The following is a 72,089-nucleotide window of genomic DNA, read 5'->3' as shown; positions in this document are numbered from 1 at the left end:
AAAAATTCACTTTTATATATTCATATGATAAACTATGAAAAAATAAATAAAAGTTCTAACCACACAAATTCCTAACCATCTTTTATTTCCATTCAAATACTATACTATCAATTCGCGACAAGTCGAACTCCGATAACTCGAATATCTGTTTAAGTCGAAGCTTTTAATCTATCCCAGAACTTTTTCCGTATTCCAGTATTAAAATTTTGAAACTCTAAGTGTTCTTCCTTTAAGTCGAAATTTTCAAGCATGAGAGAAATTTAAAAAAGAGCACTCGGCAAAAGAATTTAGCATTTAGCATTTAGAAATAGAATTCAGCATTTAGAAATAAAATTTAGCATTTAGAAATATAATTTAGCATTTAGAAATATAATTTAGCATTTAGAAATATAATTTAGCATTTAGAAATATAATTTAGCATTTAGAAATATAATTTAGCATTTAGAAATATAATTTAGCATTTAGAAATATAATTTAGCATTTAGAAATATAATTTAGCATTTAGAAATATAATTTAGCATTTAGAAATAGAATTTAGAAATATAATTTAGCATTTAGAAATAGAATTTAGAAATATAATTTAGCATTTAGAAATAGAATTTAGAAATATAATTTAGCATTTAGAAATAGAATTTAGAAATATAATTTAGCATTTAGAAATAGAATTTAGAAATATAATTTAGTATTTAGAAATAGAATTTAGAAATATAATTTAGTATTTAGAAATATAATTTAGCATTTAGAAATATAATTTAGCATTTAGCATTTAGAAATATAATTTAGCATTTAGCATTTAGAAATATAATTTAGCATTTAGCATTTAGAAATATAATTTAGCATTTAGCATTTAGAAATATAATTTAGCATTTAGAAATATAATTTAGCATTTAGAAATATAATTTAGCATTTAGAAATATAATTTAGCATTTAGAAATATAATTTAGCATTTAGAAATAGAATTTAGAAATATAATTTAGCATTTAGAAATAGAATTTAGAAATATAATTTAGCATTTAGAAATAGAATTTAGAAATATAATTTAGCATTTAGAAATAGAATTTAGAAATATAATTTAGTATTTAGAAATAGAATTTAGCATTTAGAAATATAATTTAGCATTTAGCATTTAGAAATATAATTTAGCATTTAGCATTTAGAAATATAATTTAGCATTTAGAAATATAATTTAGCATTTAGAAATATAATTTAGCATTTAGAAATATAATTTAGCATTTAGAAATATAATTTAGCATTTAGAAATATAATTTAGCATTTAGCATTTAGAAATATAATTTAGCATTTAGCATTTAGAAATATAATTTAGCATTTAGCATTTAGAAATATAATTTAGCATTTAGCATTTAGAAATATAATTTAGCATTTAGCATTTAGAAATATAATTTAGCATTTAGAAATATAATTTAGCATTTAGAAATATAATTTAGCATTTAGAAATATAATTTAGCATTTAGAAATAGAATTTAGCATTTAGAAATAGAATTTAGAAATATAATTTAGCATTTAGAAATAGAATTTAGAAATATAATTTAGCATTTAGAAATAGAATTTAGAAATAGAATTTAGCATTTAGAAATAGAATTTAGAAATATAATTTAGCATTTAGAAATAGAATTTAGAAATATAATTTAGTATTTAGAAATAGAATTTAGAAATATAATTTAGTATTTAGAAATAGAATTTAGCATTTAGAAATATAATTTAGCATTTAGCATTTAGAAATATAATTTAGCATTTAGCATTTAGAAATATAATTTAGCATTTAGCATTTAGAAATATAATTTAGCATTTAGCATTTAGAAATATAATTTAGCATTTAGCATTTAGAAATATAATTTAGCATTTAGCATTTAGAAATATAATTTAGCATTTAGCATTTAGAAATATAATTTAGCATTTAGAAATATAATTTAGCATTTAGAAATATAATTTAGCATTTAGAAATATAATTTAGCATTTAGAAATAGAATTTAGAAATATAATTTAGCATTTAGAAATAGAATTTAGAAATATAATTTAGCATTTAGAAATAGAATTTAGAAATATAATTTAGCATTTAGAAATAGAATTTAGAAATATAATTTAGTATTTAGAAATAGAATTTAGAAATATAATTTAGTATTTAGAAATAGAATTTAGCATTTAGAAATATAATTTAGCATTTAGCATTTAGAAATATAATTTAGCATTTAGCATTTAGAAATATAATTTAGCATTTAGCATTTAGAAATATAATTTAGCATTTAGCATTTAGAAATATAATTTAGCATTTAGCATTTAGAAATATAATTTAGCATTTAGCATTTAGAAATATAATTTAGCATTTAGCATTTAGAAATATAATTTAGCATTTAGCATTTAGAAATATAATTTAGCATTTAGAAATATAATTTAGCATTTAGAAATATAATTTAGCATTTAGAAATATAATTTAGCATTTAGAAATAGAATTTAGAAATATAATTTAGCATTTAGAAATAGAATTTAGAAATATAATTTAGCATTTAGAAATAGAATTTAGAAATATAATTTAGCATTTAGAAATAGAATTTAGAAATATAATTTAGTATTTAGAAATAGAATTTAGCATTTAGAAATATAATTTAGCATTTAGCATTTAGAAATATAATTTAGCATTTAGAAATAGAATTTAGAAATATAATTTAGCATTTAGAAATAGAATTTAGAAATATAATTTAGCATTTAGAAATAGAATTTAGAAATATAATTTAGTATTTAGAAATAGAATTTAGCATTTAGAAATATAATTTAGCATTTAGCATTTAGAAATATAATTTAGCATTTAGCATTTAGAAATATAATTTAGCATTTAGAAATATAATTTAGCATTTAGAAATATAATTTAGCATTTAGAAATATAATTTAGCATTTAGCATTTAGAAATATAATTTAGCATTTAGCATTTAGAAATATAATTTAGCATTTAGCATTTAGAAATATAATTTAGCATTTAGCATTTAGAAATATAATTTAGCATTTAGCATTTAGAAATATAATTTAGCATTTAGCATTTAGAAATATAATTTAGCATTTAGCATTTAGAAATATAATTTAGCATTTAGAAATATAATTTAGCATTTAGAAATATAATTTAGCATTTAGCATTTAGAAATATAATTTAGCATTTAGCATTTAGAAATATAATTTAGCATTTAGCATTTAGAAATATAATTTAGCATTTAGCATTTAGAAATAGAATTTAGCATTTAGCATTTAGAAATAGAATTTAGCATTTAGAAATAGAATTTAGTTTTTAGAAATAGAATTTAGCAGTTAGCATTTAGAAATATAATTCAGCACTTAGCATTTAGAAATAGAGTTTAGCATTTACTATTTAGAAATAGAGTTTAGCATTTACTATTTAGAAATAGAGTTTAGCATTTACGATTTAGAAATAGAGTTTAGCATTTACGATTTAGAAATAGAATTTATCAGTTAGCATTTAGAAATAGAATTCAGCATTTAGAAATAGAATTTAGCATTTAGAAATATAATTTAGCATTTAGAAATATAATTTAGCATTTTGAAATATAATTTAGCATTTAGAAATATAATTTAGCATTTAGAAATATAATTTAGCATTTAGCATTTAGAAATAGAATTTAGCATTTAGAAATAGAATTTAGCATTTAGAAATAGAATTTAGTTTTTAGAAATAGAATTTAGCAGTTAGCATTTAGAAATAGAATTTAGTTTTTAGAAATAGAATTTAGTTTTTAGAAATATAATTTAGCAGTTAGCATTTAGAAATATAATTTAGCATTTAGAAATAGAATTTAGTTTTTAGAAATAGAATTTAGCAGTTAGCATTTAGAAATATAATTTAGTTTTTAGAAATAGAATTTAGTTTTTAGAAATAGAATTTAGTTTTTAGAAATAGAATTTAGCAGTTAGCATTTAGAAATATAATTTAGTTTTTAGAAATAGAATTTAGCAGTTAGCATTTAGAAATATAATTTAGTTTTTAGAAATAGAATTTAGCAGTTAGCATTTAGAAATATAATTCAGCACTTAGCATTTAGAAATAGAGTTTAGCATTTACGATTTAGAAATAGAGTTTAGCATTTACGATTTAGAAATAGAGTTTAGCATTTACGATTTAGAAATAGAGTTTAGCATTTACGATTTAGAAATAGAATTTATCAGTTAGCATTTAGAAATAGAATTCAGCATTTAGCATTCAGAAATAGAGTTTAGCATTTACCATTTAGAAATAGAATTTAACATTCAGAAATAGAATTTAACATTTAGAAATAGAATTTAACATTTAGAAATAGAATTTAACATTTAGAAATAGAATTTAACATTTAGAAATATAATTTAGCATTTAGAAATAGAATTTAGAAATATAATTTAGCATTTTGAAATAGAATTTACCATTTAGCATTCAGCACTATAATTTGGCATTTAGCATTCTTCAATAGAAGTTATCATCTTGTGCAATAGAATTTAACCGACTGGAAGACAACGTTGTTATAAACTTGCTTCTTTTTGTCTGCCGCTGCTCATTCGACTTATCCAGAGATTTGACTGTACATATTTCTGTCGACTAACCACATCTTACCGATATGAAAAATGTTCTTTCTTTTCCGATCCAAATACGTGCAAGGGGAACAAAAAACACATTATTAATGTTCCCCCTCACGACTGAACACAAAAGAAACTAACAATAATAATGATTTTAATACAAAAAATAAATTCAAAGAATCATTTGAAAAAGAAAATAAACATTATTTTATTTAAATACCAGTATTTTTCTAACCACAAAAAAAAACTGTTTAAAACGAACCAAACGACCATAAAACAAGTCAATTTTTTTTTACATATCCGGGACATTATCCATAATAATAATAATAAAGTGACATTTTAGGACGGGCGGTATCAGAGATAAATTACCTTATAGTTCCATTACTTTCATGGAAAAAAAAATCATTCCTCAGAATGTGTTTCTTTTGTTCCGAAAGCTTTTGCTTGAACAAATGAAATGTCTCGTAAAATATGGAAGGAGAAAGTAAATGCACGAAATATAAAATGAAACTGAAAATGAGAAAATTTTGAAAGTTTTGGTATCAAATATTTTGTTGATAAACAAAATGTAATTGCCCGAAGAAAATATCTGTGGATTAGTTTCGTATTTTCGAGGGAAAAAAATATCTACAAGAATGATAAATTTCTCTACATTTACTTTCATATGTAAGACATAATAAAAGTAATGATTCTTATTTTATACTTAGATATGAATACCAAACATTTTGGAATAAAATGATGTTATTTTGTCTGTTTCTTTTATTTTATTTTGTTTGTTGAAATGGAATAGGAATAAGAATTTTTCTTTTCCGTGGAAAATATACAGTCGAATCCCGTTTTAACGAATACCGTTATAGCGAAAATCACGTTTTAACGAAATGGAATTTTTCTAATCCCCTAGATAAATTTACATAGGAGCAATGCTATGGAATTCCTTTATAACGAAGTTTCGTTGTAGCAATGTGGTTTTTCCGGTCTCTTGGAGTTCGTTATAACTGGATTCGACTGTATGCAGTGAAACCTCGATAGGTCGTCATTCACGTTATCAACAAGTCAGGGCGACTTAAACGGAGTGACGACTTAAGCGAAGTGCCGTCACTTCCAATTTGCAATATTGTGGGGATCATCAAAATTTCAAATAATATATACATTAATCTAAATATGCATTATAATTAATATGCGGTCGAGAATCCCGCTATAACAAATTCCAAGAGACCATAGAAAGAACTTTGTAATATCGGAACTTCGTTATAAAGGAACTCCAGATTTTTGTATTGTTCGTATGTAAACTTATCTGAGGGATTGGAAAAGCTTTCGTTAAAATGAGATTTTTTGCTATAACGGTATTCGTTAAAACAGGTTCTAGTGCATTAATAAAATTTACAGATTTTAAGGGGGAAAAAATATTTTCACACATCTAATCCTCTCTCTCAAACTTTTCCATAGTGACGAGTGCAGGCGCTGATCTATAGGGAGGGGGTGATCACCCCCAACCCCTCCTAAGAGAAATGTGAATATGTTAATATTGTATTCAATAAATCCGTTGAAATTATTTGTATCAATGTTTTTCATTAAATAACAAATTCAAGAAAACTTTGACCAAAAAATAGAAAGAAATCGGGTTATTTTTTAAAGCTGAGTCGGAACAGAGAAAAAGACCGTGACTTTCCCGGAAATGACGGGAGAAATGCAGGGCGTATGGTCACCCACTTCCAGTGGAAAAAGCACCACTACCACCACAGCAACAATAACAACATCACCCCTCCCAACAGCGAGCTCTAGATCCGCCCCTGGACGAGTGTAACCAAGTTTTTAACAACATTGTTATCTATGGAAGCTGGACGGGATCGAAGAGAAATGACTTACTTCGACTTACCGAGGTTTCACTGTATTTTGTTCAATGGATTCGCATCGTAAAAGTCTGGGCTCGATCACATACGCGTGATGACAGTGAAGTTCGGTCAAGATTTGTTTGCAACTGTTGTAATTTCTTCACGCAAAAGCGAGCTGGCTTTTCTGTCTCTGTGTCCAGTCTACTTTATTACCAAAGAAACATCAAAAGTTCAAACATTTACCATCTTTACTCGAAAATATGGAAGAACATAAAGCAAGCAGCACAATTCTAACAATATAAACACGTATGGCAATGCTTATACATTCACTCACACAACACGTTATGTTTCGACATGTATTGATTCGTTGCAAATTCCACAGGGGAATGTGTACGAGGTGCATGTACCGTTAAGTTATAGTACCATGTTTCTCCTAAAATAAGACCATATCATATCACATTTGTTTGCTTCAAAAGATGCATTAGGGCTCATTTCTCGTATTAAATCCTATTTTTCCGCTGTTCAAAAATCTACATAAACTAGCAACTTGACGAATTTAGTCGTAAGAAATCAAGTTGCCAACGAAAGCCAAAACAAAAAAAAAATGTCAAAGGTGAGTGGAATTGCGAGTTACGGCCAAAACATTTTTCAAAGGCAAATGAAGTTGCCAATCAAAGCCAGAAAATTTTCAAAGGGAAATGGAGTTGCCAAATAAAGCCAAAAAAACTGTCAAAGGCAAAGTAAAGTTGCCAGGTACGGCGGCACGTCAAAATGTAATTCACCAAAAAAAGAAAACCCGTACATGTTTGACAAATTTGTGAGGTAAATATTTTTATTTGAAAATTATCCTAATTCTTGATTTCAGAAATTCACCTAAGCCTAATCAAAGGGGGAAAACGCGGTCTTTTTATAAAAAGGTCGGGACGACCAAAATTATGGGAATATCCCGTTAACTACGGGCCATACGGTTACTCTTTACATACAAGTTTCTCTGGCCCGAGAAGGCAGAAATACCACAAATCTGGCCCATGGACTGAAAAGGTTGTTGCACCTCGGTTATACTTCTTGTCTCATTACAACCAATATTTTATTTTATTATTTTTCATCCTATTATGCTTCATCTAAGCTTCTGAATGGAGATTGATCAGAAGAAAGTAAAAAAAAATGAATAAAGAAGAAACTCTTAAAGAGACTCATTGACCCCCAGTATTAGAAGAAGTAAAAGAGAAACGTCTTTATGAGACATCGTAAAAAAGTCATTTGTTTCTTAAGTAAGAAAATCAAGATTGATTCAGAATTTATGATGGAATCCTACGAAATCATTCTGTTATTGCCAAAAGTTACGGTTGTCCTTTAGATATCAGTAGATGCTTTTTTTGAGCTATGATGAAATTTACTGAACGTGATTTGCCATAGAATTATTATTGTTAAACTTAGAAGAGAGCGGTTTTATGCGAGCGGAGCGAAATTCTTATCTTATTTTATATAAAACTAGCAATAATACCCGGCGCTGTGAACGGGTTTTCTTCAATTACTGGCAGCATTAAAGAAGTGACAAACCATTGTAAAGGTATATACATGTCTGAAACGCATTGCTTGGGAACCACGGTAGCCAAAATAAACATTCCGAAAGTGATTGTTAAGGCCTATAAAGCATTGTTGTACAACAGTTTTTTGCCCATTTCGGGCATTTTCCTTGCTCTGAGAAACTTTTCAAGTAGTCTATCATTCAATCCGGACCCTGTTTGGTATATATCCAATATTTGGTGACGATCGATTTAAAATTGTTAAAACACACGCGCGCGCGCACACACACACACACAGAGAAAAAGACGGACAGAAAACAGATTCTATATATAAATTGTATATACTAGCTATAATACCCGGCGCTGCCCGGGTTTTCTTCAGTTACTGTGAGGATTGACAAACCATTGTAAAGGCATATGCACGTCGGAACGCATTGCTAGGGAACCACGGTAAACAAAGTAAATATTCCGAAAGTTATTGTTAAGACTCAGGAAACATTGGTACCCGACAGTTTTTCCACCCATTTGGGTCATTTGCCCTGCTCTGAGAAACTTTTAAAGTTTTATATATTTACACAAAATCAACGAGCTTATGAGAGAGGGTGCAGTGGCAGTAAAATAAATATACTGCTACAGATTTTTTTTCTTTTGTTGTTTACATGTTTTACGGTACAAGACAAGCAATGCATGAAATGTGATAAAATTTATTTTAATACCCCATGCTCTGTCATGTGACATTGTAAACATCAGTGTAAGTTGTCAGTTTGTTGATTTTGTGTTGATTTCTTAAAATAAGCCATGGACTTTTGACGCACTCTGTACATTACACATAACCGCTGAAATCTCTTGCTGATCTTTCCAATCATGCTTTTTTGAAAATTGTTCGTTGGTCATAGAATCTGTTTCCAACGAAGGCAAATTTAAAATTTCCAAGCATGAGATCACAACAACAAAATGCTATAGAAGGGAGAAACTTCGCTATCTTTAAGACCCAAAAAAAGTGTCCATCTCAACGCGAACATAGCATTATATTCATGAAAATGTTAAAATACGGGTGTGAATGAAAAAAAAATCGTCCATGATGTAGAAAGCATTAGGTATGAAAAAATAGCAAAGAAACAATTACACCGTAAAAATTTTTTTTGCGACAGAAATAAAAACGTCATATTGTATAGGCCAGGAAGCACAAATGACTGTCACAAATAGTGGCAACGTTACCGCCGTACTGTTACCAAAGTTGAAGTATAAATCTGATTCAGTAGATTGTTGTCAATACCAGAAAGCCAACAATAAAAATCTTATCTCACACGAGAAATAAATCTGCTGTGGGCATTTGAAGGTTATGTCCTTTGAGATAGACACTGGGCCTGAAACGGTTAATTATTTAAAAATATACTATGTGGGGAAAAATTTTTGATGGATCACGTGATTAATTATGTCCTGAGAAGACAGTTTTGCAAGTAAACTACATTTTTTCTAGGGCTCCAACTTCTAGGCGTGAATGTGAGACGATTCCCCTGTCCTGTGTATGGAAATTTCGCCTCCGACATTCGGGCCTGACAGTGTGAATAATGAAGTGAGTGGGTGAATGAACAAGTAAGTGCCTGTGTGAGCGAATGAAGGGCCATAAGACTGACCGAGAGGGTAGGTGGGTGATTGACAGTATGAGTGAATGAACATATGAGTGGGTGAGTGACCGGATGAGTGACCAATTAATATGGTGAGTGAACGAGTGAGTGGGTGGGTGACCGTATGAGTGAATGATCATATGAATTGAGAAGTGAATGGGCGAGTGGCTAGATGAGTGGTTGCGGACCGCATGAGTGGCTAGATGAGTGGTTGCGGACCGCATGAGTGGCTAGATGAGTGGTTGCGGACCGCATGAGTGGCTAGATGAGTGGTTGCGTGACCGTATGAGTGGTTGCGGACCGCATGAGTGACCAACTGAGTGAACAAGTGAGTGAGTAGGTGACCGTAAGAGTGAGTGACAATATGCGACACGGATTGCGACCTTGGGAGTCCGAGTAAATGTGGTCACTCATACGGTCAACAACCCAATCACAGGTCACGCGCACAGACAGTCACTTACTTGTTCATTTACACCAGTGTTTCCAAAATTGGGCAATATCACCCCCTGGTGAGTCCAGAAGACTATAGAAGCTACGAATTTAACATAGGATCCCTATGGGTTGACTTGAATCGGGGGGAGGGGGGTTGCAATGTGAGATAAAAATTTTCTAAATGGTTAAAAAGGTCCACCACAGGGAGCAACATATCTACAAGGATACAAATATTATCTCATCACACTTCACTTACAGTTTGAAAAATAGATGGAAGCACTAACAATTAACGCACAACATTAGATCACGCACTCCCGCTGCTAGCTAACCATGCATATTCCGGCATGAAATTCATTTTGTAGTGAACCGCTAAAGGCGATAGACCTGAGTTGTGCTCGGTTTGAAAGAAAGAAAGTAGGTTGTGGAGCTTATATGACAGGCTCATAAATATAACGATGGAATTTCTATTGTAAGCATTCAAAAAATATTATATTATAGTCGAATCCCGTTTTAACGAATACCGTTATAGCAAAAATATCGTTTTAACGAACACTTTTATAATCTCCCAGATAAGTTTACATAGGGCCATTTTAAATAACCTGGAATTTCTTTATACCGAAATTTCGTTATAACGAAGTGATTTCTACGGTATCTTGGAGTTCGTTATAACGGGATTCGACTGTATATGTATTTAGTCGTTATACAACAGGAGTCCTCAACCTTTTTCAGACATTACGGGCCAAACTCCATTAACTCGAGGGCCCACAAATCATACTTTGGCATCCAGATTCACACAGTAGCGTTTCAACGGGTGGTCCAACGAGACTCAGGACCCCAAGTCAAATCGGGGGGTCCGATGTAATTGGAGAATTTTATTCATTAAGATTCATTTACACTAAATACGAAAATTAACATCAATTCTGAAATTATTTTATCATCAAACATGACATTTCTTCAATTCTGAAATTATTTTTATTAAACATAAATATTAATTTATTCTGAAGATATTACTTTCAATAGTCCTGCATATATTTTTCATTAGTAATTAACTTTCTTGAATCGTGAAATAATTTTTGCAACTAATTATGAAATCATTTCTTTCAATAATTATGAAATCATTTCTTTCAATAATTATGAAATCATTTCTTTCAATAATTATGAAATCATTTCTTTCAATAATTATGAAATCATTTCTTTCAATAATTATGAAATCATTTCTTTCAATAATTATGAAATCATTTCTTTCAATAATTATGAAATCATTTCTTTCAATAATTATGAAATCATTTCTTTCAATAATTGTCAAATCATTTTTCTTATTAATTATGAAGCCATTTCTGCCATTACTTTTGAAATGGTTTCTTTTAGAAATTCTAAAATTATTTCTTTCGAATTACACTGCTGGCCATCCAAATTGCAACAACAAGAAAGACAAGAGATATCGCAACAATATTTATTTTGTAGATAACATGTTGACCAAGCATCAAATGATTAAATTTATAGACTTCTGTGAAGTGTGGTTCCTGCCAAAATCAGTAGCCAGAGTAGCCGCCATTGTTGGAGATCACCGCTGCCACACGCCTCGGCATTGATTCAAAGAGACTTTGGATGTGTTCTTGGGGTACAGCAGACCAAGCAGCTTCCACGCGTTGCCAAAGTTGATCTGGTGTGGCAGCTGGGGATGTAATCTGGGTCAATCGTTGAGCAACCATGGAACGCATGTTTTCTATCGGCGAAAGATCTGGAGAGCGAGCTGGCCAGGGAAGCAATTCAATCTGGCGATTGACGAAGAACCTTTGGACAATGCGTGCCACGTGTGGTCGCGCATTATCCTGTTGAAATATGGCTGTGGGCAAGCCCTGAAGGTGAGGAAGGACAACTGGCTCCAACACCTCGGAGATGTAGCGCTGGCTTTTTAAAGTACCGGCAATGCGTACTAGAGGAGTGCGAGAGTGATATCCAATACCGCCCCATACCATAATACCCGGTGCAGGACCAGTGTGGCGGTGCATAACGCAGCTGTTCAGCATCCTCTCTCCACGGTGTCTCCAGACTCGAATCCGACCATCGTGGTGTTGCAGACAGAAGCGTGACTCGTCAGTAAAGACAATTTCATTCCATTTTGCCGTCCACATCCTTCTTTCATCGCACCATTGGCGGCGGAGACGTCTGTGGTTCTGCGTCAAGGGTAGACGAAGCAATGGACGTCTTGCGGACAGACCACTCTGCTGTAAACGGCGTCGAATGGTACGCGCAGACACAGGATGATGCGGTACAGACTGAATGTGCTGTGCTATGGTTCGTGATGTGGCTGAGCGATCCGTCACTGCCATACGCACAAGACGCCTGTCATCACGTGAAGTGGTGCACTGAGGTGGATGCGATCGAACACGTCGGTCCGTCGTACCCTCCTGCATCCAACGATCACATATCCGCATTACAGTTGTTTGGTTTTGTCCAACACGACTACCGATTTCCCTGAAAGATAATCCACAATCTCGGTAGGCCACTATCCTTCCTCTGTCGAACTCGGATACTTGATCAAAAGATGATCGCTGTTTTCTACGAGGCATAATTAATCGTTTTTTTTGAAAAAAACCACAAGAAAAACACAATTGCCGTACATCAAATCGTTGAAATCTCCAAGCCTTAAATAGCGCTTTGAAGTGGCGCCACAGGTGCGCGTGATGTGCGTCTGCGCTGAAATTCTAATCATTTGCATATCTCACCTCCGCTAATGCATGTTGTAAATTTCATATTATTTGCATGCTTCCTTCAGGGTGTTGCATTTACGGTGGCCAGCAGTGTAGTATTATATCTTATTAATTCAGAAATCATTCTCATAGATTTTGAAATCATTTGTCTCATTAGTTCCATAAGATTTTCTAAAAGTAATTCTGAAATGCACAAATTCTGGAATACATTTTTTTTGGGGTTTCTTTTTTTCTTATCATTTCTATAATTTCCGTTGCTATGTAAGTCTTTCATCAACGGGCGACACAGTGACAAGCTACGGGAACCCACACGTGGCCCGCGGACCATTTGATGAAGATCTTTGTTGTAAATAACAAAAAAATTCGCATATATGAATATTTACATATAATGTTTAATTAAATAATTCCCCCAACACACAAATATCTCTTATAACGATGCATCTACGGATATAACACCACCTCGGGCTAGCATTTGAAAGCAAAAACTTACACAGAAAAAAATTAATTGAAATTGTTAGCGAGGAAAAAAAATGTATTTTTTTAACCAAAAAAAAAACAAAAAAATAGGATCAATTTCATTAAGTATAAAAAAAATGGTGTGTTTTTTTACTTACATCGAACATTTTGCTAACATCAGCTGCAATAATAATAATGAAAAGCTTTCACAAGCTGTAGTAATAAACTGCAAGCAAACACGAACAAAGAGAAGGAGATAGAAAAGCTGATGAGGATCCATTCACAAATCGATCGATCCAGCAAATTGTTACTGGATATTATTTGTCCGAAAGGTTTGTTCTCTGTTTTTGATCTTGCTTTGGGAAACTTCTCAAGAAGAAAAACGTGATTTCTTAGAAATCAAAAGCATCGGTTCTTTCTGTTTTTCCGTTCTTGAACTCCCTTTCTCTCTCTCTCTATACCTATATATATATATATTTCTCGCGTTGACATCAGCAAAAAGGCTTTTAAGATCATTGTCCGAAAGTGATGCGAGATGATTCATCTTGATGTTTCAACAAGACATACGAGAGCACTGAGAAACAAAAAAAATAAGAGAAATCGATTCTGATGAAATATCCTTTCTAGGCATCTTCGGGATTTTGTTTTTGATTGATTTTTTTTTCACGCTCAGTATCATCTGATTTTTCTTTCATCCTCAGTATAATCTGATTTTTCCGTCATCCTCGGTATCATCTAATTTTTTTTTCACGCTCACCACGCTCATTTTTTTTCGTCATCCTCTCGGTAGCATCTGATTTTTTGCATCCTCAGTATATTTCTGATTTCTTTTCATCCTCGGTATTATCTGATTATTTTTGTCATCCTCAGTATATTTCTGATTTCTTTTCATCCTCAGTATATTTCTGATTTCTTTTCATCCTCAGTATATTTCTGATTTCTTTTCATCCTCGGTATTATCTGATTATTTTTGTCATCCTCAGTATTATCTGATTTTTTTTTCATTCTCGGTGTCATCTGATTTTGTACCTTCAGTATTGGTTGTTTTTTTTTTTATCCTCGGCATCATGTGATTTGTTTTTTATCCTCAGTGTCATGTGATTTTTTTTCATCCTGAGTATTATCTGATTTTTTTCATCCTGAGCATCATGTGATTTTTTTTCATCCTGAGTATTATCTGATTTTTTTCATCCTGAGCATCATGTGATTTTTTTTCATCCTGAGTATTATCTGATTTTTTTCATCCTGAGCATCATCTAATTTTTTTCATCCTGAGCATCATCTAATTTTTTTCACCCTGAGCATCATCTAATTTTTTTCATCCTGAGCATCATCTAATTTTTTTTCATCCTCAGTAATCATTTGATTTTTTTCATCATCTATATCATCAGATTTTTTTTCAAGCTCAGTATTTTCTAATTTTTTTTGTCATCCTCAGTACTAACTGATTTTTAATTCATCCTCGGTACCATCTGATTTGCTTTCATCCTTAGTATATTATCTGATTTGCTTTCATCCTTAGTATATTATCTGATTTGCTTTCATCCTTAGTATATTATCTGATTTGCTTTCATCCTTAGTATATTATCTGATTTGCTTTCATCCTTAGTATATTATCTGATTTGCTTTCATCCTTAGTATATTATCTGATTTGCTTTCATCCTCGGTATCATCTAATTTTTTTCTCACCATCAGTTATCATCTGGTTTTTTTTTCTTTTCATCATCAGTGATTTTTTTCCACCCTCAGTAGTGTGATTTTTGAAAAGAAAATCTGTTTCTTAACTCCCAGAAATTCACTCAGACAAGTTTTTAAATGTGATTATTAGTATTCGATTTGTATAGTTATTGGAAATGTGCCCAATAGTTTGAAACAAATCACAATTTACATCAGAAATGTTGCAAGTTATTTTAGAGTCTAACAGAGAGAGAGTAAAATCTTTTTTTTAGTCAGTGAGATTCTTCCGGTGACATGGGATGTAATTTTTTTGCCCGAGATGGTGTGTGCAGAGTAATATGGAATTTCATAAGTATCATTTGAGTTTCGCTAGAATATTTCTTCAAGAAAAAAGGTTTCCGAAGATATCAGTAGAAGGGTTCTAGAGATATATAATGCATGTCTCTTATTCTCTGTGAGAGCTAATCTTAACATTTTTAGGGCAGAGAAGGAAGATTGCATTTGCGACCCTTGCAAACAGACTGTCACACCACCGCATCGTCAACTACAAAATCAAGCGATGGGATTTTCATTTTTCATTTTCATAGACTCATCAAGTATTGTTTTGATCAATTCGAATCAGTTTTCCACCTTTCGAATCCCTATTCCGTATTACCCCCCCCCACTAATATATATATATATATATGTATATATATATATATGCATATATGTATATATATATTATCTGTCCGCGCAAATTGTTTTTCCATTTGTTTGTTAAAATATTTATCTTATATATTAATTAAAATATAATTCTTTTATTTATTAATTAAAATGTTTCTCATTTACTTTTAAAATATTTTTCATTTATTTTTGAAATATTTTTTCACTTATTTATCAAAATACAGTAAAACCTGTTTTTAACGGAACCTGTATTAAGCGAAAACCAGTCTTCAACGAAAAAAAATCGTGGTCCCGTGATTCCAATGTTAAAATACACATTAAAAAACCTGAATTAAACAGAACCTGTCTAACGCGGAAACGGAAAGTAAAATTGCACCCTTTAACGGAAAATTCCACACAAACACTGTGAGTGTTTGGCGACCAATATAGACCAAAGAATCATGCAAAATGTTATAGTGCCCCACCGAAATTTTTTACTCAATCTATACTTGCAAATGTGAGTTCGTTTCTGTACTTGATACTGAGGTTTTAATAAATAATATGTAGTAAAGCAGTTTCTTTCTGAAATTTTCGGAAAAACAGGCTTTTCCCACGAGTGTAAGGGTTGAATTTCCAAATGATATGCAAGACTTACAAAATTGTATGCAACCTGTGCGCATTCCGTGATCGTACGGCTGAGCAGGGCCGAAATTAAGGCAAAAAGCAACTGCCCTGGCGGAAAAAATTCAGTGGTTGGAAGATCGTAGGTGGTGACAAAAACACCGTAATAAAATCATCAAATTTTAGTAATAGGGGTTGCAAAATCAAGTAGTAATAGGGGTTGCAATACAGAACAATATAAGCGGAATAAAAATTGCTAAGAGACCGAGACATGGCTCTTACTAGCAATCAGAATTTTTTGAGTTTTAGACATTAGTTGTAAGGATTTGATCCAGAATTAGATATGGTAATAAATGGAAAAAGACAAAAAAACAATAAACAAGGGAAAAACAAAAAAAAAAAGGGGGGGGGGGAGAACTCGAAAATGCCAAAATAAAAAAATACATAGTGGTAGCAATTGCGGTGCAGCAACAATAGTAATCTTAAAGAAATTATTTGATCTGTTTTCTCTTCATTTTATTCTACTCTTACATACTTTATTTTTAGTTTTCAATTCATCTTATTTTATTTTGTGTGCAAAAATGAAATTGTATACCTCCACCTTTAAAATTGGCTCCACCAAATTAAATAAAGATTCTGATTCCTAATCATTCTGAAACCTTCGTTTTATTCAGACATTTTGTTGCATTGAACTTAATTAAAATGTCAAAATAAAAATAAACAATAGATTAAGAAAAATGTTGAAAGGGCTATGTTATGAAGGTAGTCAGAAAAAATTAAGGAGAGGTAACCTGTGGCAAATGGAAAGTAAAATGATTTAGAAAAACGGTTGGTGAATGCAAACTTTTTTAAAAGAAATGTTCAATGTTGGTGATAGTAAAAAGATGGGTTTTTTTCAAGATTTTCTTAAAAGTGGGTATAGTGCTGTTCTGTTAATTTAATTTGGTAAATTATTTTAAAAATTTGGAATCAGATAGGCGAAATGTTTTTTACCAACTGTTTTCTTAATTTTTGGAATCAAATAAAAATGATTTGATCTTGGGAAGATCTAAAGCTATTAATTAGTAAAGAAAATTGTTGTTTTTTTTTTCAAAATAAGAATAGATTTTAGAAAGTATAAATGCCATAAAGGGAGGATATTTAATGAAAGGTAAAGTTTATGTGACGATGAACTATGGTTATTAGTGGTTAGTCTTTTTTGAATACAGATCAAAGGGTATAGATTAGTAATGTATTCAGATCCCCAAATTGATAGCCCGTAAAGCAGATGAGAATGAGAAAAGGTGCAATATAATACCAAAAGAAATGAGGAGTATATGATTTGAGGAGTTGATATATGATAGTTGATATATGATAGTTGATATATGATAGTTGATATATGATAGTTGATATATGATAGTTGATATATGATAGTTGATATATGATAGTTGATATATGATAGTTGATATATGATAGTTGATATATGATAGTTGATATATGATAGTTGATATATGATAGTTGATATATGATAGTTGATATATGATAGTTGATATATGATAGTTGATATATGATAGTTGATATATGATAGTTGATATATGATAGTTGATATATGATAGTTGATATATGATAGTTGATATATGATAGTTGATATATGATAGTTGATATATGATAGTTGATATATGAGAGGAGCTGATATATGATAGTTGATATATGAGAGGAGCTGATATATGATAGTTGATATATGAGAGGAGCTGATATATGATTTGAGGTAGTAGAATCTGTTAATCAATTAAAACTCCTCGGTATTTAATGGTATCAATCTGCTCAAGATGAACACAGATGAACAATCTCATGTTGCTTTCTCTCTTCCATCGCAAAATTTCTTAGTTACGTCCCTGGTTCTTAGGATTACATAAACATATACAATAATGTACAAACCAAACCTGACACAACAGATATTGACACCCTTAATTGACATTTTTGAGGAAATTACAAAAAGAACGTAAATGTGTCGTTATTTTAGAAAAAAAACAGTGTAGGTCGGAATTTATTACAAATTCTGTCAAAATCTAAATACAGTACTTGGTAACTATAGAAATTATTTATTCATTTATTTATATATGGTTATAATTGATTATGACTATAATTATCTATATTTAAATTTTTTTTATTTTATCTTTGATTAATTTATTTTTATTTTATTTCAATCACACCCGAGATCGTTACAAAATTTTACACATTATATCAATTGAACCCATATTAAGCGGAAACCTGCGTTCAACGGAAAAAAATCTCGTCCCTTGCGATTCCTTTGAAGACAGGTTTTACTGTATTTTTCTATCATTTATTTATTAAGTTATCTGTATAATTTATTAGAATATTTCTTCTTTCATTTTTTGAAATATTTCAACATTTATTTTTATATATTTTATTTTACAGACATTTCGGATTGCTACATAATTTTAAGATTTCTCTGATTTAAATCCGTATTTTTTATCCACGTTTTTAATGTTAGGCCTACATTATCAAGTTGTATAAAGAACTGGGTACACATCAGCTTATCTACTGAAACTAAATTGAAATTTATTGATAAAAATCATTCAGCAGACTAAAATTAAGCTATATTCTCGAGAAAAAAAGATTTTTAGATTTTTTTGATGTAAGAAAACATGGAAGTAGGATACAAATTCAATCGATTTCACTCTAAGATAAAGCATACAAAAAAAATTTAATTTCAATGTATTAAATAAAAAGAAAACTGATTCATCAGATAGTGTTTACAAAAGCATACACGTGAAACCTTTCAACAACGGTGTTTATAGAGAGCGCAAACATTGGATACAGAGTGAAAAACTTTAGAAGTAACTCTTTTAGGAAACAAAAGATAAACTGGATTCTTGAATTAAATATTGGTTTATTTCACTCTTTAGATTTCTCTGTAAATTGAACGAGTGTAAAATTTATTTTTTTCTTTCTGGCAAGCATTGAATATATTTCGGTATCTTGATTAGTTTGATCGATTCAAAAATGGAAAGTACTGCATGGAAACAAAATTCTTCAGAAATTTCATCAATGTAGTTTTCTTTCATATTTCAAGAAAAAAAAATTTTGAAAGAATCGTTGGTTTAAAGTAAGATGTTCAATTTTCTGCTGTAACTTCATATGAGACCAATATGTACTATAAATATAGTATTGCTAGCAGTCATTTTTACCATAAAATAGTTCTTCCAGTAGAACTTCGCGCTTTGAAATATATACGATTCCAGGGAAAGAAATATTTTAAAATAAATGTTTCTCCATGTTTGTCCATGATACACGAAAGACATAAATTAAATTTGTCAATGTAAAAATGAAAAAACGAGACTGTTTCCTACATAATTCAAAAATATTTTGTTTTCAAGTTTTTCCAGATGTAAACGCGCGTATATATTACAAATATGGATGTTAAACGACGTTAACGTATAACTGAAAATATTTTGGTAAACGTGTTTCTTTGATTATAATAAAAGAGAAACAAACACGCTTACCAAAATTTTATGGGATGGTTTCCCTCGATAGTTATCATGGGTTAATGCGTAATTGAACATTACGATATTATTTGATTCGATATATTTTCGTCAGATATGTAACTATTCTAACGGTCTCTGTTCAATTAGGTTTTCGAAGGTAAATTTTATTCATCGTGCAAAATACCATTATACATAGATAGATTACTCTATTCTGGAGGTGTTCCACGAAGAGTATCTGCAAAGAATAAAACTTCTACGGTTCATGCTGAAATAAAATGGTAAACATTAAAAGCAATCAATAGAGATGAATAAACTGAAATATCTACACGGCTTATATGTAATCAAAACAATGGCATCAGTAAAATTTGATCTTCCATCTATATCATATTAGAAGAAATTTAAATAATATTTAAATACATATAAATTCAAATGAAATACCCATAGCATTTAAATGAAATACCCATAGCATTTAAATGAAAATTCACGGAGATATTTTAAAGGGGAATTTTTTTTTATTTTTTTTTTTTGTACTTTTATCATTTTTTCAAATGTGAAAAAAGTCACATTTTATCTAAAATGAACAAGTTTGAAAATGAATATAAGCATAGTCCCTAAGAGGGAAAAATTAGGGATTTAAGTCATCAATATCTAAGATAAATTTTCATTCAAATGAATATGAATTTCTTCAATATAATTGAAGAGGGCGCAAATTTCATTGGTTGACATTGCTTTATTTTGGACTGAGGCCGTATAAGAATTTCGATTTTTTATGCTTGATGCAATATTCATTTTACGAAGAACAAAAATAGTCAAAGATTCATTCTCATATTTTTACTGATCTTTTTTTATTTTACTTTATGAAATCAATAGCAGAATTTGTTCGAACAATCTTCGTGGAACACACTTCTAAAAACTCAATTGCTTTTAGTGCTGTGTCACAATCATGTGCTCAAATTAGTTATCATGTTCATCCACTGGCTCATATTTCAATAATAGAGAGTGATTCAGAAAAAAATCATCCGATTCTCCGTAGTCTTGACGCATGAAATGAACAAGAGGGCCTCGTGATTATGAGATATGATTTCGATTAGTCAATATGTAAACTGGTAATTTCAGTCAGATAGGGGAACATGAGTTATCCGGGGGGCGGGGGACCACGATGCTCTTCAGATTGCCCTGATCCGATTTCAAAGTGATATAATTTTTTTTTGTAATTTACGATGCGGAATCATAAGAAAATGTCTGTTTTTTTTTTTTCGGATTTCTTTTCGTATATAGTTAACTATCGATTATTTTTATAAAAAATCCCGAGTCCCGATGTGATCACATTAAGTGGCGTGCACGGTGTTTTTTTTATCATTCTTTGTTTTTAAAATATATAATTTTGAATTCGAATGAATTTTTCTGAATCACCCTGTATAAAATATGTACGTAAAATGTATCGAACTTATATTCTAACATACCTCCACATTCACTGTACTCCCTCAATAATAATATATACATACTCATTAACAATAATTCTCTATCGATGCTGATGAGTATAACCTTCAAATATTCCACGATTTAGTGATATTTGCCACTAACTATACGCAAAGAAACAAAACGTTTCGTCACTCATTTATTAATCTTTAGATTTCTCTTCCCTTCCAACAAATATATAAGGTAACAGACCGAATTGTGTTATCGATCCATTATTATCCCCAGATATTGATAAAGTTACTGGCAAGAATAAAGAGTGTGTGCAGAGACTGAAGCTAAATTACTCATCATCATCCCCAAAGTGTAAATAATTTTTAAAACAATGAAAAACATTTTCGAATGACCGTATTATCTCGAAAAAGGTGCAAACCATTGCACTACATTTGCAAACATGCAGTTTCCAATCATTTTTTTCTTCTAGTGAGCCCCACTATCTTTCAATTTGTGCCATGATTGCGGAATCGCCCCGCATGTTGAAATCTACAAAGTTGTTACGAAATATCACAAATAAGAAATTTTCCAAAGAGCCTTCGAAAGAGGAGAAAAAAGCGTGTGGTTCCCAAATACAGTATTACTACATGAAGTTTCGCCGCTGGATCGATGAAATCGATTGAGAAACGGACAGCGGAGAGTGACCGAAATAAACTTGTGATGAAGTCTGATGTGTCAGCGCTTCCGGATGCTTTTCTGACACAGATGAGTGGCTTTTAAAGATCCATCGCGTGGACAAGAAAAGAAATCCGGTATAAGAGAAGGAAAATCCATCGAGAGAATTATTTACCGGTTGCCTGGTGACTTGAGGAGACTATATTTTACGAAATTGGCTCAAGAATCCGGCATTATTTTATTGACAGCAAGGTCTTTAACTCAACTCTGTTAAACAGGAATTTCAACGATTTACATTCAAAATGAAATCAGAACTGATTCTTAATTTGTTTTTGTTTTTCACATCAAAGATCACATCATTAGCCACTTTATGCAAATTTCTTTTGTGATACTAGAATGCTCAGTCCTTAGATAATTGTCTTGATATTTTCACTGCGTGCAATAAGAATTATATCAAGTAATTTTTGATGAATGAGACATTTTCAATGCACGGAATGTATAATCGAATCTATGTTTTGTTTTTCATAGTTCAAAAATATGATGGAAGTACAGTAAAACTTCGATTAACCGTCACTCGTTCAACCGTCAGTTTCTGTTATTTGTCATCGTCTGAAAAAAAAAGCGGATAAAAGCAGTCCCAGGTTTTAAGGTCCAAAAAGATAATTTCACTGCTACGGTCTGTGTAAATGCCAACGGCAATCATAGATTACCCTGCTTGTAATTGGTAAATCCAAAAAACTACGTGCTTTCAAGAATTTAAGTATGGACGCCTGTGAACTATTATGTCCAAAAAAAGTACAAGTTACGTAAGGGACTATTCAGTTGTCCCTTACGTAATCGGATGTCCCGCTAAATTGTGAATTATATGGTACAACCAGGGTTGGGTTTTTGGCAAGCGTCAAAAACTGGTTTAAACCGTCAAAAACTGTCAAAAACCTAAATGAATGCTTTTTGATAATGTTTTGAACGCAATCGGCATATATTTATGATGAAGAACTTACCTTTTTGCATATTACAATGTTTTAAAAATTAATTTATTACAATAATTAAAATTAAATAACAATTATAATTTCCAATTATGCATTTTTAAAGATAAGAGTCTAGAACATATAAAATATAATTTTATAGTTTATTGTTTATTTATCTAAGCTACTCGTTACTTGTGTTCAATTTGCTACGTAGAATAGAGCTGCTTATTCAAAATATGTACGATAAGGCATCAGAGTTAGGTTTTTGACTTCAGAAACTAAATCAGTGTAAAAACAGTCAAAAACTTATTGTCAATGTTATCAAAAAGTTTTATTAACCTGATAACAAAACACTCACTTTTATGTAGATTAAAGGGTTTTATATTCGTAATTATAATTACTGAGAAAAAATATATATTTTGATTTAATTTTCTGATCTGCCAAAAATTTTATTCCATATAAAAATGATCACGCAGCATCTGTTAATGCGCTAATTAAACTCATTTATCCTCACCTGAAAATTTCTTAGCTCAGGGTGTATAAATTCAGAGTATCTTCAATCAAAGTAGAGCTGGCAAGACTTGATATACCCAAATCATTGTTTTGCACGTTTAAATACAGCTTCAATTGGAAAACCATTGCATTATAAATACTAGTAAATATACCGTATTATAGTGCAAAAGTAAGAATAACTAAGTTTGACTAAGGATAAGTTACACAGGAGTTTCTTAAGCATCATATAGAAGCTAGCATTACCAAATTAAATGACATTTTATTCCAACAATTTAGTATTATTTTGATTGCTAGATGTATTTCAATGTTATGCACAATAAAAGTATCTCAGTGATTATCTAGATAATTTAATAATAAACAGAAATCACATTACATATATGATGTAATAAACTTCTTTAAGCTTATCTGTTCTTCCCTTATCTGTTGTAAAAAGAGTACAGCAGATGGTTTATATCAATGTGCATATACACTGAAGTGCCAAAAGTCATGGGATACCTCCTAATATCGCGTGGGACCTCCTTTTACCAATAAAGTGCAGCAATATTAAGAGGTATCCCATGACTTTTGACAGTTCAGTGTATAAGCAGTTGAAGAAATTTTGGAGCAGCAAGATTCATATTGAATCAGAGATTGTCAAATCATTCCATAGTTTTCCCTTCAGTGTTCATTCTTCATTCAAATTGCATATTCTATAAGAAAAAACCATGTATATTGTCCAAAATATATAATTCTGTAGAGAGTAGAAAATTATTTTACAATCATATTAAATATTTATTCTTTGTATTACATAGGCACTTTAAACATTACATGCAATTAACGTGTGTATTTCCAATGGGAATTTTTGTACTGAAAACAATATTTGAGGTTTTTGACGAAAACTGCCATGTGTCAAAAACCTGCCAACTCTGGTTACAATCACTGATATCCATTTAAGCGGGGACGGCTGTATTTTCAAGGTATTCATGGGGGGGGGGGGGGCATCCATAACTAAAGCAGAAAAATACACGGTGGTAAAATTTCTCAGAGGCTGATTCCTCGTGCACATTCAATCATCATACATCGTTAAGAATCTCATAGGGAACCAAAATTTTTCATTCTAAGAAGAACAAAAAGTTCGAAAACACTCTTCTTGGTGGCACTAAAGACGATGAAAGATTCAAGAATATAAAAAAAGAAAACCTCTTAAATATACGTTAAAAATTCCTATCATCAATCAATAGAGAAAGCACATTAAAATGAAACGTTTGGGAGTGTGCTCTGCCTCTCAAAAGTCTTATTCTAATACATCTTATTTCTTAAAGGAAAATCCATCGCGAAAAAGTTGGTTTTTCTTTCAATAAAAGTCGCCCCGAAACTCATTTTATTTATTTATTTTCTAAATAGAAAGGGTGGTATCGAAGTAGAAGGCGGAGATAAACAACTACACCATGCCAGAGACAGAATAAGTAAGAAGAATGGGTTCCCTAGAGCTGAAGCACATCCAAAGTTTTCATCAATATAAGCCTGCCACAGCCTTCGTCACCGCCGACGAACTTCCAACACAGAAAAGCAAAAATAAAAGGAACGGGAGAACAGTATTCGGGATCTGTTATCTGGATGTGAAACTGAGACAACCTCCGCCGCCTCGAATTTCTATAGCGAAATATATATATTCTAAGCGAGGCGACAGAATTGATTGTTTTCTTCTCGCTGGGGAAAATTTCAATGCTGTATGAACCTCGCATACCGTCTTCGTTGCTTTGCCCACTACGTACGTGTATAAAAGAAATGCAGGGAAATCGTGAATGTCTCGCTGTTTTTCCCATTTATAGCGAGGAATGATCTAGAAACTTGTCACGAAGAAAGGTCCCTCCTGCGTCTCGGTATGTCAAGGATAATAGACAGTAAGGCAGCGCGAATCCTGACACCATTTCCTTCGACCGGCAGCGTTTTCCCATCCTATACATAGGATTTTAACACGGGAGGTTACGCTCATTTTGGCCAAATTCCATTTTTACCGGTTACCGGTGATTATGCATATAACCCAAGCATCAATCGTAAATTTGATAAATACTGAAAGAAACATCATTTTTTACGGGTGATTATACATAACACCTCAGCATACCCCTGGTTAATTTCATAAATAGTTTAAATTTATTGCTTTTACCGGTTATTACGCACGATACCCTAGAGTAACTATTGAGTTGATAAATATGAAAAAAATCCCGAATGAGTCTAGTATGTTTGACCTACTGTGTCGTGAATTGTCGTACCCTTGAAGCCGATTGTTCAAATTTTATCTACTTCGATTATGCATAATCACCGGTAAAAACGATAAATTTCAAGTTTTTCTGGAATTAAAAGCCAGCTTGTGTGTGTTATGTATAATCACCCGCAAAAAATTATTTTTTTTTTAGTTTTTATCAAATTTACCAACGATGCATAGGTATAATGCATACTCTCCGGTAAGTGATGCATTTACCAAACTTACGGAGACAATTCAATTGGCGATTTAAGCATAATAACCGGTCGCTGTGGTGGTCGAGTGGTCATAGAACTCGCATCGCGAGGATCCGGGTTCGAACCCCACCGGCGCCACAGTGGTGGTCGGCCAAAGTTGGTTTTCTGTGGTTCCCAACTTCAAAGCGTGAGTGCGAGCCGATCTCTCCGTTATAAAGTCTCGCCACAGAGAGCAACAGGCCTACAACGTTACAAATATTCAATCATTACACTTCACTCACAATTTGAAGTATAGATGGCAGCACTGAAATATCATATACAACACTAGCTACACACTCAGACTGTTAGGTGCACTCACTTTGTTCCAGACTCTGCCACGAAAGAGCTGGGCTGGAAGAGATCTCGGCAACGGGATAAATCCAGTGGCGGAGCCCCTGGCGTTCATTCATTCATGCATAGTAACCGACTTCTCACATTTACCGTAACATTATACTGCCTACTAAAGCATTTAAACCCCTTGTTGCTTCTTTAGGCCCAACTCGTCTCTTAGTGATGTTATAGTGATCTTGGCCGAAGAGTGTAACCCCCCCCCCCTCATATTGAAATCCTATGTATAGGATAGGATACCACATCAGACAGCATTGTGCATTGAAATTCGCACTCGAAAAAGCGTGATGGGGTCTACCAGACCTCAATGTAAATTTTAATGATATTGTTTGAGATAAAAAGAAAGAGCTCTGGAATTTTGTTTTTCTAAATTTGAAACCAACTTGAAGCTGTGTCAAGTTTTCTTCGTTCATATTATTTGTGCACTTTGTCCCAGTGTAATCTGACGGTTATTATCATGGTCACTGATAAATTCTTCAACACTTACTTTGCCGTTGCCATCGAGAATTTCTTCTGAAACAACCTCCGTGTCTCGAATTTCTTTTGTGAAGTATATGAATACAGTGGAACTTGTTGATAATGGACGCCCATGGAACCGATAATTTTGTCTGCTAACAGAGAGGTCCTTTAAAACATTGCATTGAAAATACACGGGAGGTGTCTGCTAACGGGAAGTGGCCATTATGGGAGGTTCCATTGTGCATACGGGGTGATTCCATAATTTTTCCTTACTGCATTTTATTGGCGAACCGCTGATATTAGAGGTGCGCTTCCAATTAGGAAAAGTATCCAAATAACGTGTAGAACTCAAATAGGTTATTCATGTCGCAAAAGGTTCTATAGTTTCCAAAATATAAAAAATTAACTTCTCTAACCTGCCATTAAAAACCCTCTATTAGAAAGTTGTTGCCCTGTTTCTTCCTATGCCAAAAAATCTCCCCATGTTTCTTACTTATTGAAATATTCGCTGAGGTATTTGAATTCAGAAATCTGCGAAAAATTGGGAAGAACAGCATAATCTAACGGGCAAAGCTCCTTTCTATCATTTATGCTGCTTTTTCCCTACTTTTCTCCGATTTTTGAATTCGAATATCTCAGCCAATATTGATTGCAGTTAGAAAGTGCACCCCCCCCCCCCAGGGGAGACAGGGCAACAATTTGGATTACCTCGAGAGAAAAATTAGAGAAAAAAAATATAAAAATGATAGTACAGACAGTTTTCTCCGTCATATTTGAAAAAAAAATTATTACCGCATTGTTAATGTTGTTTGATGGGTTGCCATACCTAACGTGGACATGGTTATCACGAAAAAATACGCCAACTTGGCGATGATACAAGTAACACACCCCTGTCCCACCCCTTAGGGTATTCAGGTAACCATAGTAAACCGGACGTCGCCATCTCACTCAGCACAGAGATCTGACTGGGCGAACCGGAAATATTTATTCCGAGTCGGGGAACCAAGTACAGCCAGGTTCGGGGGAGGGGGGTGCCAATCCTCCTAATGTCCGTCGTGTGGTATTTTTCTAAAGCTACAGAGCTATAGCCTTCGACCGCAAAACGGCAGCACCAAGCTGAAGCCTCATTCCGCTGCATCAACCTAGAAAAGCCTAGTTTATCAACGGTTTATTTCAAACTTGGCGATGACTCTGAATTATGTCGTTAGTTACAGGACTTTGAGTCAGGGGATCTCATTCCACTTTGCGAACTGGCTGGCCAAAGCCCGAAATTCGGATGCTGGCCGAATCAATTTGCAACGCAATCGACCAACTCGGGAAAAAACTAACTTGAAAATGAAAAGTTACCCACTTCACTCTAGTTAATTTACTTACTGCTGCAGGGGTGCCTAGGATTGATGAATCTGATTTTTATGGGAGATGCGTTACTTCTTTACACTTAAACAAACAAGAACCAAACAGCCAAAATATATATGAAAAAAGTTATTTCTCGACCTTTAATAAGACTAATGTTCGGAAATACTTTGAGAAAAATTCTCCGAAACTCGAGGAAAGTTTTTTTATTATTATTATTCATGGATGTCGGTGCGAGCATTACTGTGTGTGTGTGTGTGTGTGTGTGTGTGTGTGTGTGTGTGTGTGTGTGTGTGTGTGTGTGGTCCCTATTTCGCAATTAGTGAAGGAAAAGAGGTATTTTCTTATGTTATGTCCGGTATACAATTCGGTTTTTTCACTTAGACTGAAGATGCATTTCTAATCACGTCATTTATGTTTGTAAAAATTGCAGTCCAAGTATTCCGAGAGGAGACATAAGTTGAACTAATGAAGCTAATTAAGCGCTAATTAACACCATTAATTACATAAGCAATCAAGCATAGCTTTGCATTGAAATGTAGGTAGAAATGTTGTTTATAAATTCTTCCCTTAGCCCCTTTCTTTGGGGAAAAAAAACTACTTACTTCAAATGGGGAAAAATGTAATTGATGACTGAAGATGTTATTTTTATAAGCTGCAGTTCTCTAATGACGAGAGACGCTGTTTTTTTTAAATATCATGAATCATTATCTGTACTCGTGATGCCTTTAATGTGAGCGGATACAATTAATTTTTACTTCAAGAATTCGTAACGCGATCGAATAGTTCAAATTTGAAGACCTTATGACTTTTATCTGAATTTCAAACGCGACAGGAGACTGAATATATTGAAAGTCATTCGCAAGTCTTTCCGGTCGGGATCAGTGTGGTAATGATTTCTATTTAAATTTTTTTTAATGTGGAGGATTTTGAGTAAATAGTATCTCCGGCAGAAGAATATTGACCGGGCGCAAGCTTGGATCCAGGATAACGTGACAGGAATTGTGTAAGTACGCTTGATTGTCCTAAATTTTCCTCATATTATTCGGCTCTTAAGAAGGCCGGTCGTTCCTATCACCTCGTTTGGATCCGCGTCTGAGTGAAAGCATAGGTATCTTCAGTATAAATGAAACCGAGGCAGATATCTTCAGCTACGAATGGAGCAGAACCAGAGAACTTCTGCTACGAATGAACCGAAGCAGACATTCAGCTGTGAATAAAGCAGAGGCGGATATCTTACCGTGAATGAGGCGAGGTAGTCGCAGCGATGTCTTCAGCTGCGAATGGAGCGGATGCAGGAATCTTCAGGTACGAATGAAGCCGAGGCAGATTTCTTCAGCTGCGAATGGAGCGGAGGTAGACGGATCCAAGGCGTTGTGCGGAGAAGCGACTTATTAGGGGATCTTCCCGTGTTTTACAGGGCAGACAAAATTTTACGGGGGGCCTCTTATATCATTCGGGTCTTGGGAGGGAGCAATCTCCGCCCCCTTCTGAATCCGTGCTTGGCCGAGCGTACGTTTCGTGATATTCGACGATTCCACTGCTCTTTCTTGAGTTAGAGCGATCCTAAAAAGCTGTCAGCGTAGTTCCTTGATTACTTTCTCGCTTTCTTTTCGAGAATTCCGCGCTATTTTTGGCGAATGATTCTGAAAATAACTTCGGCGGTCAAGGGGTTAACGTGGTTGACATTGTTGCAAAGGCTTGCATGCGTATCACAGACTTCAAATGAAAATTAATTTATTCATACATAGGTAATTTCATCTATTGCATTTATGTAATTTTTGTCCATGTCAGTACTTCCCCCTCTCCTCTATAAGTAAGACCACATGCTATATCTTATCTTCTTGTTTTCTATATAGAAGGTGGAAAAACACATCATTTTATCTGTAGGTGTGTTGGTTATGCAGGTGGAGCAGTACCTCTAGTTCAAACATCTTTATTATTTCTCTTGAAAAATCCTCTCACCCCCCCTCCCCCCCACAGCTCTCTCCAAAACTGTACACAGGGTGAACGGGTCTTAATCAATTTCTCTGCCTCAAATGGGATGAAAAAACTATTATATTACAACGAATACTTCAGTTGCAGAAACTGCTACTATACTACTAACCGTACATGCACTTCCTACACATCCCTCTTCGGAATTTCTAACGAATCGGCACATGCCGCAATGTGTGTTCTAAGTGAATGTGTGACCCTAACGTATCTATGTTGTAGAGGTTGCGCTTGTTTCGTGTTCATGCTGTCATCTGGCTTCCATTTTCTGAAGTAAAGATGGAAATGCTTCAATTTTCATGTTATGTCAGCATCGTGTTGTAAGCAGACTGCTCCATTCCACCAAGGGAAAAATTTTGTTGTACAAACTAAACAGTTAACTCTAAATGCATAATTCAGCAAAAGTAGTTCAAAATGAAAGAAAAATAAAGGTAAATTTGTCTCGTTTGTTGTTTTTTTTTTCCTATTTATATGTTTTTTACAGTGCAAGAAACTAAAATTCGTTTTTAACGAGAAGTCCGTTATAACGACAATTTTTCCCTCTAATAGTGAACTGTCATTATAACAGGTTTTTAATGCATTATATGACCTGGAAATCCAAATTAAATGTGAAATTGTCATTGTGAGATTTTTATTTTTTTCCCCAATTGAAGACGTGCTCGCATTTGCACCTTTTCACAAAAAAGGAAAAATGTCACAACAAAAACTAACCAGATATTGAGTTATCACCAGACACAGTCCACGTGTGCATTCTTCGGACCGATGAGTTTAACCTCCGTTTCTTAAAAAAAAAAAATTAACCTTCGATTTCAAAAAGCTAAAACAAAACTATTTAAAAGCAATCCTCTGCTTAAGAAGACACTTAGAATTAAGGTCATCACTATTTAAAGCCGTGTTCACACCGGTCGCACTACGCGATTTCGAGTTGCGCAAAACCAGTTTTTTGGGTGTGGCTAAGAGAAATCGACCACTGAAATCACCCACTCTGTGCTAGCCGCACCAAAAAAAAATGTTTTTTACAGCTGAATTGCGTAGCGTGGCCGAAGTTAGGGACAAAACGCTTGGTACCATGGGTATGTATCACTTATTTGAGAAGTTCCAGGTTATTTCCCGTTGCAGGTCACCATCAAGGTCCACTGTTTCGAATTCGGGCCACAACATCAGAAACGAGATCATAACCTACCAAGCCTGAGGCGACCACCGATAGATATCTCCATTTCCCACCCAATTCCACTGGTCGGAAATTTTCGTATAGCGGTATATGGCCGGAGTTGTCGTGCGGTAAAAAAGTGTATGTCTCTTCCCCGGAAAATCAGCTTATATCAATAGATCTGCCACATAATTTATCCAGATTAGCTTTTTTACCTGATTACATCCTAAAAAAAATCCCTTTCAGATGAAATTATAATGATCATTCATTTCCTAGACATAGAGCAGCATTTTCCAACATTACTGATTTCACAGCACATATGAAATTAGGGATATCATGCGGCGTGACAGGGAAAATCGATTTTAATCGTATCAACTTGCAAACTGAGAGAGAGAGAGCTAACATCCGTCAGATGCAATGAACAGCCGCGCGTAAAATATTAATCGAAGGAAAAACATTAAATCAAATTATTGAAATTTCAATATGGTGCCCATTAAAAAAAATATAAATTTATAAAGTTTACGCTTCTCCGGATTATTCACAGAACATTCACCCCGTGAAATTCAAGAAAAAAATTCGCCGAGACATAAATAATTGAAATTCTTGGTTGTTTCTCCTTTCCACAGCTGTATTCATTTTAACTCCGACATTTAAGCACAAGTACAGATCAAAATTACAAACCACAACAGGCAAATTGCCCAACAAGGTGGCTGAAAGAAAGAAAAAGAAGAAAATAAAAATATTTAAAAAAATAATATTATTATTTTTTTTAGAAAAAAAGGCTCATGGAATTAATGCGAGGATGATGTCACTCGCCACTATCCATACAAAGGTTTTTAACAGCTGGCTGATGCGAAGTATTGTATGGATAGCTGAGAATGACATCATCCTTGGATAAGTCGCTATCTGGTGGCATTGTCAGCATTTGTGAGCTTTGGCTTGGGTTATGTCCGACAGCCACATGTACGGTCCCGTTCAGTGCACACGAGTTCCAAGGAAAGATTGAGACATTCGTCCTCTGTAGTCTAGTGCATTCACCCTGATAGTGAAAGAACGTGGGTTCGGTTCCCCACAGGGGCAGTTGAATTTTTCCTCTTTCCAAAATATATCTTCACATCAGCCAGCTGTTGAAAACCTTTGAATGGAATAATGGTTGTCATCGAAGTCCAAATACAACTACCAAAAAATAACAAGCCAGAAAATAATTAAACAGCTATATAATATCTGCCTATAGAAATATTACTGTCATTCTTTAAATATGGATCGCTTCTCGATTACTCTCACCCACCCCATCATATTTCCTCTTGAAGGTGTGGAATTCACGACATACAAAGATAGGATATTCGTTGCATTTTTACAACCTTGATGCAGAAAAACTTCCTGCGACACAACAACCTAGAATTATCCCTAACTGACTGAAACTGGTGTCCCCGAATCGAAGCATTTGAAAGACGGCATAATAACATTTCATGATCCATCATATAAATCCCACTTCAAAATCCGAAGTGCTTCCATCATATCCAGAACAACGACACCTACGTTGTTGCAAAGACAGCATATTCAACGAATCGAGTCTCTCTTCATAACTCAAGCTTAGCATGCTGGCTCTTTTTTTTTTTGCATCCCTTCAACAAAGTCTACATTCTTCCAAATATAGGGTCTGCAAGACTGTACGGGGTATACTCCACACAGGCCAGGACAAAATAAGCCCAAAGAAAGCGGAAGGGTGACTCTGGGAGAACGCGAAGATACCTTTTTTTTAAGAGAAACAAACCAAGCATTCTATTTATTATTTTTTCTCCGCGAAACAATGCTCAGAAAACCTAAGCCGCTCGCCAATGAGAATTCCCAAATCGGTGAGCCTAGTTGCATCCGGAATAGTTTTCCCCCACTTAGCTCATAAGCGAAACGGGAGTTCCAAAGGGACTTCTACTTCTTCTTCCTATACTGTATTATAGCGATGCAGCTGGTCTGTGACATCTCTATATAAGAAACTCGATTAATTCTCTTTAATCTATTTCATAACTCATACACACGTAGCAGCATCAATCGATTTCGAACTGCTTAAAAGCATGAAACAACCCTTAAACTTGAGAACCTCCTACAAAATACAAAAATTTTGTGCGGAATGAATTTCGGGAACATTTCTTTAAAATAACAAATTAGCTCGCCATCCTCCCAGTGTCTTTCATTATCGTTTAATGGATCAAAAACAGAAGTGTTCACAGTTTGATATTGAAATGGAGTGAGAAACGCTTGAGGGGGAAGAACCAGGAGTCGAAATTCCGTAGGGGATTAATGTCAAAAAAAGCGAGACATAAAGATTACGGATCAAAAGGCGTTTCTTCTACCAACTTACAACAGCTTCGCATTTTTTTCTTTGTTCCTCCTTTGTCAGTATTAGTGGATATTGATACAAGAGAGAGGGATGAAAAAAAAACCTACAGATTGCCATCTCGTTTAATTAGGATAGATATGGCCATCTGGGAAATGGCTCGAGAATCTCAAAAAAAAGGGTGTTGCGTAGGAAAAAAAAAGTACTGAGCTCTTCCATCAGAATAATTAATGAGTTTTATCGCACACCTGTTAAGTATCTCGATTTTTACAGAGCTGTGATATAGAATAGTATTTAAAAAACAGAGAGAAACTTTCAGGGGAAAAATGACTGAGTAATTTATGGATTCACGTTTTTTTCCAGTTTCCATGACTTTTTTCAATAAGTTTCTATAGGAATCATTTTTTTTTTCCACTTTTATACAGGGTGTCAAAGAAACTCTTCCACAGAAATAAGACTGGTGACAGTACGCGTCAAGACGAACAATTTTTTTTGTTGTTATGGAACTTGCGGTCGTAAATGACTTTTTCATTTAGCGCGTGTTAACATGCAATTTGAGTCACCGATGCCTAGGAAAGAGGAGATAATAGACCTGAAGGAACTCGGGAGTTACAGAGAACCCCCTTCCTACCCTAACGTACTTATAGCCGCTGTGGTGGTCGAGTGGTTATAGTGGCGGACTCGCGATGCGAGGATCCGGGTTCGAACCCCACAGTGGTGGTCGGCTGAAGTTGGTTTTCTGTGGTTCCCAACTTCAAGGCGCAAATGCGAGCCGATCTCCCCGTTAAAAAGTCTCGCCACAGAGAGCAACAGTCCTACAACGATAAATCATTCAATCATAACACTTCACTCATAGTTAGGAAAACTGGTGGCAGATGGCAGCACTACACATAACAAGCATTACAGAGAAACAAAAAACTTCACGTCAGGTTTCACTACACGTACACGCACATTCCCGCGTAGTAGGTAGGGCCTCCAAAACATGGCTCGGGGATTCATGATGTTCTTAAGTCAGCCACCTCGTTGGGCAATTTGTCTGTTGTGGCGTTGTATTTGTATTTGTATAAACTCCATTTGCACGTGAAAGATTAGGGTGTGAGTGAAGCAGGGCTGGTTTGTCACCTTGAAGTCACGCTTGCCACCTTGGCTCAGTGGGCGTGATCTCGGAGCTACTGCGTGACGACACTGCCCAAACACATTTTTAGCCGACGACATCAGTACAAAAAACGTGCTAAAATTGACAGACTTTTTTTCTTATATTTTGGTTGTTTATTTTGCTGTATTAAGTGAGATCTATCTTTGTAGTGTTGTTTTAGTGTTACAGGTATGAGCGTGTGACATTTTTTAATGTTTATATTATGTATGAGCTTTAACCTCTCTAGGAGGTAATGCTCCGGGGCGTCATGAAACACTCTTTATTATATGGCTGTGGAGTGGGGGTGGTTTGGCGAATATAACCCCTTCTTGGTGACTTTTCTTCCTCTCATAAGGCAAAATAACAATAATTTCCCATGATTCTTTGCGATATATTTTCCTATTGAGAGTGAAAGAAACTGGGTTTTTCATTTTCAATCTAAACAGGGCTTTTGAGTGAAAAAGGGAGAATGTTTTCTCCGACGTACCTTTCTCTACGACTGCCACAACTTAACCATTTCCATTTCGAACCGTGCACCGCCCAGGCTCTATCGGTAATTGTTAACTATTGCCCGGATGAAGAGCCTGTCGGGTGATTTATTATGAATATATATTTCACGTATTACATGCACGACAGTAAAACACATTGTAAAGAAAATTTACAAATTTAAAAGGTGACGAAACTTTCAAATATTAAAAATTCACAACATTTTCAAAATTCGTGAATGTATGGCTTTGTAGCTTTAGTGAGCCCTTTGGTGTTCACCTTTGGCCAAGTCGGAGATTGTGCTACCCCGTGTAAAGTATAGCCCTACTATTTGGCGTTATTATAGATCCCACAAGTAATCATCAACTAAGAATAATTGAATTTTTATTACGGCATTCACTAATAAAATCGCATTAAAAACAAATATCACTCCAAAGCGCAGCAATTTATCCAACATTTTAATAAATTTTTTCTCATTCGGCTATTATTCTTATCATTTCTTGGTTATGCACGCTATTTATACAAGAATAAGAAGATAGCAAGCGTTTTTTAGTATCTCCTCCTTCCAGGCGTCTTAATGAGATTGCAAAGCCCCGTGTGGGTCTTGGAGCAGCTCCAGGCCAAAAACCTATCTCTTCCTCTTTATTCTCGCTGTTTGTTCCTGAGTTGAAGGCAAAAAGAAACAGATGATAAAGCGTTCCGAGTACTTTTATGCATTTATTAGATCAGTTCTTGGAGGAATAAATGAATGGAGCGTTTCCTGGAATCGCATTATACAGGGAGTAAATGAAAATATATGATATGCTGCCAGATGTTAAAAAATATAACAGAAATATATTATACAGAAGGCAATGTTTACATCTTTTTAATATAGACCTAAATACAACTGTTTTATTTCCCGGATGTGTTTTCCCCCCAACGGAGAAAATAACCATTAAAATACCATAAAACATTTATGTGAAATCTTTCTACAGTTAAATAAATATTTGATTTTACATTTCTAAAACGAAAATGGCGAGAACACAAACTGAAATAACGTGTTTTCTTGGGTATGGGGATAAGATTTTGTAAATTAAACTCATCTGAAAATAGTACGAAAAAGGAAATCCGGAAATCCGAAAAACGCTAACTTAAACGTTTTTCGCTCCTACAAGTGCCTGGAGCTCGTCTAATCTTCTATTTTCATATAGTTTAACTGGTAAAACCCGGTTTTCCCAGTATATTCAGAGCATTCGAGAGGTGACAAACCATTGTTAATGAGTAAACATGTTTGAGACCCATTGTTAGGGGACCATGGTAACTAAAGTAAACATTCCGGAAGCTGTTGCTGAAGCCCAAGAATCATTGTAGCCCGACAGACATAGGCGGAGATTGACGTGGAAGTCAGTGGGGGGGGCACGATGATGATGATGTCAATTCATATATACATATATATATATATTTATTAGATATGTGTTCAAATTTATTCTAAACCAAAATTCTAGTTGGATTTCAACACAGTCGAATCCCGTTATAACGAACCCCAAGAGACCGGAGAAATCACTTCGTGACAACGAAATTTCGTTATAAAGGAATTCCCGCTTTTTGCATTGTTCCAATGTAAAGTTATCTGGGGGTTTAGAAAAGTACTCGTTAAAACGAGATTTTTTTTCACAATTACGGTATTCGTTAAAACGGGATTCAACTGCATAACTATTCGGATTAAGTCAACATCACCAAGGATAATGTGACTGTGGGCCACTTTAATGGGCAGAAATTACATAAAAGAAACCAAAACATAAGCCAAAACTAATTTAAAAAAAATTATAATACGCTAGTTTTCAACTAATATTTTATCCAAGGATGGTGTCACTTCATTGGAAAGGGAGAAAATTCAACTGCCCCTGCGGGGAATCGAACCCACGTCTTTCACATTCCGGGTGAACACACTGATTACAGATTCAAAGAATATCTCAATCTTTCCTTGGAGCTCGTGTGCACTGAACGTTACCTTATATGAAGGTCGGACCTAACTCAAGCCAAAGCTCTCAGTTGCTGACACTGCCAGCAGATGGCGACTTATCCGATGATGATGTCACTCTCCGCTATCCATACAAAGGTTTTTCAACAGCTGGCTGATGCGAAGATACATTTTGAAAAGAGAGAAAATTCAACTGCCCCTGCGGGGAATCGAGCCCACTGCCAGCCAGCTGTTAAAAGCTTTCGTATGGATAGCGGAGAGTGACATCAGTAGTATAGAATTGAGAGAATGAGAACAGGGGCGCCAGGGGCGCATCCGGGGGCGCACCTGTGTTCCGGAAGTGGTTTACCCCCTAACCCACTGTTCTCGTCTCTCCCCTCCCTCCACCCCTTCGGCTGGCGACGGACTTCTTTTTTCGCGAGTGGGTGACGAACTTCCGTTTCCCCCCCCGTTAAGAAAATTGTCTGAAAGAGAAGGTATGTTTATTAAAATATATATAAATAAAATATTGAGTTATGTGGAAAAATAAAAAGTTTTATTCTTTTTTTGAACCTACCGTGTTTTGCCCTGAAAAGGACATGAGGCGATTAGCCAGACCGCCACGTCTGCTACCGACCTGAGCGTGGACAGACCCCAACCATCGGCATTAAAAGATGGATGGAATACAGTCCGGACGCAGCCTCTTCAGATCATCCCATTTTTTTTTTTTTTTAAAGGTGGAAAATGGGTCCCCTCCATAAAACCACCGCACCGGGAATTCACTGGTAATCATCACTGGTATATGGGTCTTCTACCTGCTTCGTAAAAAAAAAAAAAAAAACACCGGGGGTTAAGTGAGAGGGGGAGAGTCGTTGATTCGCCAATGTCCATATGCCAACGTGGAGATACCGTCATCGAGGATATATCTCTTATTGTCCAAAGGGCAAAGACTAATTTTTCTCGTGGATGTGGTGAAAAGCTGATGGTTTCGGTGCGAAATTTTTACCATGTCATGCCGATACCTCACGAGGTCATCTATGGAAGACCGATACATATGATGCCGCAGCTGTTTTTTATTGACGGCTCTGCACACCCCCTTTGCAGTTCTTTTCTCTTCTTCCGTTGTCAGCATACTATACATTTTCGATCTTAGACCCACAAATGAAAGTATCGGGGCATTTGGGGATTCGTCTTTCATTTTACCCAGGACGGCTTTGTTCTGTACGCTGTACAGGGGGTGGTTCACCGGGAAATTTGAAGTGTCAAACTCGTCCATATTCTGGAGGATATGACGATTCAGATCATCGGTTTCGATCAGATATGCCAACGAATCAGTGTCGGTGAACAATAGCTTGGCTTTGGTACCGAAACGTTCCTTCACCCACCGGTAATGAAAGTGATACATCAGGATCTTACTGTTATCTAGTATCGTAAAGCCCACGTACATCGGACGTACCAGTTTCAGGGTCATCTTCTTCATCTTTACGGCAACAAGATCTGGATTGAATATTCTGAAGGCTTCGAAAGCTGGTGAGGCGATGAGTTTCTTAGCCTTTTTCTCGCTGTTCACAATCTTTACGTTCACATGTTTCCGCATGTTCTCCATGGTTTTGCCAAAAACAGAGTTGTTCATTAATTTAAAAAATGATTTTTCGAAATCATTTCTCGCTGCTTGACGGCACCGGGTGTTGAACATTATGTACGGTTCGAGCCATGGACTTTGATCGAACTCAATCACTCGTTTGATGTTGGTTAGCTTCATGCCCAGATCCAGATATTGTTGAAGGTTTCTGTAGTGAATGATATAATTTTGTTTATCGTAGAGATTGGGGACAAGTTTCTTTGATTTCACCGGTTTAGTCACAGGGTTCATTTTTCTCCATGCACTCCACATGTGCGGTGAAAACATTTCTGGCGTTATCTCGATATTTTCGGGTGCGAGAGGATACTCAGAATGATGGTCATGCAATTCACTGGGGTACAACAAATCCACCTCCAATACATAACCTTTCGGTGAATCACCGGGGATATTTCGAAAGTTGATTCCATCAATTTCATCTTTGGAGAGCCACCGGAATCCTGACACTGGTAGATACTGGCACATCGCGTATCCATACAAATTGTTCGCATCCCAGTAAACAATTTCACGAGTTGGTTCACCGGGATCGTAGTTGGAGGAATAGCGGCTGTTGGCCTCTGCAACACGGTGCGTGACGGTTGAAACGCCACCTCTGATACCTTCCTCAAACATCAGGTACATATCGTAATCCGTCAAGAGCTCCAAATTCACACCGGTCATCCTCAGCGATGCGAGCCATGCTAATCCTGGGGATGTATACACGTGGGCGGGGTCAATTTTATAGTATCGTAAACTCAGATCTCTGAAGTTTTCGAACACATCGGCGAGTAATATGGTATCGCACTTCACATATAGGTCGTGGTACTCCCCTAAATCTTTTATGTTAAAAGTTTCCCACACGAGCTGAGCATGAGTGTAGTCCTCTACGCTGAGCTCTTCACCGGTCAATACACTGGAAAATTCTTTGCGGGGTGGCAAGGCTGTTTCATCGAACCGGGCGAAGGTGTTGATATATTCATATGGGTAGACCCCCTTTCGAACAAGTAGGTCGACATTTCTCACCGGGAAAACATCGTCCATGAGTCCAAACTCACACCGGGATAGGTTCGCCGTCAATTTCTCCAGAGATGTTGGCAAGAATTGTAGAGAGTCTAGGAACCGGAGATTACCAATGGAAAATGATATGTATTTCTCCATATTGTTTGGAATCACTGAAATATTTCTATCCTTGAACGATTCGGCGGCTTGCATAATTAAATGGCTATCATAGCCGCGCAGATTGTGCATAATCACCGGTACATGGTTTGAATACTTCAACTGCAGATTACAGGCATTGTGAATTGCGGCAATGAACTTTCCCGATAGGTGATCGTGGTGACGCACCTTATCGACACCAAGAAGTTTACCGCAAGCTTCACAGACGGACGTCTGCTCAAACTTCAGTTCATCACCGGGTGACATCTTCAATGGCTTTATGGTGCCCAACAACTTCTGTATCTCCTCGTCTTCTTTCATGAGCATATCCATAAACACCGGAACACAGTTTTTGCCCCTATACACCACCGGGGATTTATGAAGAGACCCATCTGGTCCAACGACCACGTAGCTGAAACCACTGGGGACGTGATGTTGCATGTCGGTGCTGGAAGAACATGCCGGGTCGGATGCGCAGCCATCAATTTTCATCAACACCGACTCGAAGTCGGCATACACCACGAAAGGCACACGCAGCTGAAACTGACGTTGCGTGAACCGGAGCCACTTCTCATTTTCTGCTGGCATCACCATGCGTTGTGGCCCATGCGGTTCACAAAAAACCTTGTGCTCGGTTAGTAAACGCTCACTACTGTATCTGTGTAAACAGTATGGGCAATAAAAGGCTCGGCCGTTATGTTTGGTGAGTGAGCACAACAGACGAGTCATACTCTTTATCCACGCATAATGACATGCAGTCCCATTAGTTAAAAATAGCAAATCCACATGTTTGGAGCACCGGGTATTTTTCGTCACCCTCATTGGGACGACATGGCCATCATCGATGCCATACACGTTGATGGATATATTGTTCTGCTGTTCAAACCGGGATATTTGTGATAATTTAACAGGATATGATATCCCATGCATGTGTAGCTCCCGCTCGAATTGTGCGTATTTTGTAACGCGATGTGCGTTTTTCGCTTGCGGGTGAAGCGCAGCCAGCACACTCCAGAGAAAACATTTGTCGTCAGTGTTCTGTACGTTAATCACGCCCATCTTGCATGCAATGGATGGGGGAAGGGGGATGTATGATGCAGCCGCTAGTGGCTCATACGTGGCAATGTTCACATCCATCTTCAACACCTTCTCAAATTCCCATCCACTCCCCAGACTTGTGAAATCTTCACACGACGACAAGATTTTCTCGTACTGTGCATCGATGCAATCATCTAAATCTTGTGCAGAAAGTGCCGTTTCACATCTGGAGCGGAAAAATGGTTGGATAAATTGAGTTTCCCCCGATTCGTTGGTCCTAGAGAAAAGAACGTTAACGGCAATGTACCATTTAACCCCCCCCCCCCTCTCACTTGGGTTTCATGTAGTAAAATGCGCTGAAGTTGTTCTCGCACGTCATTTAAAAAAAACATCAAATCACCCTCATTTCTCTCGGATGGGCGGATGACTGTGATTGTAAAGGCATTCAAGGCATGCTGTGCGACGTCGGCAGGCTGGTTGATTGGCGGAGGTGGATCTGCAGCAGGCTGATTGACGGCCGGCGGTCGAGCATCAGGTTGATCAATTGCTTCAGGAGACCCCGCCCCACGTTGATTGATTGGTGAATCTGCAGTCGGTTGATTGACAGCTGGCGGTCGAGCATCAGAATGAGCGATCGCTCCAGGATGAGTTGATCCTTCCCCGTGTTGATTGACAACTGAGTCCTTCGCTGCCATTTGCGGGTCATTGACAATGGTCGGATGAGTCGACCCCTCCCCGCGCTGATTGCATCTTCTTTCATGAGAGACTCTTTTATCACGCCTTGTGAAACGAGCCCCACATTTCATGCATTCATAAGGTCTTTCATGTGTATGCGTTGTGGAATGCCGATTCAAATCAAATTTCTTCGAAAAAACCTTCCCGCAAATCTCACATGTATAACCCTGAAAGAAAATAGAAAGGATACCCCCTTTTAATTATCGGGAAAATGCCTCATCTTATCGTATACTAACTTCGGTATGGCATCACCTCCGAAGAATGATTACTTCATAAGAATGACTTAACAAACAACTCTTATTTACCTATTACGTTGGCGGGAAGCCTGGTAAAACTAATTTTATAGCGGACCAATTTAAAATAAATACCATTATACCAAAGCCTAACGTGGAGTTATTATTATCATGGATTCCTGTATTATCATAATTTCCCGAAAATAAGCTACAGTGATGCTATAAACCAAACCATGAAAAGTGAACGGTGGGATCTAGTAGAAGCCATACTTAGATTTTCTATTTTATTTATTTATTTATTTATTATTATTATTTTTTTAACTTGTCAGATGTTTAGCAAATAATCAATATAATATAAATAACCGAATATATGAAAAATTCTCCAAAACCGTAGAAAACATGGAACTATAATCAATTGCAAATCTAAAACCGGTAATATATATTTAAAGGGTATCTCGCTAAATTCCTGGACGATTCAGTTAATAAAGGAAACAAATTTAAAATGCATATATACATTGTTTCAAACATGCTAACACTGCGTTACTTTTACGGGGTCACTTAACTACCCCCCCCCCTTAAGATAATTAATAATCATAAAATAAAGGAGTAAAATACGCACAGTAATGTAGCAAACAACAAGTTATTTTGAAATAAATTTTTTTTTATTTCTTTAGATTAAAATATCAATTGCATGTTCAATTAATTTGTACATCTGCTTAGAATTTAAATTGATTCCTTTAATCGTTGGTGTATTATTTGCAAAAACTCGAATATCATAAACCGTATTGCATTTCGTGAAAAACACGCCATCGCCAAGAGATTTGGAACGTGAACAGTTTCCTCCAAATTGAAACTCTTTACCTCTCTCGTCGTACGCGAGCAATGTCAGGCTGGATAAATTTAGTATAATAATTATGAGCACAATGATGACCGATATTAAGGCTTTTCCTGTCTCATCAACGCTGAAGTGTCTCTTTCGTGTTGTTACAGCACGATCCATTTCTTTTGATAAACCTTATTTTTTATGTACGTGGAAGGAAGGTTGATATCACTTAGTGCATTCAAAAATTCTTTCTGGGCTGGAAAAACTTTCTTCTTTCCCGAGCTGACGACACTGGACATAAGGTCGATTATGTTAGAATTTACAATTTTCCGTCCTTTATATACCAATTCTCCCTCTGGTGTCCATCTCACGATTCGCGGATGTAACTTCATGTAAGAAAGTATTTTTTCTACCGCCGGTCTGTTGGATTTTGGAGTTCCAAGAAGAATCACATCTTCGAGATCCGGTTTCTTTTCCATCATTGTCTTAGGTATTTTCTTCTCTTCGGTTTTTGGGGGATTCGTCACCGGCTTGGGCTCTTCTTTGTTCTCATCCTCCTTTTCTTCAATTTGAGGTAGATTGTTTTCATTAGCTGATATCCGCTTGTTCAACACTTGCTGATACAATTTTATTTTAATGTAATCAGGTTGTCTGCTTTTCAATATTTTCTGCATCTCCATGTCCATCTCAGAGAGATAACGTTCTGGGATTATGTGACGATTGACGCGTTCCTCGGGTAAAAGAATCATCTTCTTTGTGAATTCCATATTCATTTAGAGATTAGCGAAGTTATCGCACTCAATGCAAGCGGCAGCAGCACGTTCAGGAAACCTCCTTTTTGTACTATGATTTTTTTCTTTTTATACAGCGGGAGCTTCCGGTCTGCTAATCTGCGAATAACCAGCTTGTGCTTTCGTAACTTTGTTTTCTGAGCGCTTGTTACGGGAATATTCCCCTTAAGCAGATTCAAAGCGCATTCACAAACTGTTTTTATCCCGCTATTCGGTAGTTTTTTCAAAAGTTTTTTTCGTTGATTCTGTGGGCAAGCGCACAGGAGACGTAGCATATGTTGCTTCCGCACCGTCATAACGTTGAATAACACGAGAGTTCGAGAGGTCATTCTTTTAACCATTCAGCGTACGCAACCGCTTTGGCTAACGCACAGTGTTTCGAGTGATGTAAATTACAGTCAACTTCGATTTCGGGTAACTCCATGATGTTGGGGCATAAGACACAATCCAAATTGAAAGCGTGTAAACCATATTGCTGCTCCAGCATACGGTTTTTCTCTAAACCTTTCGTATACAGCACTGTGAATTTTTTTCTCAATTTCTCCATCACAATCTCCACCATCTCGAATGAGTATTGCCCATTATTCCATGGAATGTGATGTATGTTATTTGTGACCCATCGAATCTGACGTTGGTCCTTGTCGGCCAGGTCGTCGAATTTACACGGGGGTCTATAAGACCCACGAAACGTTTCACCCGTGTGTAGACAGCAGTATGCTAGCTCTTTAATTATGAAAGTTCCGCTTGAGAGCTGAAAACCTTCGACCTCTATTACTGCAGTCATGGTTGGAATGGTGCTTGATTTCATCTTCGCGGTAGATAAACGTACTGGGTTTGCGTGGGTAGCACGTTAGTGCGCAGGCGCATTTTCTCATCCGTTTCTTGACGTAAATCGATCAAGAGATACGAATAGCAATCTTTCGTCGCGTCTTCATATACTTGTTGAAAGAATTTCAGCTTTGTGGGATACAGTTGCCTCCCCAAATGAGTAACCTGATTCAAATCCCGCCTGTTTTTGAACAAGAAAATGTAGTGCGCGTTCAGCGTTATCTCTCGCAGCCCCCTGTGAAAAAAGTTTTGGGTTATGAAAATGACTGATAAATTTCTGTGATGGCTGTATTTGGTGAAAAGTTTAATAATTTTCTGATCACCCGAGAGCTCTGACATAAAATCATCAAAAATAAGTAGCGCGTCAGAAACGTTATCGAAATCGCAATCTTCTTTGAATTCGACATTTTTTATTTCGTCGTGGATTGGTTGAGATTCGCTGTAAAACCATATCACCCTCTTTGGAATTGGTTTCATGAGTCTTTCCCTATGCTCCAATAATTCTTTTAAAAAGAAAGTTTTCCCGCTTCCACTCGCCCCTGCACACACAGCTGTGAATGGGTGATGCAACGTTAACGGTTGCATGCTGAATAATGACAAAACTTTCACAATGCAATTTCTTTTTATTAGACGAAAAATTTCTTTTTCACAAAATTATGCACTCGCTTGTCGTTATTCACATTAAAACGCGAGACAATGGCGTGCATGCTCTCCCCCAAACATTTACAATATATATAGTATATCACGTATTGCCCGCATACTTCCGTATCCGGTGACTGCAGCGCTACATCATTGTAGCGGACTCGTTGATATCGCTTCAGGAAGTTGACGATGTCACCTTTTTGAAAGTCCGTAGGTGCTCTTCCAAAGGAGTCGAAGAACTCTGCATTAACATCGTCATGCAGATATATTGCTAACCAGTGTTCTCCACCCTCGAAGCTGGTGTCTGTGTTCACAACCAGAGCAGTTGGATAACTTCGTATATGCGATGGTAGGGTGTTGCTTGCATAAACATCTCTAAATGTTTCTCTTGTGATTGGATTCTTTCGGAGGGCTCGACGTATCTGATTGGTATCCATTAGCTGGAATAATCACACAACACGCTCCTCGATTTCGTGATCTCTATGAGATTCTGAAATTCTCCGTATATTATAACAGAAATGGTTTTCGGCAACGCTTTATCGAATTTTAATTCGACGCGGAGGTTTCCTTGTCTCACCAACTGCAGATGTCCGCAATCACTCTGATCAGGAAGCAGGGAAAAGCAGAATAATGAGTACCCCTTCTCGAATTCTTCTCGGGTCAAATCAATTCCGTGGTCCTCGTCAACCCTGAACAGGTTTTTATAAGCCCTAACAGTGTGTCCGTTCCGGAAGTTTGGTTCCAAGGGTTTATGAGGCATCGGTCGCCCGTCCAAGTAAACTGCGATGAAATTCAGATCATGGTGTTTAAATTCAAAAGGGTTGGTGGTGTAAGTTCCGTTGAAAGCGTCATTATCCACAATGCCTATGATGACTCTGCGCGGCATAGTCCCGAGGAAAACGTTATCTTGAACAAATGACATGCTTCCTTGTGCAACTGAATAAACTTTGCATAGCACTCTGTTGACTGGATATTTGGCAGTTGTCTTTTCAAGGGCTTTCGCGTGGCCGATTGCAACAGCCGGATTGATTTTGACTTTGCGAACAAATAGACTCGCGTGTTCGATTAAAACGTCGTAATCGGTAGTTGCGGCGATTAGACAGAACGATGGCTTTGAACGCACCAGCCGAACTTTCATATCCACTAGGTTGAGAAGCAGCCTTTCCTGAAAGAAAAGTGAACAGTGAAGTCTGCCCATCATTTCATATGATCGACTATTTGCAATGCATTCACCTCGTTTCTTCAAACCCTCATTGTTTTGTAGATCTGTCATAAATCCGGCCGTATCCTTGTAATACCCTTCCATAGCGAGGGGGCCGGTCTTTGCATCATGTCCATAGTTCAGTAAAGTCTCTATGTACGCGCGATAGGGATAAGTGTGAGAAGAATTAGTGATGTTTCTCCCGTTCAACGAGACGTCAACCTGTGAAAAAAGGGAATGTAGGAATAGATTCGCTGTAGAAATGGTGTCTTTGTCAGATAGAGCGTCTCCGTTCGCCTTAGAAACCTTCACCCTCACGTATAGGTTCGTGGAGGACAAGTCGATGTAATCGTCTCCGCTTCCACTGACGTTGAATTCCAAGGGTCCATTGCCATCTCTGATGCTGGAGAGAGGGAGAAACTCTATCCATTCACCACCTTCTATTGCTGTTTGCGTTGGGGGCAACGTGAACAAATCCACTTCACTTTTCAAACATTCGGGGGAGTTCTCCATAATGAAAGCCATCAGTTGAATATATCAGGTGTTGACGCTGTCCTCGCTTTCTTACGAATGATAGTTTTCTTAACCAGACGCTTCCTTTTATGTTTCCCACCTAGCATGGTTTTAATTTTAGACGATGCTTTGTCTGTGAGTACAAGCCCCGCCTCTTTCGCTCTATCTTTTGCTGCAGATTTCAAGTCTTTTCCATGTGCCACGTCTTTAACGATGTCAACTCCAGAACGCAGGACCTGTCGCCCGAACGCTTTCGCGCCACTTTTCAGTAGAGGTATTGCCGAACGAAAAAGGGCAGAGAAAATCGATCCGAAACCTCCCGATCCACGCTGCAGCGGCACTCCTTGATAATATGGATAATTACCGCCACCACCTGATTGACTAACATAATAACCAGCTATGTCGTCAATGCAGCAACAGTACTTTTTGTACGGCATATTCACAAGTGTTTCAATCGGAAGTGAAGTTTCACGATCACCTTCCCACGTTTGAATGAAACTTTACGACCCGTGTGCGTCCTTATATAAATATGAAGGGTGTCAAAACTCCTTCGAGCGAGCGGGATGTAATGACCTCTTTCGAAAGTGGCGTTCACTATCTCACCGTCTTGGCCGTGCACTTTAACTATACGAAGCAGAGGCGCGTATACGTTTCCAACGATTTGAGGTTCAACTATGTCACAGTATACGTAGAGAAGATGGAAATCCAGTTTCGGATCAGCTGCGAACGGACCTTCCACAATTGGTCCCTTTATCTCACCGGGCTCGAATCCCAAGTTTTCGGCTATACCGGTGTGAAGAATAAGTCTGGATCCCTTCCTCAAATTCACTTTCACTTTTTTCGTAGTCTTGTTGAATGTAACCGATATTTTGTCTTGGAAATTATGTGATATTGCTTTTATAAGATCCAAAGTGCTATCGTAAAAACCGCATGGGATTTTACCCTTTTTGAGCACTCCGTTTCCTACATCAAACTCGAATGAATTAGTTTGCTCCGTTATGTTATGGAAAGAATGCGGGAATATAAGTTCCGTAAGGGCAACTTCAACATCAGAATCAAATTCCAACGCGTTGGGAAGTTTCACTGTAAATTCGGATAACGTATTTTGCGGGAAGAAATTTAAAGAAGCATCGCTGGGACACGTGAGGTAAAACGAAGACATCTTGCTAAAATAATCACGTTCACTTGAAGCGACCGGTATTTATAGCTCCACCCACGAATTGAACTTTTTCGGGTAGTGTAAAAATTTCACATAAAATTCGGTTTTACCGTTTTTCATTTTTCTTTTCCTCAGCACCTTTTCCACTGGAAAAGTGTCATCAAGTTTGACTTTCACTAGTTCTTCTGCGTAAAACGTCCCTTTTATCTCTTCTCCCATCAGGTCCTTCAATATATACACTGGTATCACTCTGTCCACGCACTGATCCACCACGAACACTTCGTACGAAAAATTTGTTTCGTAACCTTTTTCGAAGGTGTGTTTAAAGCGTGAAATACGCACGTAATCGCCTACTTGAAATTTCTGTTTCACTTTTTTTTCATGTTTTCCATACAGGTTACCCCACACCTGCTTCTCGTTCTCTTTGTTAACATCCACTGGGCACATCTTTATGCTCCGATGGTATGTGTTATTATAGCTGTGCATCAGATCCGGAAGAACCTCCACATATCTGTAGGTGTTTTTCGCCACGAAATACTTCCACATCTTAGATTTCAGTGTTCTGTTGAATCTTTCCGCTATAGCCGCTTTAATAGTATCATTCTCAGTGGTAAAAAATTTGACTTTTCTTTCTTTGAGAAATTTTTGAAAAATTCTGTTCTTGAATTCCGTGCCTTTATCAGTTTGCAAAGCCATTGGCTGTCTCTCATTAAATATATTTCGGAACGCTTCAACAACACTCTTTCCCGTTTTATCTTTTAACGGCACGGCCCATGCGTATTTCGATAACACGTCTATACACGTTAATAGATATCGATAATCATCATTATACCGAGCTAAATTTCGCATATCAACCAGGTCCGCCTGAAACTGCTGATCTATACGCCCTACTATTATCCGATTACGAGCGAATTTGTTATTTCTTTTCCTATGAAGAGTATACGACTTCTCACCTTCCAACCATTCTTTTATTTTTTCACGAGAAACTTTCCCTTTCAAGGCTTTATACAGCGCTTCTATACCACCATAGCTTGCTGCACTACGAGGATTATCGTAAACGTTCTCCATCTCTAAAAAAATAGAGGAGAAGAAGACATTTATATACCGGAAGTCCGTCACCCACTCGCGAAAAAAGAAGTCCGTCGCCAGCCGAAGGGGTGGAGGGAGGGGAGAGACGAGAACAGTGGGGGAGGGGGTAAACCACTTCCGGAACACAGGTGCGCCCCCGGATGCGCCCCTAGCGCCCCTGTTCTCATCATATCCTCGGATAAGTCGCCAAGGATAATGTGTTTGTAATTGTTTTGGCTTGAACTAGGTCCGACCGTCCATGCCCGATCCCATTCCGAGCACACGAGCTCCAAGGAAAGATTGAGATATTCTTTGCCTTTGTAGTCAGTGCTTTCAACCGGAATGTGAAAGACGTCGGTTCGATTCCCCGCAGGTGCAGTTGAATTCTCTCTCTTTCCAAAATATATCTCCGCATCAGCCAGTTGTGAAAAACCATCGTAATATTTTATCTTAATTTTCTTCTCGAAAAAGAGCAAATTCGATTAAAATTTTGAAGATTCTAAAAGTTAACTTGCATAATATTTTTTCCCGCTATAAGATGAATAAAATGAAAATATTTAATCCAAAAAAAATTCATTCTAATCATCTCACATAACATAAACACCACAACTTTTTCATCAAGAGAGAAAACAAAATAATTAACCACATTTTTAACAAATTCCAAAAAAATAAGGAAATAGTAAATTAGTTTTAAATCAGCTTACCCATAATCGCTAATTACATAGTCTTTTTTTTCAATATAATTTCACCAGACTCAAAAGCATTAGCCTCCACAGAGAAAATTTACTTCTAAATAGCTTAATTTTGTGTTGCTTTTCTACTTTCTTTTATCCAAGAAAAGACGAAAATGAGGAAGAAATCTAATCTTTTGTGGAAACCTAATAAGTTTCTCGAGCATTTTTTTTTTTTTTAATAATAAGAGCAATGAGAGCTCTTTCTTTCTCTAGCAAGGGGGGAAAAATGAATAAAACTTTTAAACAAATTTAGAAATTCTTTGCCAAAAAAACATCTTAAAGTATGAACGGAATCAAAGAAAACAGTGATTGTTTCATCATGGCGAAAAACTTCAGCAGCAGCATTAATAATTATTATCATTTTCTACCATTGGTTCTCCTATGATTATTATCTTTTTTTTTATTATCTTAAATTTTACTTGTGGTAGTGTCCGTGGTTGTCCAAAATCAAGCATAGACATACCTGACAGCAACTCGATTATTTGATGTGCTGACCAAAAAGTGGCAGCGGCACTGCGTGGTTTGGTATGTATAGAAAAAGCATACAACGCTCGTCAATTTGAGATAGCCGTTAGATAATTCTTGCATGCTTCAAATAACTCACCCCCTACCCCCCCCCCCCCCGATCTTTGGAGGTGGACATAAGAAATTTCCTCCCAAGACCAAAAGATATTTATATTAACAAAAATTGGTTAATGTAACATATAAAGGGTATTTGCTTTCGATATTAAAATTTTTTTCACCGAAATATTAATTTTCCCCCCTAATTTTTGATGGGTTGGGGGGGGTTCGTGGGCCCCCATACGCCCCCGCCCGCTTACGGCTTAACTGTACAACCAACTGTACAGATATGCAAGCATTACACTTCATTCACAATTCGAAATAAGGATGGCAGCACTAACTTTACGCACAACACCAGATACGTACGCAAACGTGTAGATAGCTTATATTAGGTATCGGTTAGTATATGTTTTTGGTATCAGTTAGAGAGAAAATTTCAATCAAAAATGGGTGAATTTTTTGTTTATTTTTTAACATTTGAAGAAATAACTGAAACAGAAGAGACGAAATAATGGAGGAACTTCTAATTTTAAGGTCATATTTTTATGTTTTTAGGTCATTAAATGCTTGCAATTTTTCAAGATGTTTAGGTCATAAATTCCAAGCCCCTAATCATGATTTCAACTTATCCGGCCAGTGTATTATTAATCGAGGAATAGATAAGTTTGTGCGTGAGATGCCGTAGTTTATGTTAAGATCACTACAAACATTGGCAAAACTGTCAAAACGCTACGAGGAATTCAATTAATCTACGACTCGAAACGCATAGAATTCGACTGTATGTGTGCGTTTCTCGCGCTTATATCCCCGAATACAAATTGGTATTGCAGGAGCAACGCTAGAACCGACGCATTGTCTGTATATACGCGGAGCTCTCTCCAAGGTCTCGTATGAAGTTATTAGCGTCAACATAATATTTCGAATATATTCGAACTACTCGAATGGAATAGCAGTATAAAGGAACTATACAAATCTCGCTAATATGTATGGGAATCTGTCAGAAAATTTAAATGTGCGCCACTAACTTACAACTTTTCAGATAACTTTTCAACGTAGCAGTATCAGAATATTATGCTGTAAAGTCGTATCTACAGGGAATAGTCGTGATGGAAATAACGAGGCGAATCTAGTGCTACTACTGTAGTATCATTACACTGTATCATCTCATTTTATCCTTCAGCTACTCAGAAAAAGGGTGTGTTCTGTTTATATTACGTGCAATATTCATTTACGTTACAATAGCTTTCCTTATCCGGGTTGTAAATGTAACGAACGCATTGGACTATGATGTTGAGCTCGCTGGATGATCCCAAGTTAAAGGACAAAGGGGCCGTATTAAAAATTCAAATTATTTTTTTTTTCATTTGGGGACACACTGTATTATCACTCTCAAAACTGGTTCAGGTTGATTTCTGAACACATTTTGGGCATTTTTTTAAACCCAAACTTTACCTCTACAATGAATGGTTGATAGGATGGATAAACACCAAATTAGGACATACCCTGTATAGGACACACACCCCGAAAGTTTTTATGTTGTCATAACTTCTACTTGTTTCGTGTCATATTAGTGTCGCCATCTCTCTTCCATGTCCATGTCATATAAGTACCGTGTTGAAGATCTGCCTATTCTCTGCGGAGAGATAATTGATTATTTTTGTTGTACCACGGTAATTTTCTGCACACGCGGGCTAATTAGACCAGGACCTACAATTTATTGCCGATTCCGAACGACAGGCTTGAATTTTATACTCATCGAGAAGTTGGTGCGCTGACCCCTCGATGGGGGATTCCCTCCGGTAGCAATTTTTTCTGTGATCATGTCGCCATTTCTGTTGTACCCCTGTGTCAGGAAAGTTTTCTGGCAAGGACGAACCAGGTATAGAACTCGCGACAACTCTAAACATCCTTTGGTACTTCAGGCAAGTATCTTATCGACGTGGGCTACCGCGCCCCCCCCCCCGATTCTCTACGGAGAGACTTTTTCAAATGAGTGACTAACTCCCATTCGTGCCTCGCAGTTGAAAAACTGCAGAGTGCCTCAGGACCATGTAACATAATACTATGGGCACTATAACCAGATACAGCACAATCTCGACTATCGGGCTCGCAACTATCTGACCTAGTCTCTTGGTGCCATGACGTCACCAGATCATCGTAGGAATGCGATAATTTTAATTTTTACATGCGATAATGACTATTTACTATCAAAAAATTTCATAAAAACGATGAGAGCCATTTACATAATTTTCGTAACAATATTTATACTTTTGTTTTCTTTTTCTGTAATAAATTTTTAAAACGTACAGTAGGATAGACGTAGCAAACATTTACATTACGCATACATTTATGCATAAAATACATTTATGTATGAACTATTGATCTGTGCCAGGATGTCACAAAATATGAATGGGAGCGGGGTTTTTGGTGTTAAAATGGTGTTTATTTATGGTAGGTATAGTGGGGATAAGAAATGAGCATTTATAGAAATCCGGCCTATCCGGCTTTTCTGTTATCCGGCCCACCCTTCCACCACGTTAGGCCGGTTAGTCCAGTTATATTGTACTGTATAGTCCTCAGAGAACGTATTTTAGCCGATGACAGCTCTGCCACCAACGAGGGGTTCGAATATGGATCTTCATGAGCACGATGCCCACACCGACCGCACATCGGCCGTAAATACGTGCAACTACTACTAAATCACTCAAGCACGTCTTCCTTATTCCTCTGCGGAATTTCTAACGAATTGGTACATGTCGAAATATGCGTGTACGTGTGGTGAACCCAAAGTAAAGTTTGTTTCTGTGTAATGCGTGTTATGTGTAGTGTGCTGCCATCTGCCACGAAACTTTCTCACTATGTGCGAATTATAATGATCGAATAATCGTACCGTTGTAGGCCTGTTTCTCGCCGAGGAGAAACTTTTTTAATGGCGAAATCGGCTCGTATTTGTGCCTCGAAGTCGGGAACTGCAGGAAACGAACTTCAATCGACCATCACTGCGGGTCCTCGCGATGCCGTCCATCACTATGGCCACTCGACCACCACAGCGGCCGTGAATACGTACTGCATACTAACCATATGAACCACCTTGGTATTTTTCAAATAATCAATCTATAAAGAAAATTATGAATTAATAATTTCAATAAAAGTTCAGTGAAATCGAGTGCAAAAAGCAATGTGAAGCAAAACACCTTAAAAATCATCCACCATCTTTGTATTCATTCTTACATTTATAAAGCTATTCATTATAATTTCCAACGTCGCATGAGGTGAATGTGATCGAATAAGAAAACCTCCGCTTGAGATCGACTGAATCCACGAACACAAATCTCATTCGATATTCATTCAAATATATGCGCATGTAAAAAAAAAATCCATACGTCATCGTGGAGCTCGACTCGAGACGAGATGATTCTCCGAAAACAAACATTGACTAATATATGTAAATACAGACTGAAACCTTGTGTAAGAGACAGTCATTTGAGACGCAAACAGAAAAACGATATCTTTGCACTCAGACACACATAGAGACCGTCCGGACATACAAACAACTGAAGAATGCGCAAGAAGAGGAGGGTGAGGGTGAGAACTCTCTTCTCCTGTCTTTCATATAAATGTGTGTGAATGCAGCTTATCTTTTCTGCTTAAATGCATTCAGACAGTATTGGAAATGCATTAGCGTTTCTTTTCTCGTTCCATTCCGAATGTCTGGATGAAATGTCTGATGTTTTTCTTTCCAGGGGGGGAAAAAAACAAAGAGGACGAAATACGAGAACAGCAAAACTAAAAAGATCTGAATAATAAATGTACGTATATGACGTCTAAAGGCGAATGATGGAGGTTCTCGTCTTTGACACACACGCGTCGAAAAAACGCAACTGAAGAGAACGAATAAATACGTAGCATTTAAATGCATCGAACAACAAATGTGTGTTGTCTCATTTTGCTACTGTTTCTTTCTCGTGTATGCATAATGTGTCTTCTCCCATTTATTTTCCATCCTTGAAATAAAAATGAAAGGTAGAAGAATATTTATGTAAAGCAATACTTTATCTAATTTACTATTTATGCATATCTTTGAGATGAATATGCAACGTCTGATAAGACTTGTGGTTTTTCTCTTTTTCAATTTTTTGTGACAGAAACATCTCCCTATACACCAACTGCATAGAGCCATTTGTCATTGTACAATCAGCATACGTATATACACATATCTGCGGTGGAAAATATACAATAAGTAAAAAAAATTATAATACTAGAGAAAAATTGTAGTTTTTGAAGAAAAAAATGTAATAATAAAAATAATAATAATAGTGAAAGTAATAATAATATAAAATAAAATAATAGTACTTATTAATAATAATAATAATATGAAAACGATTACAGTAATATGAAAAGTTATAGCAATGGAAAAAAAACAATACTCTTTACAAACAAAAAAAAACAATTACACTAGTCTACTACTACTGAACCACATGTGCACCTCGTCCACGGAATTTCTGACGAATTGGTACATGTTGGGATGTGGTGTGCGTGTTGTGAGCCTTACGTGAATTTTGTTATTGTGTTATGCTTGTTATGTGTAGTGCTGCCATCTGCCATCAACTTTTTCTAACTATGAGTGAAGTGCAATGATTGGATAATCGTACTGTTGCTCTCTGCGGTGGGACTTTTTGAAAGAGAGATCGAATTAGACTAGTCTACAAGGTTTTTCTAACGTGGAAATATTTACCTGTTTTTAGTTAGTTTTTGGGGTGTTGATTCCAGATCTGACCTCAAAAAATGGATGAGTATCATGTATGCGTCCGTTTCCATAATACGTCTAGTTAATTTCTGAATATTCTTATTCATTAATTAAGTATGATTAAATTAGAAAAACTTATCTGTTTGAATTTCTTCACCTCCAGTAGTTTGTGTTTTACTAATACTCAGCATGTTTTACTAACACGGTGGGTATTCGTAAATAGCGCATTTATTTTAATAGATCTTTCTTTTTCCCACACTGAAATCGGAATCGAACTAACGATAACTCGTTTTCTGTCGGCCGCTGCACATTCGACTTATCAAAATTTGGCTCCATTATTGTAATTGAAACAACTTTTTAAAAGACACTACTGCTATTTACCGTACATGCGCCTTGTACACATTCTTCTACGCAATTTCTAACGAATTGGCACATGCCGGAGAATGTGTGTTCTGAGTGTATGTGTGGCTCTAAACGTATTTATGTTGTCTAATTGCGCTTGTTCGTGTTCCCGTCTGTCTTCCATTTTCTGAAGTAAAGGTGGAGGTGCTTGAATTTTCATGTTACGTCAATATCGTGTTGCAGGTTTGGTTGCTCTCTGCGGAGAAACTAAATATTTTATTGCACACACACATATATATACAAAAGTGCACAAGTAGTGCACACTGCAAAAGTACACATAGACACAATGAGACAATAACGCAAATACACACATGAAATTTAGCACACACACACACAAATGGCATCTATTTGGCTCCGAGGGACGATTATTCTTCCAGGGAGCCTACAAGGTTGTTAGCTTCTCTGTTTACACAAGCAAGAAAAAAAATTTTTCCTTTGATTATTTCCATACGTTTAGCCACAAATTCTATCCTGGAAAGCCGTCTAAGGTATAATATTTATTTTAGCCCATATTATATGCTAATATCAATATAAAAATATTTCCATTTAGTTAGAATTAAAATTATCAAGTCTGCCTCCGGACCACCTGTACTATCGTCACCGACCATCTCTGGTCTGTGAACCATAGTTTGAGAAACGTTGGACTAGAGAAGCGGTTCTCAACCGGTGCTCCGTGGAGCCCTTAGGGCTTCATGTCCTTTTCCAAGGCACTGCGCGGCCGGTCTAGGAAAAATAAAATGAATCGGTAAATTTTATAAATAAATGAAGGAACGAGGACTACGAGACTCAGCCATAGAAATTGTATACTAAAAAGAACTCCTTAGGTATTTTGGACAATTTGCTTGTTGTGGCCTGTGCGTTTTTATTTGTATTTGTGTCTAGTAATCTTTATAAAAGGAATGTCTTGAAGATAACACATACTTTGTAAAACACGAAACCATAAAAATTTATTTCGCAATAAAATACTTGGAAGTACTTTTCACAAACTGGTGGAAAACGATTCACACGCGCTGTATCTGAAAAAGGTACGTTTATTCAAATTAGCATACTACGCGAGCGTGGACGTATGCTATAAATAATATTTACCATAACTCGGAAAAACCAGCTCCAGAGAAAGAGGCACGCGTAGATATCAACTTCGAAAAAAAAAATGTTGTTTTCATAAAACTAACGAAATTTCAACACTGCAGCTCGTTTTCGTCTCATAAAGAGAACTTTCGTAATAATTTCTCATCGCGATTTAATTGCGCTCTGAGCTCTAATTGTGATCGTTTCTGGAACTTTCTCCGGAAGCACAGCAACGTTCGATTTCCTGGAATACGTTATACTTGCAGTTAAGAATAATAATAATGGTTGGGAAAGCAAAGCCCTCCGTTTTGTGTGCCGAAGCTAAGTTGGTGCAGTTTTCTCATTTCCTATCTTTCTGTTATTAATGGCACGTGATATTTATGAAGTTCCATTTCCCCCAATTTCCTTTTTCCTCCCGATACGTGCTGAGTTTCTTTAGGGTAACGGAGAACTTGAGAGTCTTTCAGGAGAATGTGTATGAAGCTGAGGGAAACTGTCTCAAAATGGATGATAATTTACAAACTCGTGCCTGGAATTTAATTTCTTTTGGGTAGAGTAAGAATGGGTGTTATTCGTTTAATAAAAGTATTTGGTGATAAATCCGTTATTATGCATAATGACCGGTTTGTGATTGTGTATAATGACCAGTTGGTGATTACGCACAATAACCGACTGGTGATTACGCATAATAAAAAGTTGATGAGTATATGATAATCGGTTTGTGATTGTGCATAATAAAAAGTTGGTGGTAAATGATATTCGGTTTATGTTTGTGCATAATAACCGATTGGCGAAAATGTATAATAACCGTTTAACTGGTATCGATTGGGAGAACTTTTCAACTAGAAATCAACATGAAAGATACTTTCTTAAGTTGGTGCTCGATGTTTTTTTTTGTTTCAGCATGTATCAGAAACCACCAAGAATACTGCTATATTTTGGATTTAGTTCTCACTAGTTCCGAAGATCTTTTTGGACATGTTTCGGTGGGGACGCATGTTTCGACTTGTGATCATCGCGTCGTTAGTTTTCTTCGGGAAAGGTTGACAACAAAAGAATGGTTCCTTGTTTTCGCAGAACCAACTTTGATCCCTTGAGAGAAACGATATCGGTAATTTTCAATGACCGGCTGGAATCCGTCGGTGTGGTAAGCCAATAGGAAGAATTTAGTACGAAGCTGTCCTCTGTTTCACACATCATACCCTTTGTTCGTAAAAAGCGTGTGTGTACATCGCACCCCCTATGGTCCACGGATAGCGTGCATAACCTTTATCTTGAAAAGGAAAGAGCATCCAGATAGTATAAAAGTGTACGAGGTGACCTGTCATTGTTTACTGATAAAAGAAGGCCGTTAAGGAAAGTGATAAGGAATGGCAAAAAGAAGTTGACAGGTAACAGGAGTAGTGTTGCTGAAGGTATCGTCCCAAGGGATTGGAAGCGAAGTAGTTCCGTGGTTCCGATATTTGAAAAGGGCACTGGAGAAGATGTGTCCAATCATCGTCCAGTGGTGTGAGTTACATGAGCTCCTTCGTTAATTTTGAAAATTATTATCAAAAGGCAATTGGTGAAGTGGATAGACGATAATATAGTTTATTGTCGGATAATCAGCATGGGTTCAGAAAGGGGGAAGTTATATGTAACCAACCTCCTATGCTTCTGTGATCACATGACTACTTTGAATAAGGGCAAAAATTTAGATGTTGTCTATCTTGATTTTCAGAACGCACTTGATCGGGTTCAACATGTTAAACTCTTGCAGCGTTTACACGAGATCGGGATGGGGAGTAAATTACTGAATTGGATAGAATCATGGTTAAGAGATATGTCACAACAGGTTATGGTGAGCGAGGAATTCTCTGATTGGACAGGCCTCACTAGTAGAGTTCCTCAAGGAAGTGTCCTTGGTCCCATTCGTTTTTTCACTTTTATCGATAAACTCGATCAGGGTATCGATGGGATTACTAGCAAATTCGCAGATGATGTGAAGCTAATGGGGGAGAATCGGGAATGAAAGCGATAGGGAGTTGCTCCAGACCAACTTAAACAGGATTGATGACATGGGCAAATGAATGGAGCATGACGTTTAGCGTTGATAAGTGCATGGTCGCTCATTTTGGTTCGAACAACCCACGGTTCTCTTACGAGTTGAATGGTGTCACTATCCCGGATGCAACTAAGGTCGGTCACCGATTTGGGAATTCTCACTAACGAGCGGCTTAGGTGTTCTGAATATTGTTCACCGGTGGTCAAAAAATCGAATAGAATGCTCGGTTTCATTTTCGGAAAGGTCTCTTCACGTTCTCCTAATGTAGTTCTTAAAATATATGACATCCATATTTTTTATTGGCAACTTTTCAGCCACGTTGTTGGGAATTTTGCCTGTTGTGGCCTTGTATTTGTATAAAATTGTTGAAGGATGTAAAAATAAAGAGCTGCTACAAATTTGATGATTTGATGACCATATTTCATTGAGGAAAATAAAATGTGGTAAACTAAGGTCTTAAATAATAAAAATCCGTAAAATTCGGAAAAATCGTAGAATTGTCATCACCAATTGTTATCAGAAACATTGTCAGAAGTAGGCACAATCACCCCAATCGCAATTAAAATTCGGAAAAAAAATCGAGAACAAAGCGTTAACCTGACAAATAAAACGAAATAAAGATATCGGATCTAATGAATAATGAGATGAATGTGCATAGTTTTGCCATAATTATCATAATATAATTTATATTATGAAAACACTGTGTGTGTGTGTGTGTGTGCGCGCGCGTGCGTGCGTATTGGACACATGCATAAAAAATATCAGAACAAATTACAGGAATGCCCCATATTACGGCCCACAATTGGTCCATCAAATTGTTTCAGACATTTTACTGGTCCTTGTTTTCAGGAAAGTTACGAAACACTGGTGTATGGCATCGTAATAACTGATACTGATACAAATATGTCTTTTCCAAATTATGCCCCCCCCCCCTATCGATTTTCGCCTATTCTTGCAGCAACTAGTTTCGCCCAACTTGCTTCAGGGTCCAGATTGGAAAGCAAAGAAAAAGTATCATTGACTTTTTTGGTATAACTAGTTCCGATATCATTTGATCTCCTGGGATGTTATCCCGTGGCGGGATATTGATCGACCCACGGATGGTTTAATCCTCATATTAAATGCGCTTCTAAGGCAGTTTTACGCGTTAATGTCTCACAGTAGTTTTGTTTTTCCAACCCGATGCGTAGGCAGGTCCATCATTTTTTTTAACTTTTTTGTAATTTTTTTATCGTCGTGAGGGGTTGGGGACTACGTTACCCTTCCCTGTTTACGCCCCTGATACAACCATGTTCGCAGGGGCGATTCAACTGTACTGTTCGTTGGTGATGACAATTCTACGATTTTTCCGAATTTTACGGATTGTTTACCTTATTTACCTTATTTTTACCTTAGTTTACCAAATTTTATTTTTCTCAATGAAATATGGTCATCAAATTTGTAGCAGCTCTTTATTTTTACATCCTTCAACAATTTTATACAAATACAAGGCCACAGCAGGAAAATGCCCAACAACGTATCTGAAAAGTTGCCAATAACAAATATGGATGTCATATATTTTAAGAACGACATTAGGAGAACGTGAAGAGACTTTTCCGAAAATGAAACCGAGCATTCTATTCGATTTTTTGACCACCGCTGAACAATGTTCAGAACACCTAAGCCGCTCGTTAGTGAGAATTCCCAAATCGGGCGATTCAACTGTATCGTTCATGTGTTGAAATAATGATTACGAATTATTCCTTTATACCAGGGGTGGCCAACTTCTTCCTGTTCGCGAGCCAACATAATGGTCAGCTATAGCGTCGCCGGCCACATCAATGCAACTTCGGTGTATAAGCCACTCTATTATTAATTGAATTAATTAGTTAGTTATTAAGTTAATTTCGTCACTAGAAATAAGATGTTCGTTAGTCAAGAAATCTTCTGCTGGAACCGGCAGTTCAAATAATGATCACAAATTTAATTTTTTCACGGTACTTTTACCTTGTCGCGGGCCGCACATAATCACTTCATGGGCCAGCTGTTGGCCACCCCTGCTTTATACCATTGATTGTCACATTTCGAAATTCGAATCAACAATCAACGAGAGAATCAGTAAGCAATGTGAGAACTATATTTGCAATAATTTTTTACTTCAACGGCCGGATTAAAAAAGCGACAACTCAAAATTCTGTTTTGAGATGAAAGTCGGCCCAGCTTTCGGATAACGGATACCGCATCTAAGCGGATAAAATCCGGTGGAACCAAAATGTTCTAAGACAATGTTAAGAAGTTCCCGCGCTTAATCAAGTGAAGCAACCTTTCCTCTCTTGATCGAAGAATGTTGTGATTCACGTGACCACTGTCAATACACACATCAACTACTATGTATACAGAGTATCCTGCAATTGCCAAAGCGAACTTTCTCATGAACCGACCGTTGTAGAGGTATAGTTTCAATTTGAAAAAGAAATGCTCAAAAGGCGTTCAAAACTTACCCTGTGCTAGGTTTGAGAGAGAAAATACAGTGTGTCACAAAATTAAAAAAAAAAATTAATTTTTATGCGATCCCCTTGTTTTCTAACTTCCAAATAGACGTTGCTGCCCTGTATCTCCTGAGGAAAATGAAAATATTCCAATTTCTTAAGTGCAATATTCACTGATATATTCGAATTAAAAACAGGAGAAAAATTGGGAAGCGGCAGCATAAATGGAGAAAAGGATCGTTGTCCGTTAGTTTTTGTTGTTCTTTCTTAACTTTTCTCAGATTTTTGAATTCAAATATATTAGCAAATGTTGCACTTGGAAACATAGAATTTTTTTTTTGGCTTCAGGGGAGACCGGGCAACGACTTTTTGAATGGACGTTATAGAACAAGGGGACCATAGAAATATGTAGATTTTTTTTTATATTTTCTGACGCACTGTATTTTCACCCTCAAAACTGGTAGTGGGGGAATGTTTGAACGCATTTCGGGCATATTTTGAATTGGAATCACACCTCTACGACGGACGGTTGATGAGATTAAGGGTGCATTAACACTTACAGGACACCTTGTATAATATTTTTATTCCAGAAAATACAGGGTCAGCAAAAAGTCGTACAAAATTTAAAAATTCATAAAAACCGGAAAAATAACCGAAATAAAACACAAGTTACATGGTTACCGTCGCTAGGTCACGGAAATTTTTTAAGATACAGGAAAAAAAAACTAAAAAACAGCCGATATAGGTGGCGCTGACGTACACAAGTCAAAGAAAAGATACGCAAATAACGAACAGAATGCCTCCAAATCCTATATTACAGCAGTATGCGTTCGTTTCACATGACCACCCCCACAGGGAATAACACATAACAAATCCAGCAACGGCAGAGTGCAGCAGGTCCACATACACGGTTTACAACGGTGAACAGGTTGCGGATTAGCAGCGCAAGTTCTTATAACCATCTCATTTGCATATTTCCACCGAAGTCGCTCGTACCAGTCCCACCTATCGGCTACTTTTATCGATTTTTTTTTTCCTGCCTTAAAAAAATTCCCGTGACCTAGCGATGCTAACCCTGCAAACCGTTTTCTACTTTTATTCATTTTTATTCATTCGGTTTTTATTCATTTTCAAAGTTTCTACGGATTTTTTGCCCACCCTGTAGTTTTATTCACAAAGAAAAATCAGAATTTTCATGAAGAATCAAAGATCGATAGCACTTTAGTTGAATCAATGAAGATATAAAATTGAAAAAAATTTTCATTTCATGAAAATAGAATCAATTTATCAGCGCGGAATCACTTCCACAAGAGAATGCACCCGTTTTAGTCACGAAGTATAATACAGAAAAAAATTCACAAGAAAAGACTCCCAGTATGTCAAGCAATTTATTTCCTTGTACGGACCAGTTATTTCGAGCTCATTTATTTCATTTTTTTTTCTCATTATTATTACTATAAGAACGAAATTGAAAAGAAATTTAGTTTTTTTATTACGTTAATTTCTTCGCTACATGTTTTATAAAAGAAATCCACAAGAATCTAATTTCTTTAGAGGGTCGAAGTTCCCATGAGTTCCATTCCACGTAGGAAATAATTTCCTTATTTTAAAAAGGTTTTTTCTTCAAGGATTTATGATATAATCTTTTTAAGGAGAATATATTTTTCCTGTTTTTTGTTTAATATAATTCGGGATAGAGAATATCGGGAGATTTTATTAAGGGAATTTCACTGGAAAATTAATCGAGTTAATCTAATGGAATTGATAAAATAAAAATGAATTATTCTATATTCAATGAAATAATTCTATTACTAATATTCCGTTTTAATTCAAAAATGCGATATTTTCGAGAATATTTATAACATGAATTATCAATATTTGTTCTGCTGTTTACCTTCCGATATCCATGTTTGTTGATGTAATTGAGTGGCTCGATAGAATTTTATTTTTGATATAGAATTTTATGTTGCCGTTCTCGATTACGTGAGTGGAAAATTCATCGCCAATTATTCACTTTAGGAAAATTCACCGTTAAGAAGACACATCGACAAAGTGATATATTGAGTGAGTGGATGAGCAGGTGAGTGATCCAGTGAATTAGGAAATTAGCCAGTGAGTGGGTGAGCAGGTAAGTGATCTAGTGAGTCCTATCGATTCTAACCCGGCAAACCGTTTTTTATTTCCGTTTTGTTTTTCCGGTTTTTATGAATTTTTAAAGTTTCTACGGACTTTTTGCGCACCCTGTGTTTGAAATCAATGTTAAATATGTTGCCAAGTTATAAGGTTTGGAAATAACCTAAACTTGATCTAACTTAAGTATCTAAGTTGTCTTCAGTATGTACATTTAATTATAGAATTTTTGTTCTCTGTGATGCTGGTCTGCTGAAGTTGGTTTTCTGTGGTTCCCGATTTCGAGAAGCAAATGCGAGTCGATCTGACCGTTACAAAGACTCGCCACAGAGAACAATAGGCCTACAGCGGTATGATTATTCAATCATTAACATCACTCAGAGTTAGAAAAATTGACGGCAGATGACAGCACTGCACATAACAAACATCATACACAAACAAACGTCAAGTTAGCAACACGCGATTCCAACATGTACCAATTCGTTAAATGTTCCGTAGAGGAATACGGACGAGGTGCGTTAGTGTTTCAGCAGTAGTAGTAGTACAAAATATGCCGGCAGAAAAATGTACAGCCGCAAAACAGTCGAGTTTTTCGAAATTTACGGATTTTACTGACTATTATTATACTAATCTAATACATGTTGCAGTTATATCACACCTGCATAGTAAACCCCAGTGGTTCCCAAAGTGTGGGTCGTAGCCCCCTGGAAGTCGCGTCAATGAACTGTGTGTGGGGGTGGGATTGAAATAGATTCTTCAAAATAAAAATTACCTAATAATACATTTGTTTCAATTATGCCAAAAATAAGAAAAACGCCTCTTCTTAGTTGAGCTACTTACATACCTTGCAATGTGATTTCATCACGCGGATTCACCGTTTTTATGACAAACATTTATTATGTACTTACGACGACTACGACACATAATAACTTTTGATTATGAAAACTAGAAAGCACAGACATAGAAATTTAGATCCTCTCGCTGTCGTGTGCAGTGACTCTCTACTCTGCTGCTGCTATTCTACAGACGGTCGTCCCCAGTCCCCGTCACGTGATACACTCGGGGTCGTTTGCGTGGGATGCTACAATCAAATTCTACTTGTGTAATAATCAATATATTCACTTAATATTTATACACAGTGACTCAAAGAGAATCATCCGATTTCAAAATTGTATATTTTTTAAAGTTAAAAACGCGGAATGTAGTAAGTAATATGTGGATATGGGGGGGAGTGTCTGTATTTTGTGAATAAATGTCATTAAAGGTCGATTTCAAGTGCAGAATCATTTTAAAATCAGATGGTTCTTTCTTATAATTCACCGTGTATACCAACATCAAGGATCATGCACGTCGCTACATTCCCATCTCGCATAAGGAACGTCAAAGTACGTGAGAAAACAAAATAAATAGTTATATAATATTTTAAAAAAACAATGAAGATATCGTTAAAATACAATATCGTCCAAAAAAAAACAGAAACAAACGTCCCGAAAAGTGCTTTCGGGGCAGCAATATTTACTGGCAAATAAAAATAGGATGTCTCGGAAAACCGGGACACATGGTCACGCTATGTAGGGGATTGGCGATGAATTTACTGTCAAAAGGAGTGTAACGCTTCAAAAAGTTTGGTAACCACTGGTAAAACCGAACGTTTCTGAAAAAAATGTTAGTGAAAGTACCAAAACCGATAGCCATTTGTCCTCACGGAAACTTCCATCAAGTTAATAGAAGACATGGAACAAAAAAGAAGAATGTGTGTGGAGGGGAATTGACATGTTATCGAATTGACCGCGATTTCCTTCAAAGAAGTGAAAGGAAGAAAGTAGGATAAAAGTTGATGTAAGAAAGAAAGAAGAAGAGAGAAGAGGATATAACTTGGACAGCTGCACTCTTACTGCTAACGAGCTGAATCTCGCGTCGAGAGAAGAGGCGAGTAAAAATAATGGATAAAGGATACTCGGAGTACAGACAGCAGCTGTGGTTAGAGTACGTACGATTCTCTCCTTAAATCCTCGAGGGCCATTTACTTTCCTAAAATCCTGACAGAAAGTTCCAGATTTTCCTCTCTCTCGTAGTTTTGATGTCTCTCTTTTGTTCCTGAAAATACTCCTTCTTCCCTCCTATTCCATGTCATGCCGAGGACCACAGAACCCGAGTCCTCACTCCTATCATTTCTTTCATAAAACGTATTCTTTCGTAGAGAAACACGCCGCATATTCCGTAAGCCAGTTCTTTTGATTATTCTTATAGGGAGAATCGTGTTGTTTTTGAGGCGATGTTTTCAATAGCGCTGGGAATCTATCAAAATTTTAAATTGGTTAATCCAAATTTTCAATCGATTAATCGATCTCCAATCGAACATTTCCAAATAGTAACCGTTTATAACAAACGTAATATTGGTAATCACAGTCGATCCCGGATATAACGAAGTCGCAATGGGAACGTTAAAAACATTCGTAATATCCGAAATTCGTTTTAACCGACACATGATCAATACTCACTCAGGTTTATTGAGAGAAATATACAAAAACATTGTTTCTCAACTTACGGTCCGCGGACTAGAAGTGATCCTTACGTAGACTTGAAAATTCAACTATAATTAAAATGAAAATTATTAATGCGTGTCATTAACGATATTCACATAGGTTTGAATAAAATATTAGACTTATATATACAGTACATGTACTACAGAAAGAAAGCAAGTCAACTCATCTCAAAGTGTGCATCACGACTCTTGTGGGCGCTGCCGCCCTATGCCAAAAGCAAGCTGCGGATATCGATGTGTTTCTGTTCATTGTCTTGCATTGACTCCTTATTAGACTATTTCTGGGGATCAGCGATTAAAAGTTGACTAAAGCAAGGGAGTCATGGGTGACAGAGACTTGCAGTGATGAAGGCGGTAAAATCATGTTTGTCTCTCTCCTTCACAAAATCCCTGTCTATGCAATACGATATTTGCCACATTTTCTTTCAATAAAAGTTTCTGAAATACGATAGGGTTTTTTTCCCCGTTTTATTTTTTTCTAGTTACGTACAATGATTAGAGTGATGCGGATTCTATGAATGCATTGTTACAGTGTTTGAATACAGTTGATAATGCAGACATTTGATCCCATTCAGCGATATAACATACAATACATCAGAACATACGATGCAGTAATTTTCTAAGTCATACTAGAGACATCTATAGATATTTCCATGTAACTCTAACATCAATATCGAAAATTCGATACATAAATTGAAACTTTTGCTTCTGAAATATAGCATGCGTGATACATAGCTACAGATCTTCAAAATAAAATGTGTGTGTGTGTGTGTGGATGTAAGCATGTGCCATTAAAATTGTGATTCTGTGTTATTATCTCACTCATTTGTAAGGAAATATCAACACCCCGTACGTTACCATCGCTCCGATAGTAGTCAGAAAAATACTCTTGTCGACGGTGAAGAAGTCTCCAGCAGATATTTGGATATCGAAACTGTTCACGAGGATCAGAAAATTCAAAACTGGTTCGGAATAATCCGAATCGAAATTTTCCGAGTAGCACATGACGGCTTGCTTCAGATCCGAGCCCGCTTTCGCCACGTTCGAGGCCGGGAGTGTGACCGCGACGAAGCAGAACACCGAATTGACGAAAACCACGATAATCGCGAACGATGTCTTGACTTCTTTGAGAAAGAACGCATTGCTTATGACGGTACTGAGCACGCAGAACAGCCCGCTGACGCTGATCGAATAAATCGTCAGCAGTACCAGAGACAGCGACGCGTTCACGGTGCAGACTACCATCGTGAGTCTCCTAAATGTCGACACGTTTTTCAAAACGTCATCAGTCTTGTACCTGTGATTGCCGATTCTGGTTCTCAATCGCTCTCCATATTTTTCGATGATACTTTGCAACATGCCGTACACGTTCATGCAGAGCAACACCAAGAGGCAGGAATTGGCGAAACTAACGAACCAGGTGATGTGAATGCACGTGAACATTATCATGTCCCTACCGCCTTCTACTTTCAGATAATCTTTGTGATCCGCCTCGTACGTGGTTCTTTTGATGAGTCGATACGTCAAGGATGTGACGATCGTGACAGAAAGCATCGCGTAAACCACCATTTGCCGACGCATCTTCCTACGAGAATTTTGGAGTATAGCGGGACTGATGTTGGACGCCAAGTGACTTATTTTGCCCAACATCTGTCGTATACTCTGGATTTTCGACCATACCACCCATTGGATGATGACACAACAAGAATTATAGACGTAGTACAGGACGAATGTTTTTCTAACAAAGATGTTGTTATGACCTGAAAACATGCTGGCAAAGAGACTCAGAGTGAAAATCATTCCAAGGAATAGGTTCCATAACTTGTACAGGTTACTTTTACAGAAACATTTCCTAGTCGACTGCGAGGTATGCAGAGACATGCCGAGCGCTGACATGCCTGTAAGTAAAGGACGGAAAGTCTCCATTAATAGAATAGTTCTTTTGTAATTACTCTTATTTACGGATTTCATGATTTCGGAGAGGCTGTCTTCAAAGGTAGGTTTCAGATTAATAGGATGAGTGTTAAACAAAAAACCTTCAACTTTATATACGTCTCTATATTCTTTTAAGCTTAGAAGTGAATTACTGCTTCGTATTTATACATGCACGCTATTCTTTTTTTATTGTCGCACCGTACATATCCCAGTGAATAATCGATTTTGATAAATCCTTTCTTGATATACGACCACTAGAGTACACCTAAATAGAAATGTCACGTGATAATAGCTACTGTTTTCAGGGGATCTCAATGCATGTTATATATGCTTCTATACGTTAATTATTTTTAAGAGAAGAGAAACTTCTACTTCATAAATAATTCAGAGCTTTGAATACAAGTCGATGCATCATAAATGTTATCAATGGATCTAAACGCACACGATAAATTAAACTACATATCCAAGCATTAGCTTGCTTACTTGATTCGGCCTTATTATTACTCATATTGAATCAATATTATTCTTAGGAACAGATTTTCCTTTGTATATATCATGGATGACTAAAACTGTGATCATTAATCAGTTTAATCAGAAACATTCATAATAACGTGTAAATGGAAATGCAGGGTAATATAGAGAAATTTTATCTGATGCAGTTTTTTTGATGTTCAATACATTACCCAAAAGCAAAACAAAAATGAACATCTTATTTTTTGTTTCTAAAGTGCTTAAAATTAGTCTTTTCCTTGAAAGTCTTGAAACTATGCACAACAGGGGTGCACAATCGCAGGCTCGTGTAAAACCCATCCTTACAAAACTAAAAATCACACCCAATTAAAACTTTTTTGTTAATTAAACCTATTAAAATCCTAACGAATGTTAGTAATTGCACACAGAGCATGGAGACAATTAATCTTAATGGTTAATTGAAGTAACAGGGTGGCACTTTTCCCTCCTTCCTTTTCTTTCAGAGCTCGAGCAATGAAACTTCTTGTGCTCCTCCTTCACGCAATTATTGCATGCCTCTGCGTTCCTACACTTATGGTTGGATGACCGTAATGCAAGCATTTAAAGCACTGGGGCACCAAGAACTTCTTGATGTGGTGTCTCCTCCAGCTAAGGTAGAAAAAAACCGACTCCCGACGAAACCGATTCTTTGAAAACATGTGGTCTTGCCCTCATCACGACATGTCTTGCCCTCATCACGACATGTCTTGCCCTCATCACGACATGCCTTGCCCTCATCACGACATGTCTTCCCCGATCAGCGTCTAACTACTTCTCAGAGACCAGCGGCGCCGTTTGAGTCTTCTATCTTATTTTTGTCCAGAATCCGCTGGGGAATATCTTACTCGTCCTCTTGCATATCCACGTCATAGACAGTGGTTTTGAGACATTTCTTCTTCGTTCTGCTAATTCCCCCATTTCCGGTAAAAAAGCATCAGCAGTTAAAAGCTAGCCATATTTCTCTTTCACAAAATACGGTAAATTGGGATCCATTCAGACCATCTGTAATTATCGCCAAGACGAAATTGTCACAGAGTATTAGCCACTTTACGATCAAAGGACGTAATATGCGTCCAAACGCCAGTGGAATGAATCCAAACAAGTTTACTCTGTTTTCTTTCCTCTCTACTGATCATCTCGAAGCTTTTTGTTTTGCAACCTTACTTTTTTTTTTTCGTTTTGGTTTTTTGTGTACCCTGATAGTGATTTTTTTCCTCACATATGATACTCTGCATCTTTCTTATAAGAGTGAAAGAGAACAGATAGGGCGAGGATGAAAAGAGATATAACTTTATACCTACATTCTCTCTTATCACCTTATCTTTTACAACTGTCTTACTCTTTCATTTTGTGGGGTTTTTTCCTTCCCTTTTTCTAACGTGCGAATAGGTTAGGGTACTATATTTATAGCCGATTCGTCAAACATAGAGCATCCAAATTTCTTGTCAATTCGTTTGTAAGCGAAGGGGTTAAAATATTAGGGTTTACAGCCAAAAACTTTTCGCGTTCATTTTTCTAACTTTAAGACATGAAGCCATTGGTATCTGTGCAGATCTTTTGGTGTTTTTTTTTAACTTCGTTCAAAAATTTAGCGTCCTCTATGAACCTAACAAACAGCAAAAATGAAATAAAATTATTAAATACACCGAAAACAGCTTATGCACTACGAGCTCTTCCCACATTCTAAGTTCTTCATAAATTTCAATTCGCAACATACGTTTCTAAATAATTTTGTGATTTAAATTTTATCTAATAAAAATATTATTCATATGTGTGTGTGGAGTGGTTAATAAATATTCACAGTTATCGTGTCAATTACATATTACTCTAATAAGCGGAGAGCTTTTACGTTGTCTGAAAAAATTGTTCCAGAATAGAGAAATCAGGAACGAGTGATACCACCAACAGCGATTAGAAATACTGACAATTGGAGAACAAAAATACCAGAAAAGCAAACTCTAATAATGAAAATCACAAACTTGGCGAAATTTATGGAAGCAAATCAAAATCTGGTGCGAAGAGACCCATCGACCATAACAGTCAAACCAAGCACTATCACGATAAGTCTACGCAGATCCTCGAGAATCAAGGGACCGGTTCTTTCATATGCTGAGGTGTCTGAGGACGAGGGACTCTTGAGTGAATGATGCTTCAATTTAGGAATTGGTCGTCTTTTATGTTTCCTCAATTTATGCTAAATGTTTTTAGCATTTAATCCATATAGTTTTATATATAGCATTTAACCTATATCTGTTTTCAGTATTTTTGCATTGGGTGTTCATTGGTGTTTTTGTATTTACTTTTTTTTTTTTTTTTTTTTTTTTTTTTAATTTTTGTGCTGTAATATTTTGTGTGTACGAGATTATGTGTATGTACATATTATTGTACAACTTATAATAAAGTCTCCGACACGGTCCAGCCCTTTCACAAGGGCAATGGCTAAAATTGGCTAATGCCGATACAGTCTGGGCCGTGCCAATACCTTCTATAGCAGAAAGCCCCTGCGCGAAGCTCGTGACGTCACTGAAGTCGCCCATTTCACTTATAGTCATTGAATATACTGCAAAAAAATGGTAAATATTTCGCATACGTGATACGTCGTATGCGATTGGGTTACAGGTGAAATAGACGACTTCAGTGACGTCAAAGTTTCACGCGAAGGCTTTCTGTTATAGAAGGTGTTGGCCGTGTTCGGTTTGAAAGAAAGTGTAAAATCCCGGCTTGAGAGTAGTTTGGAGAAAACTTACACTTTCTTTTTCACGGGAATATTATCACACCATACGTGATCATATAGGCTACGGTGGTTAAAAGAACGCTATTGTTCATGATGAAAAAGTCTCCTGCAGTTATGTGAATGTGAGAACAATGCACAAGCACCAGAAACTTTTTCACATAGCGGGAACGAGCTGCACCGCATTTTTCCACATAGTGCATCAAAACTGGCTTGAGATCCACAGCTGCTTTTGCTATGCTTGAGGACGAGATTGTGACAGCAACGAAACAGAATAAAGAACTTGTGAATATCATGGAGATCACGAGCCACGTCTCAACCTCTCTGTTGGTTAAATCGTTTCCTATCAGCTTACTCAGAACACAAAATAGTCCGCTGGTGCAGACCAAGAAAATCGTGAACAAGACCATCGACAAAGAGCCGTTAACCTTCCATACTGCCACACATAATCTCCTGTGAATCGAAATATTTTCCCGAATCGATCCAATGTTTTCTTCTGCGTTCGTCTTCAGGCGATGCCCGAATTTTTCGGTGACGCGGCGTGTCATATCATACACGTTCATGCACAACAACACGACGAGGACCGATGTCAGTATACCAAGAGCAGCCGTGATGTGAATGCATGACAACCACAGTATCTCCCAACCGAGTTTTACTCCCATGTCATAAGTTCTATTTTCTTTTATGAGCGCACAGATGTGGTAAACACGATACGACATGGTCACTGTGATCATGAACGATATCACAACAAACACCATGATTTGCCACCTCATCCTCCGGTGATAAGTGCGTGGCATGTTGGGGGAAACATCCATCGCCAGTTTGCATATTTCTACTAGGGTATCTCGCAATTTGCTTGATTTAGACAGCACCGTGTACCTTAGGAGGACGCACGAACAAATGCTGTTAACGGTGTGTAATACAAAAGTCTTCGTGACAAATCTTTCGTCATGAACCGAAAACTGGCCACCAATCAGACTGAAAATAGCGATCAATCCAGCAGTTACGTTCCACATTTTGAGCATGTTACAATAACATATGCTAGCCTTACTATCTGTCAACGGCGTGTCTTCGAGAGACATACCAAGCACTGACATGGCCGAAAGTACCGGACGAAAAACTTCAAACACCGCAGCGTTGTCATTTCTACCAATGTCACTGAGTTCTCTTGAAGGTGACACTACGACTTCTGGTAATTCGTTTGTAAATGGGTTATTCGAGCTGATGTCGAACAACCTTATTCGGTGATTCATTGCGCTGTTTAAAAAGACTTATGGCAAAGTAAGAAAAAGTTTTTCACCGAGACTCCACCTCTCTCCAACCTTTTGACCAATAAGTGATTGGCTTTTGACCAATAAGTGATTGGCTTCTGACCAGTAAGTGATTGGCTTCTGACCAATAAGTGATTCGCTGTAGCTCAAAACGTTCACAAAAGTTTTTCATCCACTATCATTACAGACTACACAAGTGAATCGTTTCAAGGGTGAAATCTTCATTGATATTCATCAATAGTCAATTCAAGTCACATAAGCATGCAAAATTAATGTCTATCATCAGTAATAAATGTCTCGAAAATAAAATCTGCTG

The 72,089-nt window shown here is 36.5% G+C and overlaps 2 protein-coding genes across 2 annotated transcripts; both read right to left on the bottom strand.

Annotated features, from left to right (window-relative positions):
* Positions 1–45,122: 45,122 nt before the first annotated feature.
* Positions 45,123–46,412, bottom strand: LOC149087876 (uncharacterized protein F54H12.2-like). The gene has a single exon (XM_089247182.1). The coding sequence runs from the start codon at positions 46,410–46,412 to the stop codon at positions 45,123–45,125; it is 1,290 nt and encodes a 429-aa protein (XP_089103308.1).
* Positions 46,413–47,601: 1,189 nt separating this feature from the next.
* Positions 47,602–48,105, bottom strand: LOC149087875 (uncharacterized). Its single transcript, XM_089247035.1, has one exon. It carries the CDS (start codon positions 48,103–48,105, stop codon positions 47,602–47,604), a length of 504 nt encoding a protein of 167 aa, XP_089103161.1.
* Between the last annotated feature and the right edge of the window lie 23,984 nt (positions 48,106–72,089).

The sequence above is a fragment of the Pholcus phalangioides genome, unplaced genomic scaffold, assembly GCF_987345545.1.
Source record: "Pholcus phalangioides strain wild (caught in Gottingen) unplaced genomic scaffold, Ppha-v1.0 ptg000003l_1, whole genome shotgun sequence".
NCBI lineage: Eukaryota > Metazoa > Arthropoda > Arachnida > Araneae > Pholcidae > Pholcus > Pholcus phalangioides.
Note: the sequence above shows the minus strand (reverse complement) of the source record. Positions and strands in the feature narration are given on the sequence as shown.

What these genes read in the sequence shown, in the direction of transcription:
- LOC149087876 (XM_089247182.1), bottom strand. Translation starts at nt 46,412, where the DNA reads ATGGCTTTCATTATGGAGAACTCCCCCGAATGTTTGAAAAGTGAAGTG.
- LOC149087875 (XM_089247035.1), bottom strand. Translation starts at nt 48,105, where the DNA reads ATGTGGAAGTATTTCGTGGCGAAAAACACCTACAGATATGTGGAGGTT.